Below are 72,089 nucleotides of genomic sequence, written 5' to 3'. Positions count from 1 at the left end.
ACTTGTCAAAACTATTTTCCTAACAATGCTGAACAGAAATGAAACTCTGACTGCCTTTTTTTTATAGTGGTGTGGAAAATAATTGAAAACCAAAAAGTTTATATTACTGTTTTTAAGAACAAGCCTTTAATACAAATAAAAATGTTGAATCTTTCAACCTGTACAAGTATATGACTTTATATTTGTTGTAGTCTATCATTACCTACTATGTTTATATATATATATACACATAAACATTATTTGTTGTTTGTTGTTTCATGGGCCTATATTTTATAAGAAACCATAATGGCATACTCCTGTAATGTTCAACAACTAGGAAAACCATTTCTTTTGTATTCATCAATATCACATAAAAATGATTATACGAGCCGTCCACTTATTTACAGAAGTGTGCCTTGATTCTGATCTTCTATGTAAACTTTTCAATGATGTCGTTGTGGTTTCACTATGATGGTTTACCAAGGACACAACACATCCTGCAATTTTCAGAAATTAATATTCTGAAAAGATTATGTAGACCATAACATAACATGGTCTTACGTGAGAATGTGGACAGGATAACAATGATAAGTTAAAAATATTACAAACATTTATGTGACTTCTTAATGTGTCGGTCTACAACTTGTTTTAAACGTGTTTGTCCAAAATGGATAGGCATTACAATATCAGCATTTGGAAGGAGAACACATTTTTATTCTAAATGCAAAAACACTATGCTTTTGATATTTTCATCAATATTTCACAGTGCTAAAACATTATTTCCGCAAAAAGAAATATATTGATAACTGTACAGTCTGTAAAAAGTAAAAAGTTGGACTGATATTTCAGAATGGTCCAGAAATAGTCAAATAACAAAGACCATAACAATGTGTGCTTAACATTGTCCACTTTATAATAGATACCTGCGTATGTATATGGATATAAACATACACACATTCACACACACACACACATACACACACACACACATATACGGAATCAATTATAGCTTTATATTTTTGAAATCAAAACCTTACACTAAATTTGATATCTCATTACTGCAAAAGTATGGGTACAACACACAGAAGGAATTTTTGAACTTTCAATAACAATGAGAGGACTGAGGACAAGGAAGTTCGTTCAGCCAATCACGACAGGGTAAAATGGGAAAACGGAAGTGGGAATGGGTAAGATTACCGCACAGACAGATCTTGTAACATTACCAAAACGTTACAGCTCGCTAGGAACAGTTTTCAACCGTCCCCTCCCTGGAACGCCTTGGGAACACTTCTTGATGTCTGTGGAACCCGATGGGCACCGGAACTGAAATGTGTGGTAAAGTATGAGGTGTTCCGTTCCCATTCAATTCTTGTTACGTTCTCAGAACGCAATGCAATAAAGTTCTGAGATTTCCTGCATGACAGAATGGGGTTGGACTGGATGGCCCTTGTGGTCTCTTCCACCTCTATGAGTCTATGATTCTAACTGTATGCATGGAGAATCCTAACCATATAAGCAGGAATGCTATTATAATCCTGCTTGTCCTACATACCCATTCATACTTCACAATGGGCTTTTGTTGTGTTTACTACAGTAACCTAGCACAACTGCTTCTGGGTTCTCTCTGGTAGACAAGAATGTGGAAGAAATGTGGATCCCATCTTCAGGGCTCCCTTTAGCAGTTTTCTTATGTCAAGGGAAAAAAAATCAATTCTCTCTGCAAAATAAGATTGGTCATGAAAGCATAGCTACAGGAGGACCAAAATGAGAGCCTTGCTTCCCATGATAAGAATGAGTAAGTGTTCATGTTTCGTTAGTAACTTCACCTGCCATTTTTCTTTGGATGCCTAAAGTGTAGCTCTAAAAGCTCAATGGACGTTTTAAATTATGGCAGTGCTAGAAATTTGGAGACTGAAGGAAAATTTCATGGGGGAGATCAAGATTCTTATTTTGTTGAGGGAAATGTTGATGACTATACAGATATAGATGATGGCTATAGAGAAGAGTTACAGATAATGTAAACAGAGTTTGCTCAAAACATTTTACTGCCTGAATCAAAGGATAAAAAGGCATCCCCTACACCCACCCACATCTATTCCAAATAAGAACCTGATTGCACTGTTCTCTTGAATCTTGGGGCCTGTTCACACGTACAATTATAGCACTATAACACATTTGAACTGCCATGGCAACACCCCAGAGAATCATAGGATTTGCAATGTGTACTTTGCAGCCAGAGAGCTCTAGTGACTTCACAAAGCACAAACCCCAGGATTCCACAGGATGTTGCCATGCCCATTAAAGTGGAATATAGCACTATAATTGTGTAGTGTGAGAGTCCCAAATTTCAAACTGGTGGTAAGACAGCTTTCATTGCACCTGAGGCCAGTTTAGGTGCACTGAGCAGTCTATCTGGAACACACAGCTTGTCACTGGATCTTCTTTCACATTCTAGAAAGTGTCACCTGAGCCAGCTGCATAATGGCAGGGTCAGAGCTAATCCTACACTGTTGATAAAATGATATTGTGGGCAATTTTCTGTGGAAGTATATATAAAACTCTCACTACCACCTAGATTCTCTCCAATACACTTCATGGTATTCTACTTAAAAGTAAATTGACATTCTGAATGCTTATAGTCTTCACTTTGTTCATTCTGTGTGTTTTGATATCCAGCCAGGTAGGCACATTTAGTTTAAACAAGATGAGGTCATAAATTTACCAAGAGAAAGTGGACTGAAGGGTTTTTTAAACATTTATTTCCAACTTCACTCAGTGAACAAAGATTTCATTGTAGAGAAGATCATTGTCATATAATCAGTGAGTCAAAGATTGTATTTATCAGGCCTTATGCCAAAATACCTGGTTAATTATTCTTTTATTTCCCCCTTTGTGATAAGATGTGCCTCTTTCACTATGGCTCTAGTTTCGGTTGCAGCCCATATAAATACTGTATATGGTTATGGGGCAAAACTAGTATACAAAAGAAAAGAATTAGAGTGTCTTTTTTGTGTTAGTACATTTAAAAAAAGGTTAAACTTTACACTAAAGTTTGAACTGGCAGTATTCACACCAGGTCGATTGGCAGAGCCATTGACGGAGTGTGGGACTTTGAGACCCTCCATGATGAGACCAGTATTTTCAAATATAAGCATGGTCCAACAGACCGAGCTGAGGCACATATGTAAGGACAGTACGCCCCCCCATTCTGCCTCTTTTCGACAATGCAGCTTTGTGGTTTGGTTTTCACAGGCTAAGTCCCTTACCTGAGATTACAATTATTGGTTTTATTATATTGTTTTGGGGGTACAGGGTTGTTTATTGGCAGGGAGGCTTTGTTCGGTTACAGCCCTTGCCACTAGCCTTGCTCTTTGGGGGTTGACTTCATTGGCCGTCTCCTCTCCCCCATCCCCTTAATTTGGCTAAACTCCACCTCAGTCCTTGCTTTCTCTGCAGCGTGGGCTGTGGCTGGAGTGGCTTCATTTGGCTTTTTCTTCTTTCTCTTTCTCCTTCGCCCAGCCAGGACCTTTAGTCCCCCTTTTCCCAGCTTTGAGGAGTTCTCCTTCCCTCATCCCAGGCTGGGTTACCACCCCTGGTCTTGTGTCCTCCAATTCCACAGGGTCGTGCTTGGGCTACAGCTCTATCCCGCTCCACCTCTGCCTGCCTAGTAGATGCACATATACACACACATGCACACATTACCCTGGGATATTGTCCTGCTTTAATATAGCGTGCAATAATACACATCACATATTTTACACCTGTGCCTCCGGCCAAGCATAATTGTTTAAAGTGTGTTATTATTTTGTATTAACATAATCCATGACAGAGCTACACTTATAAATTGGTCTATCACAAATCTATCACAAATCATTTATACAATGCCTTCCAAAAAAGGGAGTGGTAAAGCAACAGGAAAGGCACCTGCTAAAAGGGCGGCAGAGGAACATCCAGCTATTATTCATTCTGATGATGAGAGTGAGATGGTTGCTAGGGTGGCTATATTTAGAACACTTTGAAAAGGTTCACACAGATAAATTAAGGTCTAAACCACATGAGGCTAAAAGGATGGCTAGTGCATCATTTAATTCTATTGTTTTATCCCATTTAGAGGTGCTAGACAGAAGGTTTCAGGACCAGAGTTGTGATTTGGCAGTTGAAGAGGTTGTTCCCCAGATAACTACCGCACAGTTTGTTACTGATGCACTGAACATATCACAATCTACAGCAGAGACCGTTCCTTCAGCATCATCTGACCAGACAGTTGCATCCAGCTCAGGTACACCTCTTATCTATCCAGTGCCCCAGAATCATGGTGTGGATTGGTCACAGATGTGGCCTTGGAACATCTGCAAAGAGGGTTCCAACTACCACACAGTCTGTTACTGATGCCCTGAGCTTATCACAATCTACACATTTACAACCTCAAGGATTACTGGTGGGTGGTGTTCCATCTAGAGGAATCCTATCACACGCTGGTGTTAGCGGCTGCTTATGCTAATGTGCCAACTTTGTTCACAACCCAACAAGTTTTGGTGGGCAATCAGGCCATTTTTCAGCCTTAACTTCAGGTTAATTATGCTGCCACACCTGCTGGCGAATTAGATTCAGTGCCAGGGAAACATTTGACACAGGCTACTGTTGACAAGATTCTAAAGGGAGACTTTGTGGATATTTTGTCCCTCCTATACCATGAAGGAGAGAAAAAAGATTGGGAGGGGATGGATGAAAAAAAACACAACAAGGTGTGAAAACGTAACGTTGACAGGAATTGGAGGAACTGGTTATCAGGAATGTTCATATATGTAGGCATTATACTAGATTGCAACCAATGCGGGCTTATCACTGATTAGATACATGGACATAATTAACAGATGTTATGCAGATTTTGCTGGATCTGCATGGCTCCAGTATGATGAAGCCTTTCGGATGAAGGTTGCTAGGACCCCAACACTTAGGTGGGACCAAGTGCATTCATAACTGTGGATGCAGTTGATGCCGTCAGCATGCCCCATGCAAGGGGAACGTGCCCATAGTGGCCACATGGTCCAGAAATCCCAGGAGGTCTCCTCAACTAAAACCCCATCAACCAATAACAAATCCACTAAAATCTGCTGAGATTTTGGAGTACATGGTTCGTGTAATAGACATCAGCATGAGTGCTCTAACTGCAAAGGATCTCATTCCTTTCACAAATGCCCTAAGCTAAATCGGGATCAGGGGCCAGAGACGGTTTGAATAGGAAGGGACAAGGGGGTCCCAACCCACCTGCAAAAGGGGCCCAGCCCTATTAAGGTGCAACATTTGTTTCAGATGCTGTTTGTTTCCCCTAATAGGTTTGCAGCTGTCTACCTAAAATTGGGATTCAGGGGTGGTTTCCGGATCCCCTTTTATGGTCAATGTAGACCCTATTGCTCAAGGAATCTACATTCAGTGTTGGGTTTGGAACATGTTGTTAGAGCTAAGATTCAAAAAGAAGTTGATGAAGGCCAAGTTGTTGGAGCTTTCTCTTCACCTCCGGTTCCTAATCTTAGGGTGTCTCCTTTGGGCATTGTTCCCAAGAAGGCACCAAGTGAATATAGGTTGATCCACCATTTGTCCTTTCCAAAGGATGATTCTGAACTTCTTTCTCCTCACATTCCCACTCGTGCCCTCCGTTCCGGTAGTCAAGGTCTGCTGTCCCAGCCTAGGATCTCCACTGCCCTATCCCTGATTCATCCCTTCTCACTTGCTGTCCCTCACTCCTGGAACCTCCTTCCCCCACAAGCAAGGGTCATCACTTCTTTAAGCAGTTTCAAAACTGAGTTGAAGACTATATTGTTCAGGGAAGCATTCCCAGGCATTGTGTGATTGTTTATTTGATTGTTATCTGATATCTTGTATTTGATATTTGATGTTTTTAAATTTGTTGCCTGATTAATTTATATACTTCTATATTGTATTATTATCAATTGTTTTACATGTATTTTGTAGAATTTACGCCATTGGCAGCTTTCATTTTTATCAATTTTATCATTTGTATATACAGTGCTGTGTAAATCTACAGCGCTATAAAAATAAAGTACAGTGGACCCTCGCCTTACATAGGGGTTCCGTTCCAGACCACCCCCACCCCGTGTAAGGTGAATTCCACCTATGCTTGAGCCCCATTCACTTGAATGGGGCTCGTGCGTGCGGTGATGTGGCGGTACAGGCACCCCCCATTCATCTGAATGGCCATGTCGCCCCTTGTGCCCCACACTCTCCCGTGCAGCTTGAGCACATACACTCAAAGCTGCATATAACGTGGGCGCACTGTATAATAATAAATAATAATAACAATTTTGGGATTCAGGTTTGCTAACTCTTCTATGGAGTTTATCACACGAAGGAGAGCGAGAAATTATCCCACAAATATCCTGAAAAAATTGCGAAGTTACGCAGTACAATTTCAGATGACTTCACATAAAGAGTGGAGTTAAACCAGGCACAGAGTAGGGTTAAACCACAACTTTTTGTCTTCGGAACTTTAGCAAAAATACATTTTCAAATTCGCTACATTTGCAAAGTTACGGTGGCATGATAGCCAAATTCACTTTATCTTCACAATTATTCTCATTTTCCTCATTTTCTGGGTTTTCCTATGATTCTATTAGCTGGATTTGCTTCCGATGGTGCCTTGGTGAAAGATGGAAATAGGATCTGCTGCCTCCCCCACTCCCGGGCCGTGTCCATTTTTGGGTTTATGAGGTTATTTTACATGCTTTGAACCCAAGCTTAAGGTTTGTGGACATGCACAGTACATGCAATTCCCCTTCATTTCTACTATATCTTCGCTGTAACATCGCTGGTTAAGAAATGCAACCTTGGGTTTTCTCCCCATTTTCACGTTTTTTTTTCCATATGGACTGCAAATGTGTGTGATCGTTTTTTGCGAAATTACATGTCATTTCCCCTTTATTTGAGGGATGGTTTAAATTTGCTTTAATGTCACTTTAATACCAAAATTAGCCCCAGTGTGATAAACCCCTATGTTAATTTGAGGAATAAGATTTATAAAAGACTGCCATGGCAAAAGAAAAGGAGAGAAAAACAATGCAGGGATTGAGCCACATCAGTAAAAGAAATAAGAAAAAGTGAAAGTTGAATAGCAGAATAATTTCCAGGTCCCTGATGAGTTTAAAATGATGAATTGATTTCCATGTGTGGCTTAAATATGTGAAAGCAACAGAAACCAGCTATTAAACTGTGGGTGGGGGCAGCATATTTTAAAAATAAGAAACTCAACTGCATTGTGTCATAAAGTGGGAGGAAAGTTTGCGTCCCATAAATTGTTACTGGAAAATGTTGTTCTGACAGGTGGACTTAAAGGCACTGAAATGCATTAAAATATTCAGCATGCTCCATCCACCCACTTCCGATCCGTCCTTCCCACCCCCTCCGCCCAGGAACACGAGCCACTCTCTCACTCACTAGGGTTCCGCCTCAGCATCAAAGATCTAGTCTTGTAACGGATTTAACGGTTTTTTTCACCTAGACTGACTAGTAGCGCATAAGCAGTCTAAGGGGCTAGTTTTGCTGTGAGGCAATTATCTCCAAAGACATGGCTGAGGGAGGAAGAGGTGGACCAAGGAGACGGGGTGAGGCTCCAGCCAGACTTTCATCAGATGGACCCAGACTCAGGCGACCAAGTTCAAGAGCCAAACCCAGTCCAGGTTTTAACGAAGAAGTTCTCTACTGGAGAGAATGCTACTTTCGCCTCCACCATGAGTTTCTGCTTCTCAAAGTAAGCCAGGAACAGTATCTCCAGATGATGCAAGGAGACTGGATAACCTTGCATTTTTACCCGTTCCGCCACCTGAGCCAATAAGCTGGCTTTGTCAAAATTGTGGAATGGACAATCCACCAGAGGCAATCCAACAACAGCATTAATTCTTAATTGATTTCATGAAGATAGAACTATTTTCTTACCTTTACGTTATAAGCAAACTTCTTTTAAGTTATCTAAAAAAAAATAGAAGCCCTGGTGGCGCAGTGGTTAAATGCCTGTACTGCAGCCATTCACTCAAAACCACAAGGTTGCGAGTTCAAGACCAGCAAAAGGGCCCAAACTCGACTCAGGCTTGCATCCTTCCGAGGTCGCTAAAATGAGTACCCAGACTGTTGGGGGCAAATTAGCTTACTTGCTGTTCACTGCTATGATCTTTGGAATAGCGGTATATAAATAAAACAAATTATTATTATTATTATTATTATTATTATTATTATTATTATTATGGCAAAAAGACGATAAGCATGAAATTCAAAAATTTCCCTTTCTCAATGAAATCTCTTATTAAGCTGTAAATTTAAAATTATACATAGATAATGGCTGCATTACAATCCTTCTGTATATGCTTTCCTATGAAGGGAGACACTTTACAGGCACACAGGAATGTTCAATAATCAAATCATCTCTTTAAATCAATAGAAATGCAATTGAGATGGATGGGAGGGGCAGGAGACCTGTGCTTGCCAGGAGAGATCCATGATGTGTTGAGCTATCATCGTCTTGACATGAAGGAGGAGAGGCCATATGAACTCTTCAGTACAGATTGCATTGACAACATATAATTATACAATGCATAAACTAGGGTCAGGAAACATGAGTCCTTCCAAATATTGTTGAGTAGCAATGCCTATTGGCCTGAGTCAGCATAAAGGATAGGTGATGAGAATCAGTTGACTGCCAAAAATCACCACTGTTGCTATTGTTAACTGTCTTCAAGTAAGCCTGAACCCATGATGACCCTATGGATGCAATAGCTCCAAAACCCCTTGTCTTCAACTACTTGGCTTAGTTCCAAATTTAGGCCCATTACCTCCCTGACTGAGTCTATCTATCTGGCATACAGTCTTCTCTTTCTAGCAGGGTCAAAGGTAACAAAATGAACTTCAACAGGGAGAAATGTAAGGTACTACACTTAGGGTGGAGAAATGAAATGCACAGATATACTGTATGATGAGGGACACATGGCTGAACGAGACTATGTGTGAAAGGGATATGGGAGTCCAAGCAGACCACAAGTTGAACATGAGTCAACAGTGTGATGCTGCAGCTAAAAAGGCCAATGCAATTTTAGGATGCATCATTAAAAGTGTAGTGTCTAGATCAAGAGAAGTAATAGTGCCACTCTATTCTGCTTTAATCAGACCCCACCTGGAATACTGTGTCCAGTTCTAGGCACCACAGTTCAAAAAAGGACATTGAGAAACTAGAGCATGTCCAAAGGAGGGCAACTAAAATGGTGAAGGGTCTGGAAACCATACCCTATGAGGAACGACTCAGGGAGCTGGGGATGTTTAGCCTGGAGAAGAGAAAGTTAGGAGGTGATATGATAGCCCTGTTTAAATATATGAAGGAATGTCATATTGAGGAGGGAGCAAGCTTGTTTTCTGCTGCTCCAGAGAACAGGACCCGGAACAATGGACGCAAGCTACAGCAAAAGAGATTCCACCTCAACATTAGGAAGAACTTCCTGACAGTAAGGGCTGTTCGACAGTGGAACACATTTCCTGGGTGTAGTGGAGTCTCCTTGCTTGGAGGTCTTGAGCAGAGGCTGAATGACCATCTGTCAGGGGTGATTTGATGGTGATTTCCTGCATGGCAGGGGGGTTGGACTGGATGGCCCTTGTGGTCTCTTCTAAATCTATGATTCTGCCTTTACTAGCATTATTGTCATTTCTAGTGAGTCACACCTCCTCATGACATGGCCATCATAGGATAGGCTCAGTTTTGTAATCATGGCTTCCAGTGAGATTTCAGGCTTAAACTGTTCAAAGAGCCATTTGTTTGTGTTCTTGTCTGTCAACATTATCTTCATTGGTCTTCTCCAGGACCACATCTCAAATGAATTAATTTTTTGTTGTTGTTGGCTTTCTTAACTGTCCAGTTCTTATCCTTACATAGTGATGGGGTATAGCTTAGGCAATTCTAACTTTACTGCTCAGTTGTGTATCTTTACCTTTACGATGTTGTCTAGCTGTTCATGGGCACCCTTCACATTCTTGGTCTTCTTATTTTTTGACTGTAAGCTCTGTTCTGTTCAATGTTTAATCCAAGGTATGGGAAATCTTTAAATATTTTAATTTATTCGTTATCTAGGTTTAATGTATGTACATCTTCCATGGTCATTATTTCTTTTCTTTTCTTTCAGCAGAATTTTGAGCATGACTTTGCTTGCATGGGAAATTAGTGCAACCATCTTGTAGTTGCTACAATCTTTTTGGTCTTCTTTTTGTGTATAGGAATGTATATCGAGCCTTTCCAATCTGTGGACATGGTGACTGATTTGATATTCTTCCTCAGCTTTACTCTAATCCATGGGTTGTGCTGCCATGTATGCCTGGTCTCATTTTTGTCACAGAAATGGAACTTCTCCATCTTCTGTTCCCTACTGTGTTACCCATTTGTTGTTGTTTTTTTATGTTGACCATTCAGTGATGTCCATGTGGAGAGTCTCCTCTCCGGTTGTATGAAGAAGGTATTTCCTTGGATCCTTCTATCGCCGGAAGGACCGGCTGCTAGGAGACTACAAGACACGGCTGGCTTCCAGTTAGGCTAAGCCGCTGACTGATGTATGTATGGCGTCCAAAAAGAAGCCCCAACTTTTAAAAAGACAGACAGGGAAAAGTGTGCCCCCTAGAGAGAAAACACAAAGGAACGATGGTTCCTGTTTACTGTCTGTCAGTGAACCTCATTCTTCAGCTGTCTACTGGAAGCAACGCATACATCAACTAGAAAATGAACTTCAACTGGAGTGTGACAAGTGCACCTCTTTCCGACTGGAAAGAGATAAGCTTCACATATACTGGGAAAGCTCCAGAAGAGAACTGGATATGACCAAGACACAACTTTCAAAAATGGTTTAAGATTTGGAAACAACCAAACAGAGGCTCAGCAAGGAGATAGCCAGCTATAAAGAGAAAATCGCCATGTTACTATCTCAGCAAGATACCACAGCTCTGGAACTCCAAAGCAAAGAACAGGCACTGAAGGATTTGAACCCCAAAAGAGCCCCAAAAGATTCGAAACGACTCCGTACTGACTTCCAGAGACAAATTTCATTGACTGAACATCACTATAACCAGCGTATGGAAGAACTTTTACTTCGTAAGAACAGGGAAATATCGGAAGTTAAAGAAAAGAAGGAAAACGAGATAAAAAAATTGATAAACGACTACGAAATAGCTTTAAACAATTTGAAGACATGCTACCAGGATCTCAGCGTGGACAACTTAGAATTGATCCAGACCTTGAAGGAAGAACTGCAGGAAATTCGCAAAAGCAGAAGCCTTGAAGAAAAAAAGGTCACAGAACTAACATCAGAAAATAAATCACTGGTAGATGAAGTCATTAGACTCCAAAAGAAAACAGCAAAATATGAGGGGAAAAAAGAATATTCTGGTCACTCTAAAAGCCAAGCTCAGGTTAACTGAGAAGTCTCTAAAAGATGTGCAATTTCAGTATGACCTCCTCCAAAATAAGTTCCAAGAACTTCAAAAGCAAGCAAACAAGCAATACCATACATTCACCAAGGCCATTGATAACATGCAACAGGCAGGGGCCAACAATTTGTTACTGGGAAAAATTCTAAAAGAGCAACAGATGAAATTCAACCTGTTGCCATCTTCCAGTCTGGACTCTAGCCTGGTTCAGCAAACATTTGAATATCCCAGTGAAGTGGAGGTCTCAGATTCTGGCACAGATGCATCACAGATAGACAACGAGCATTTGGAAATTCTGGAGCAAGCCCCCCTTGGACAGGAAACGCCGGCTGCTGAAAACCGGAGTCCCTCCAACAGAGAGGAGAGAGGTCACATTGACCTACAATGAAATTGCCTTTTCCCAGCTTTCACAAGATACACTAAAAGCATGAAGGAAAATGGTTGGAAAACTGCTGCAGTGTCATCCTCAGAGCCATTCCATTCTCCAATGAACTGATGTATCAGTGATTCAGACCTGTTCTTAAAAAAACCCAGAGCCAGGCCTCATCTGGTTGATAAATAACATTTCCATGGACTATCCAGGGAACTCTTAAGAACACCTCTTCATTCAGGACATTTCAAATTGTGCACAGGATTATAAAAATTAAAGCAATAACATCTAAAATATGTGTCTGTTTTTTTAATTTTATATATATATATATATATATATATATATATATATATATATATGGTACTGTATTTTCCAGTGAACTCTGTTGCTCTCCTGCTTCGTTTTTTGAACCAAGCTCAAATCTCCCTACTGTCTTTGATTCTGCTCTGCTTCCTACTTTAGCATTACAGTTGCCTATGCAGTCCTGTTTTGGTGTGCTGTCAATTTCTTCTTGAACTCTGTCATATAAATTCTCAGTTCTTCTTCCTCTGCCTTGGTGATTGGTGCGTATACTTGGTTTACAGTAAAGTTTATTGGCTTTCCCTGAAGCCTTATTGACATGATTCAGTCGGATTTTACACTATATCCTTTGACTGATTTTGCTATATCTTTCGTTACTATTAATGCTATTCCATTCTTTCTCTTTTTATCATTTGCTGAGTAGAACACTGTGTGGATATCTGACACAAAATGCCCCCATTCCTGTCCATTTTAGCTCACTCACTGTTAGTACTGCTATGTTTATACATCCCGTTTCCTTTTTTCCTATATCTAGTTTCCCTTAACTCATGCTTCTCACACTTCATGTAATTATAACATGTGCAGCATAGCTTCAGACCTTCTTTTCATTTGTAAATGTATGTGCAGCTTGGATTCTCATTTTGTTTACTTCTGTTGTGCCTCTGTCCACATCTCTATTTGTTTTTGGCCTATGTTCTGCCCTTTTAGTTCTCTGCCTGTGTCCTGTCCCTGTATCTAGTTTCGTTTTGGACTGTCTCATCCTGGTTTTGTTGTTGTTGTTTTGGTGAAAGGTTATTATAAGATTCACCTTTGCTTCCCGCCATGCAGTACCAACATCTGTTAGCTATGGAGTTGCTACTATAGTGTTGGATAGATCCTCCACCAGCGTCACCAACCAATGCTGCTGCTTCTGCCCAGTAGCTGTTTTCCACCTGCACTCCACACACTCCTCTTTCTTTCCCTTCTAATATCTTCCTATCAATATGACCCTCCCTCGAGTTTTCTAATTTCTCTTCCTGCTCTCCTCACTTCCTGGCCTCCCATCTCCTTCCTCTCAGGTCCTTCTCCGTTTTTGCCCACTTCCCTCAAATTAAGGAGTGGGCCTGAGAGCCTTGAAAGATGAGGGCAGTGAATAGTAAATATAAAACAAATGGGGACAAGAACCCCATTACAAAATGTACACATACAAAAAAAGGTGTTATATAAATAATTACTTCATTTCTCTTATTCTTTTTCATTCATTCAACAGCAACAAATCCCCCCCCCTCAGAAATTGCTTTATAGTGCAACCCTATACGGGACTACTTGGAAATAAAGACCCATTGAGTTCAATGGTATATATTCCCTGACAAGTGTGTTTAGGAATTACAGCAGGAATAGATTTTTGGCATTCTTTGCAGACTCTATTGAGATGAATAGAGTAGCTTTAAAGGAAAACTTGACTGTATCCTCTTAAGCATTTTTTCAAAATAAAATCTAGTTATGATTGACTCTCACACTCTCTCTCACACACAAACATATTACATAACTTCAAAATGAAAACATTAGAAACTTAATATTCTCAGTGATAACAGAATGCAACTTTCATTGCTTCCACCTTGTCTTATATAATTCTGAAGTAATGTATGGCCAAAAATCACATATTTTCCATGTGCTCCAATAGATCATGACAAGGCAACAGAGAATGAAAACAATCTGTATGTCACCTGTAGCACACAGTATATTTACCATATGTTGGGATTTCAGCCTTCAGGTTGGCTTCATGTCATATTTTACCACCATAAAATTATACGGGACAGATTCCAAGTAGACTTCAAGCCTAGTGATGTTTGGCACAGCAAGTAGGAAAATAGTAGCTAAACAAATGACTAGAGGATTTATGACATGATAAAAAAAGGTATAAAGCCAAAGCATTGACTTGTGTATAAAAAGTTTTCCCCGTGATCCAATATCAAGGCAGACATACTCGGGTATAAGATAAGATCAAATATAGCTTTTGATTGGAAGGGAGAAATTTGTGGTAGTATTTTGTCTAATAAGATTCCTTTCTTCCCAGGTAGTGAGTTGGACCTCTGACCAGACAGATGGGTTTTGGAGTCCTTGCGGTTATTCAGACGTTTTTTATAGCATGATTATCCAAATAATCTCACTCATGCATTCCAGTTTTGTTGTTCACACTATTTTATCAGAATTGCATCTGTGTACATCTATGCAAGTTCTGTTGCTCACATGTGTCAGCACTGCAAATAAGGATGGAGTTCATGATGTGGATATATTCGAAACACATTTTTAATTCATCAGTGACCGTTACCAATTCATGAATCCTCAGGCTTCCTTTATAAACCAATAGCAGTTATGTGTTTCTTATCCTTAAATATACTCTCAATATTTACTCTATTTACTACATCCTCTTACCATATTCATATCATATATTTAGCATATTATTTACATTACAGGCACAGAATATATCACTTGTTTGTTCTCAACACTTTAAATATTGTACAACTTAAATTCAATGTATTTATAAGCTCCTCTCAAATTCAATACTGAAAACATTCTGCCTGGACATCCGGTGGCATGGCAGCGCGAGAATCATCCTGGTAGATCAGCTTCCAGGGGGAGGTTTGCGAGTCCCAAGGACAAGATCCAGAGGCGTGAGCGCCAAATTATACAGTGTGTGTTCCCAGGAAGGGAAGAAGCAAAGGGGTTCGTCAATGACTCGAATTGTTCTGGGGCGTCCAGGATGAGGCTGAGAAGATCTGAAGCAGGTAAGAGGGAGAAGGTCACTGGACAAACATGGGGGTTTGAGCTGGCCATGTCCAGAATCGGGCAGTCGCTTCTGCGCATAAGCACTGCCACTGCTGTTTTAAAAACATCTGAGCCAACAACAGTCTTGATGATTCTGCCCTTTTCTGGAGGTTAACCTCCTTTTCTAAATTCATTTGTGCCAACTCGGATTCTAAAGCCATCGCTGCTATTATTGTTATTTTTAATTCGGAAGGAGGAGGTTACTAAATCAAGGAGGAGGAGAGAAGACCCAAAACTCCCTGAGGAACAGAGACTGGCTTTTCTTTCTTTTTTGAGGCCTTGCTTATAAGTCTCACTCTAACAATTTCTAACCAATTTTGAAATTAAACATGATCACTTTATTTAGCAGGGATTTGGCCTTTAGGATCTTATTTTTCCTGATTTGAGGCTAGCTGATCAACCACCCTGCATTGAGGAGATTGCCATACCAAATCACATTGTAGATTACAAACTTTATCTGGGTTGGAGGATAATCCAGAGGGAGACAGAAAGAAAATAAAGACAAAAGTAACTAACATAAATTGATATTGGTATAGATATAAAAATCTGAACTGCTACCATATATACTTTTTAGCGGATTACTCTGGATTATTCTGGATGTTTGGACGCTCTGCTGTTGTTGCCTCCCCACGTTGTATGCACAAAATGATTCTAGATGTATTTGATCAGCAGAGAAGGAGTGTATTATAAATAAAGGAGAAAGCGTCTACTCCTGAGACTTCTCTCTTTTTCTGGAAATCTATCCATTTTTGGAACTGTAAGTACACTGATCAAACATATACATTCTAAGAAAAGGATTTGTTACTATATTCATCTCATGTAATGCACTTGTGATAAGAAAAGAAAGATAATATATCATACCTAGGAAAAGAAGAGCATTTGGTGGTTACTCTGATTTGCTGGTAAAACAAAGCGAAAATTAGGATTTAAAAATACATTAACTGGGCTGATTGTTATAGATTGTTAGTGAAAACTATATCTACACACACACATACACACACATATATAGACACACCCATTTTTATGTCATTTCATATGCATTGCATACTGTTATACTGATCGAATTCATATTTTTGGTGCATTGGAGTAATCCATATACTTAGACATTTTAAAATTATATTGTTATTATTGCTTTAATATAGATCATGATTTAGCTATATCTGATTGATCTATGCAAAGGTAGAATTTGACTGCAACTGTATTAATTTATTATTCAACTCTAATTGAATCTAATACTATTCAATTTACCTTCTTTTTCCCTCCTCCCTTTTAACTTTTTCACTTCTCTAACATAGATTGAATTTTATTAAGTTCAACATAAAGATTACTATTATATAACTATTGTAAAGACTTTGATTAAATGACTAAACCGTTTGAGTTAAACAAATTGGAATATCTACCATCCAAATCATTGTTAAATTACATATTCTAAGTTTTGAAGTCCCAGAATACGGAACTTAGAATTATTAAGGTCCCTATTTAATAGTAGATGCAATTAATACACAAATCAAATTAAATTCATTTAGGTACAATTGACTCTCTTATTGCTTTCGTATTACTTTCTCCTTTCTTTAATGTAGCAGATAACAAAATTTGAGAACTAACAACTATCTTGATATACAAGGAAATCTGATTGGATAAGAACAAAGACAGAATTTATTCAAATAACTCTTGAATAATTTGAAATATATTGAAAAATGTAAGCTTGAAAAAGTGGAGTAATTTGATACCATAGACCATGGTATCCTTCTGGAACGCCTGAGGGAGTTAGGTATCAGGGGCACTGTGCTCCAGTGGTTCCGGTCCAACCTCTCGGGTAGATTCCAGATGGTGAGGTTGGGGGATAATTGCTCCTCTAAGAGAGAGAGCAGACAACTGGCGTCCCTCAGGGCGCCATCCTGTCCCCCATGCTATTTAACATTTACATGAAGCCGCTGGGAGAGATCATCCGGAGACATGGGGAGCAGTGTTATCAGTACGCTGATGACACCCAAATCTATTTCTCTATGTCTCCGATTCTTGCAGTGACCAAGGATGGCATCTCTCCTCTAAATGCCTGCCTTGAGTTGGTAATGGGATGGATGAGGGAAAACAAACTCAAGTTGAATCCAGAGAAAACAGAGGTACTAGCGATAGGATCCCCGGGCCCAGACAGGGAACTTTGTCAACCTGTTCTGGACGGGGTCACATTTCCCCTAAAGGACGAAGTGCGTAGTTTGGGAGTACTCCTAGATCTGTCTCTGCAGTTGTCATCTCAAGTAGATGCGACAGCTAGGAGTGCTTGGTATCAATTTTGGTTGATACGCAACTGTACCCTTACCTGGACCAAAGGGACCTTGAAGCAGTGGTACCTGCACTGGTAATCTCTCGTTTAGATTTCTGTAATGAGCTCTACATGGGGCTTCCCGTGCCCTCGAAGAACGAGGGTTTAGAAGAAAGATGCATCAATGCAGAGTAAAGTTTAAAACTCTGAAGGCATCTTTCTTCGAAACCCTTGAAGACTTCGGGGAGCACCCCCCCCCCCGGTTGACACGTGGCCACCATTCTTTGAGCGGCTGAAGGACCTCTGGATCAGGGGTGATCGGCCGAGAGTGGAAGATCGCCATCCTCCAGGTAAGTCAGAGCTCTTGCCATGCCCTGTCCTACCCTCCTTGATCCTTCCCTTGCCCTCCCCTCCTTCCTGCATGGTGCCAATGCCATCCCTCCTCTTCCCTTCTGCAGGCGTGTGGCCGAGGCGGAGGGAGGGAGGACATTGTGCCAGGTCTCCCTCTCCACCATCCTTGGAGGATGAGGATGTCCCCGAGGGTGGGCCACAGCCAGGACCAGCTGCTGTGGCCCCTCCGCAGCCAGAGCAGGCTCCTCTGGTGGCAGGTAGGCCCCCAGGGTGAGGGGTGGGGGTTGCCTGACTGCAGCCCCCACGACACTTGTGCCCTCCTCTGCCATGCCAGAATGGTAACTTGGGCCTTTTCTTCCCCTTTAGCAGGGCTTCATGTCCTTGCTGCTGCTGCCGCCGCGGAGGAAAAGGAGCCTGGCCCGAGCCGCCACCTGCCTGGGGAGCCAGGGGACTTGGCCCTGGATGCCAGGGCCATGGATTGCCTCCTCCAAGCCCGGCAGCAAGGTAAGAGTGGGGGTGAAACCAGGGGAGGGAGTGTGGGCACCCAGAAACCCTGCCTGTGGGATTGGGTGATGGGGTCCACAGGCTGCTTCTAACCATCCTCTTTCTTTTTCCCCCGCAGAGCACCGGACGGAGTGGAGATTGTCTGCCATGGAGGAGGCGATGCTGAAGATGGGGGAGAGAGTGGAGGCCATCGAGCAGACCCTCCAAGAGATCCTCCGCCGGCTGCCCGCCCCAGCCCCTTCCCCCTCCCTGAAGCAGCTTCCCTTCCCTGCCCCCCTGCCATCCCCCTTCACCACCCCTTCCCTGATTTGTAAATATTGTAAATAGTTAAAGTTTTTATTGTTGTTAATAAACAAGTTTATTTTTTTAAAAAAAAATGTGTCTTTCATTGTGCGCAAGTGCAGCAGTGTGGATGTGTGTGTGAACACATACCCTGGAAGGCAAAATGATGCCTTTATGGGACATCATGGGACCTAGTGCTTTGTCAGTGCTCCCTGCTCCTTGATCCCAGGCCCCCTCTAGTTGCCCTTTGCCTTTGGGGGCGAGTAGTGGGCAGTGGGACTGCCACTCCGTCACTGAAGAGGCTGGAGGATGGCCCAGCAAGAGGCTGCTGAGACAGCTCCACCTCCATTGCAACTCCCTGCTCCTCAGCTGGAAGTATTGCGCTTGCTGGGGGCTCCTGCTGCCCAGCCCCTTTCTCCACGACCCTGAGGACAGCCCTGCCTCTTCCACTCTGCTCCCTACATATCCTTCTGCGCCTCGTGCCACCCTGCCCTCCCCTCAGGATCTCCACCATCTGCCCCATCAGAGCAGTCTGCGCTTCCAAGGTGGTGTTGCGTCTGACCTGTCCATTGATCTCTCCTGGTCCTGAATGGCCCTCTGCTGCAATTCCAGTGCCCTTTCCATGATCTCCCTGCGGGACTGTCTGCCCTTCTCCCTTTCCTCAGAGGCTCGCTGCCCCTGCTCCACCAGTGCTGTCATGTGCTCTGCTGAGCAAGCCTTGAGCTGATCCACAGCCGCCACAGTTCTAGTAGCTGCTGACGGACGCACCCTTTTCTTCTTTGTCGCAAGCCGTTCCTCTGGTGTCATGATAGCTATGGGATTAGTTGGAGCTGCTTCTTCTTCTTCTGTTTGTCCTCCTACTATTGGACATACAACAAGAGGGTCATAGAAGCCTAGTTAGCAGAGACCCTGAGGGCCATCTAGTCCAACCCCATTCTGCCAAGCAGGAACTCTCATTCAAAGCTTCCCCAATGTGGCAAAGGGTAGAGTTTCAAACTAAGGGCGTGGGAAAATGAGAGAGTTACGGGCAAGGGAGGGGTGCCTTAGGAAAGTGGGACACATGTAGCACATGACCATGCCAGGGACACTCACAATCCTACTTCCACATGATCCCTGGCCCAGCAACCTTGCAAACATACCAGCATAGTAAGCAGTGAAAGAAACAATTTCACAATTGTGCAATTGAGCCATGCAGTTTGCCCTATTGAGCCGCACTTGCGCCACTATACATTTCTTGTCAACATATAGGGTTTACCTTGCATAGTCTCTTCGGACTCACTGCCATCGCTGGCGGGTGCACTGGCCCGGGAGACAGGTGAGCGGTCACGGTAGCTGCTGGTCGTGGAAGAGGATCCAGCACGAGATGGTGGTCTGCTTGTGGAGCTCCCGGCCCCAGCAGACATTCGTCTGAGCAGGGCGCGGGGGTCCAGAGGTTGCTGGCTGCTGGAGGAATTGCCTGAGTCGGGGTGTTCCTCCTGCTGTTCATCTGTATGACAAGGGACAAGGGTAGTTCATGGTGGCATTCAGGTAAGGGCCATCTAAAGGCTATACCTTCATGACATCATGAGCATACCCCTTTTTGTGCGTCTGTAACCTGCCATAGATATTTACACTTTCTGAAGTTTATTCTTACAACCTTTGGTCTGTAAAAATTCGATGTTAATAATTTGGTGTCTATATGGTCGCATGTTGTATCGCATTAATGCTTGAGATGCATTCTCGTCTAAAAATCATTAGTTATTTTTGTTATCACATAGCAACAAGATAATTTCTTTAGGACTTATATTCTCTGTATTATTTGACCAATTTTTGGATGTTTGCAGTGTGAGTGTAACAGCACTGGTCTCCTGTCTCATACCTGAAAGGTGCTGTCTTGACTGTTGAAGTATGTTGAAATACTGCTGTTGCATATTTTTCAAATATGACAAGATTGGTAAAACATGCATGTTTATGGTTGGTCCGAGTGGGCTATATTTTTTTATATTAATAGTTTGTAAGATGAAATGCTTTATTAATCAAATTTCAAAGCCAAATATGAAATATAGTACTTCCTAAAATATTTTTGGTTAAGTAATGAAATTGTTTATTTATCGTTTTATAATGGCGTAATAGAACAGCCAGATGAAGGCATATTGATTAAAAGGTAAAACACAGGGGTAATTAGTCAACAGTCGAGACAGATGGTAGAACTTGAACAATTGGAGGCTGACAAAATCAATTTGTTCCCCACTGTAACTATCCAACCACAGCTTCATAAGGTGAGCTGTCAAGACTGTTTTTCAACCAATGCGTTTGTCTCATCAAGATTGTGTAATGATACACAACGCATTAGTAAGTTTACAAGACAGTTTTGTATTGTAATGTTAAATGGTCTGATTTTAAATATTATAGTACTACCTTGGGATTTGTTTTCCCAGCTGTTGATTACATGTGGGATCATTTTTCCTTTCCTGCATTGTGTTTGAACTTTTATAAGATTTTAAAAAAAGAGCAAGACATTTATGTAATTGCATCAATCAAAGACTTATGCATGTTCCATGTTATATATTGATACAGATATTCAAATAATAATTCCACTGATAACACATCCTAAGAGGTAATGAGGTATAATAACACATTCAAAAATTATTTAGTTGGAATAATATGAATGTACAGATATAATAAATGTTGAGAAACATATACGAAGCCAGTCCACCTTTACATATATAATTTCTAGAACCTGTTAGAATATATCTTCTCCAGGCCATATTTTAGGGGAGAATATTAAACATCTTTTAGAAAAAAAGCCTTAATCAACATCTGTTTTGAAAGGGTTTAAGAAATGTATGTTTTCCTCAGTCTGGTTTGTTTTGTATATCTGTTAAAACGTAAACCCACAAATGATCAGCAATAACTTTTTCAACAAGTGCGCAATTAAATAACGATTATAATAGATCGATAAAGATGCAACCTAACCGCTTGTTAGGTACTTTTGATATAAAAAAAGTAAAAGTGGAATGTATGCCTTTCTTGGTATTGTTCTGTTTTTTTTTTTTTGTCTTTTGATAGATGAAGCGAGTACTTTCTTCCTCAATAAAATTTGGTAAAAACCAAAATGTTCTGCAAACCTGATAATGGTGTGGCTCCTTTTTTTTTTTGTGGTAATGGATAGATATAAGATTGAAAAAAACATAGATAGATAATTAGATAGATAAATTTAGAAGTGTAACATGTTGAAGTGGATGATAGGTTGCTTAATCCGTAGAAGGATCAAAACAAGAGATAAATTGTGAAATCTATTCAAGGATTGAAAATGAAGATTGATTTCAGATCGAGAGGGCCCAGCTGACTAGTGATTTCACAAACAGAAGTAAAGATAACTGATGCAAGGAAAAGGTAAAATAAAACTGTCAATATTAATAGATAGATGCACATAATAATACAAATATATTTGTAAGAGATACAGCACAAAATACATGGATCGGCAGATAAATAAATAAATACATGGAAAAAATAATAATGTAGAATACAGATCGATGACAAAGCTGGAAAAGTACACGTTTGAAAATATTACTTTCCTTTGTAAAATATATAAATACATATTGCATTGATTGCATCACTGTTAAAAATAAGCATGGCAATTCGCATTCCCCTTTAAGCGAACATGCTTGTTAAAGAATATAGTCTTATACACGGCCATATATGGTGTTTTGAAAGATATTATAATTTTCCTGTAGCGTAGTAATCTGTATACAGTAGTTGAATAATTCAACTAATAGATTGCAGACATGTGGTATTTTCTCCTCGTAGAAAAGAACACATCCACAGGTCAAAACTGTAATCTGTGCAAGGCAATTATCAACCCACCACTGCATGGCTGTATTAATGTGCGTGTACATGTTTGTGTTCGTGCGGCAGCATGTGAGAAAATCTTCATTGGGCTTTAGGACACACTGCATGTGTTTTTCTATTTTTTGGTATTTTGCAATTGTGTGTGTGATTTTTTCCTTCTTCCCCTGGAAAGTTCAATGGATAGAGGGATAAAGTATGCATTTCTTTTCCTGATCAACTTATCCGGAGTGAAAGACAATCCAAATTTCAAGGAAAACTTATTTATTGCAGCATAATTTCAAGTACTGCATACTTTCATTTTTCATTGCCAAAACCAGATGAGTATAGTGTCAGGCAGTAGACTTTTGGCCACAATACAAAGAAGTTTTTTAACCAAAAAAAAAATAATAATCGTTATTTGATTTTTATTGCAGTTGAAACTTTGATGTTTCCAAGTAATATTTGTTATTTTCAATTGATGTGTAAACTGGCTTTGATATATGACAACCTTATGAATATGAGGCCTCCGAGATCCCCGATCATCCAATAATTTCACAATGTCTTGTAAACCCAGGACAAAGATTTAATAGTTATAACAGTTACATAGGCCCAGAACACTGAAGAAACGATATGGTTTGAGACCGCTTTAACTGTCCCATCTTATTACAAGGGAATCTTGCGAACCTTAGTTTATTGTGATATGGTAGCACATTGAAATAAAGAGGTTCAATCTCGCAAATAACTACTGTTCCCAGAATTCCATAGCATGGAGCCAGGCAATTAAAGCGTTCTCAAACTGTATTATTTCAACAGTGTGTTTTAGACCTTAGTTTTTCTCAATAGTAATGCAAGCTATATAACCATGACCTTGGAATGAGGGACACCTTTTTACCTATGGGCAACAAAATGTCATGGACCATTACTATCTGCCTCCAAGAATGTAATCATTTCAAATCATCCCCCTATTGCTTGCTCTGAAGAAAACCATAGTGCATTAAATCACTGGTATATTTATGAATTATGCACCGTGGAAAAAATTTGGATAGATACCACTTCAAGAGCCATGTTTAAGTGGTTTAAAAGTGCCTTTGAATTCTACAATTGGCAATTTTGTGACAATATAGATATGTTGCCTTCTTTATCAGAGAGTACCAGTGTTCCAACGAACTACAAATCCCAGAATTCAACGGCACATAGCCAATGCTCAAAAAATCATTGTAAAATAGGATAATTTATAAAATGCTGACTAGACCACTGTCATATGAGATCTTTGGAATGTTACGTTGTTGGTCTATAAACGCCATAATCCCTCGGCCAGCATGGCTATCGTGCTTCTAGTAGCTGTAGTCCAAAAAGTTGTGTATAGATTTAGAATTGCAGTGCCCATAGCTTAGGACATCTGAAACTATATATGACCAAAGATACAACCAAACTTTTGATGAGAAATACAAATAAGTTGCACATTATCTCACAAAAATGTATAAAAGCTTATCACAGTGATACCATGCCCTTCTTCTTTTCCAATTATGTTCTCAATAAACATTTCTCAGAAGCCCAAAAAGAACCTGGCCAGCATTGCAATGTGGCTTATGTTTTCCAAGGAAATCAGTAAGATAAGACTTCTAGAACATATTTCATGCAGTATAAAACCAAAATACTAATTAGGACTTCTGGATTGGGAGGCGCCGAAAGAGGAAGCAGGTTCGTTTGCTCCGTAACCTGGTCTCTTACAATGATGGTTCTAGGAGGAACGGGACCAACTGCAGCGGTTCGTCGGGGGTCCCTTGGAGAAAGACGCTTTTTCCAGGGGCTTCTACCATGGCGGTTTAAGCCCCGAGGCAGCGCTCCTAAGAGACCGCAGGACCGAAGCCCCCCATCGTTGTTGCTCGGGCATGCCAGAGACTTGCAACGCCCCCACTTATTTTAAAGCCTTCTATTAAAATTTCCGCAAACAGACGGGAGAGATAAGGCTCCTACCTTCATAAAAGAGATTCCCCCATGCTTACTGCCAGAGACAGCCTCCAGAGAGCGGAGAGCAGCGAAGTACAGAGGCGGTAACAAAGGAAGGGAGTAAAGCACGGAAACTATAGTAAAAGTGGTGTAGTAAAGCATAAGAAAGGTCGCAAAAGAATGCAGAAGCTATAGAACTTAACAAGCGACAAATGGATACTTAAAAATACAAATATAAAGAGACTCTTGGAAGGGAAATAGGAAAGTGACGTGAAGAAGGAAGAAGAAGGTGATTTCAACTAAGGAGGGAGAAGAGGAGAGGGAGAAGGAGAAGGAGAGGGAGGAGACGGACTAGAGGCAAGAGATGACAATGGACACATGGACTGAGGGAAGAGCATAACAACAGCAATAATAATAACAAACATAGATACAGCCCCCTTCACTCCCTTGAACAAACTGTGGGAGTAAAAGGACATTTACAACAACAACGCCAGATAACTACAGACAATCACAGACAACGCCCTCCGGACTAACTTATTGGAGAGATACAGCACTGGGATAGACGAGAGACAAGCTGAATAGCAAGAACTCTAAGCTTCCATCTGTTGTGTTTAATTTGAAAGGAAACCTGCTACTCTTGAATGGAAACTAGAAGCTCCAAACAAAGAAAAGAGAAAGTAAGGAGAAAACTACACATACGTTGTGATAATATCGCTATTTTCTTACTTATTGCAATGGTGACTGTTATTGAATTGTAATGTGCATATATATATCTGATAATCTGGCATATAGAGTAGCAAGTGAAAATACTGGTTTTTCTTCTAGATAATAGAAGGAAAGGACTATTAGTGCAACCAAGTGATGATGGAAAATAATCCAGCATATAAAATTGTTTAGTAAGGTATAATAAAACATATAATCTTTAATATCTTTTTTCAGGGCTAGTATCTATTGGATTGTATCAGTTTGGAAGAAAATACCAATTTAGACCTACTTGCTTCACAATAAGCTATAAAGAATTTTGGGAAATACTGATGTTTAGATACTCTCTAATAGCCTTAAATCTCTAATTGGAAGATCTAAAGGGCAGATTTACTTCAAATTCTACTCATTGTGACTACATAACAATGACCACAGTATTAAAAAATTTATTACTAGGATAGATGTGATTTATGGTTGAACTATTAGAATACAAGCAGAACATGTCGAGATAGAGAAATTTAATTAATAAGATCGATTATAGAGGATATAAATAGAGGATATAAGTTTGTAATAACTGATTGCTTTTCTTTTATGAACATCTGATACATTATTGTATTTCTTGGGAACGGTGAACCTACAACACATTAGTTGGAAAATCGAGAGAAAATGGCGACCAACAAAAAGACTTTAATACAAACGCAGATACAGGCCCCAAGAAGAGGATCCTCCGAGGGCACAATAAAGATAACAGACGCAATAATGCACTTGATAGAGGAAGTGGGAAAAATCAGACAGGAAATGAGAGAGTTACGACAGGAAATGAAAGAGGACATGAGAGGATCTAATCAGGGGATCAGAGGAGAAATTAAGGAGATGAGGGAGGAAATCAGAAAAGATTTTTTAAAAAGAGCTAGATAGCCTTGGAAAGAAAATGGAAAAGATGACGACAGACATAAAAAGTACCCAAAAAGAGGTGGAAAAAATAAGAGAAAGAACAGGGGAATTAGAAAACACTTCGAAAGAGATTTCAAGGAAACAGGAGCAGCAACAAACTAAAGAATGGAACAACGAACTTCATTATAGAGACAGATGCATTAAAATTAGAGGACTACCCGAAAGAAATAATGAAGACCTCATGGAAAGATTAATACCAGACTTAGCCAAGTACATAGGGATATCTGAAGAGTCTATGGATCGGGAAATTGACAAATTATTCCACGTGAACTCGGCCCAAGCTCGAGAGAAAAAAATCCCACGCGACATTGTGATCTGTCTAGTTAGAACAAAAATGAGAGACCTGATAATACAGAAAAATTATGAAACGAAGCTTATTATAGAAGACCAAGAAATTAAAATTTTTAAAGATCTCCCTCCTCAAATCCTGAACGCAAGAATCAAATATAAACCTCTAACCCAACTTCTTAATCATCTTAATATTAACTACAGATGGGAGCGAATAGAAGGATTATCATTTTACCACAACCAAAAAAGGTACAAAATAGATAATGAAGAGAAAGCTCGAGATATGGAAAAAAAATTGAGAATTTAAAGAAAAAGATGAAAGAAAAGAAAAATCAACACAACCAAGAGAATGGAGACCAAGATATAACAAAGAGAAAAAGACTGACGAGAATGATAGGAACTTGGACAACTTGGATGAAGGAGAAATACTAGATAGATCAATTCCCCAGGAACAAGTCAGAAGAGAGCTTAACCAAGTTTTTGAAGAACGTAGTCCTTTTTTTGATCTAGAGACTTGACACTTCTTCTCTTATATTTTAATTGCTTAAGAAGCAAGCAAATAAATTAAACAAAGGAAAATTTTGACATAAAGATTATTCATATACATTTCTTTTTAAAAAATTCTTTAAGACAAAATAAAGCTATAAAAAACAGATCTTTTATTTTATATACAAGGAAATAAAGTAAACAAACTAAGGGGAGGAAGGGGTGGAAAATAATAATAATAATAAAAACAAAGAAAAAGAAGGAGAAGAAAACCTTTAATTCTTATAAAAACTCATTTACACAAGTAAAGTGCCTGTACAAATAACCTCGTGGAACGTGAAAGGAATCAATTCGAAATACAAGAGAAGTATTATATTCCATTATTTAGAAAAACTTAGAAGCGATATTATATGTATTCAGGAAACAAAGATTAAGAAAGAGGATGAGAAATACATAAGAAATCCCAAACTGGGATCTTGTTTCTCCTCATTATCGGAAAAAAGAAAGAAAGGAGTTTCAATCTTCGTCAACAGAAAATATCAGACTAAGGAGATTTTTAAAGATAACGAAGGCTCTTATATTGCAGTGGAAATCAAATTTAAAAATATGATTATGTTAATGATAGGAATTTATGCTCCCTCAGAAAATCAAGAAAAATACTTCTCGGAAATTAAAGAACATATAAAAAATTTCAATTATACTAATATCCTTCTACTTGGTGATTTCAACGCGGTTCCTGACCCTAACGTGGACAGAAAATCAAATGTGGGAAAGAAGAGAAGGTTAAACCAAGGAAAATTACCACCTTCCTTTTTTGAATTAAAACAAGACAACGACCTGGAAGATGTTTGGAGATTAAAAAATGGAAAAGACAATGGCTTTACTTTCTTCTCAGAAAGTCATAACTCCTTCTCACATATAGATCTGTGCTTTGTAACAAAAAAAATCTAATACCCCAAATTGAGAAGATAGACATCCTTCCAAAAAGGACATCAGACCATAATCCCATAATTTTGGATTTAAAAGAGAAGAAAACAGAGTACAATTTGAGATTACAAAATAATCTGCTTAGGAATGAGAAAATCAAAAATAAAATTAAGGAAGCTCTAAAATTATATTTCAAGGAAAATAAAACAGAAGGAATGGCAAGCAAAACCATCTGGGATGCAGGGAAAGCTGTAATTAGAGGTGTAATTATAAAGATTCAATCAAAACTCAAAAAGAGTGAAAAAAGAGAAGAAAAACTATTGATGGAAGAATTGAAAGTTAAAGAAGGCGAGTGGAAGAAGACAGGGGATATAACACTTAAACATCAGGTGGAAAAACTGCAACACCAATTAAAGGTAAATGCTTTGAAAGAAATAGAAAAGAAGTTAAAGAAAGCTAGACAAAAACACTTTGAATCTGGCAATAAAACTGGAAAACTGTTGGCAAATAAACTAAAAGAGTATAAGGGGAAAAAGATTATTACAGAATTAATATATGGAGGGGAAAAAATGACAGATCAAGAAAATATCTTGAATATATTTAGAGAATTTTATGGAGACCTATATAGAAAAGAGTCTAACAGTGAATCAAACAAGAACGAAATCTGTAGTTATTTGGATGAACAAACTATCCCCAAACTAAATGAGGAAGAGAAGTTAAAATTGAATCAGCCATTTACTACTGGAGAGATTTCGGCAGCCATACAAAGATCGAAACCCAATAAAACACCTGGGCCAGACGGTTTCCCCGCGACTTATTACAAACAGATGGAAGAGGTTCTTATAGAACCTTTTAAAGAGACTCTAAATGAGATTCCAACCCAAGGGATTCCTGAATCTTGGAAATCTGTTTATATTTCCCTGATCCTGAAAGAAGACAAAGATAAAAAAGATGTCAAAAATTACAGGCTGATCTCTCTGCTCAATGTAGATTATAAGATCTTTTCTTCTATTATAGCAGAAAGGTTGAAGGGAATTTTGTCTAGAATAATACATGAAGATCAAAGTGGCTTTCTGCCAAAAAGATTCCTGAAAGATAACATCAGAACAACAATTGACATCATTGAATATTTCGAACATCACAATGAAAAAAAAATAGGTATGGTACTATTAGACGCAGAGAAGGCGTTTGATCGGGTAAATTGGAATTTCTTGCTGGAAACCGTCAGAAGAATGAATATGGGTGAAAATTTTTTAAATTGGATTAAGAACATCTATAAAGAACAAAAAGCCCAGGTAATCATCAACGAAGAAAGAACCTCTAATATTAATATCGAAAGAGGAACAAGGCAGGGGTGTCTTCTCTCACCCCTACTATTTATAATGGTGCTAGAAATTTTAAACATCAAAATAAGAAATGACCCAAAAATAAAGGGAGTGCAAATTAAAGAGTGCTGTTTTAAACCAAGAGCCTTCGCGGACGATATAATACTCTATTTAGAAAACCCAGAGACATCTATAAAACGTGTAAATGAGATTTTGGCGGAATATGGAAGAGTTTCAGGTTTCAAAGTAAACCAGGATAAGACGGCAATGTTGACTAAGAACTTATCACAAAAAGAAGAGGAAGAGCTTACAAAGTTATCAGGCTACAAAGTGGAAAGGAAGTAAAATACCTGGGCCTATACTTAACAAAGAGAAACATAGATCTCTTTCATAACAACTACCTAAGGACCTGGAAAGAAATAAAAACTGATCTTGGGAAATGGGCCAAACTACACCTCTCCTTTCTTGGTAAAGTAGCCGTCATAAAAATGAACGTCTTACCGAGGTTTATCTTTCTCTTCCAAAACATTCCAATTATCTCACACTTACGATATCTCGAAGAATGGCAAAAAGAACTCTCCAAATTTTTATGGGCTGGAAAAAAAGCAAGAATCAGCTGGAGAATCCTATCCGATGAACCGATAAGAGGAGGATGCACCTTACCAAATCTAAGATCATATTATTATGCAGCCTGCCTATTATGGTTAGAAGATTGGATCAAGCTGGAGAACAGAAGAGTACTATGTCTGGAAAGTGTGAAATTAAGATTTGGATTCCACGCCTTTCTTTGGTATGGAAAGCTTAAAGAGAATACTGACTTCTCTCATCATTTTGTGAGAAATTCACTCTTAATTTCTTGGCTGAAAATTAAAGACCTTTTCTATAATAAGTTGCCACTATGGGTTTCCCCTCAGGAAGCTTTTTGGCAAAGAACCAAAGTAACCCAGGAAAGCAATTATACAACTTATAAATTATTACTAGAACGAGGAGAAGGTATTAAATTAAAATCATTTGAACAAATGAAAATAGAAAAAGTAACCAATGACTGGTTTACATATAGACAATTTTTAGAATGATTCAACATGGATAACAGGATTATTGGAATAAATGTGAACCCAAATGAAATAGATGAAATTATCTTTGACAAAAATCAAAACATATATCTAAATTTTACAAAATTTTACAAAGGAGAGATCTTGAAAATGAAACGGTCAAACACACAATGATAAAGCAGTCACAAGATGTAGGAAAGATTATAGAGGTGGAAAAATGGGAAAAAACTTGCCGGGAATCAAACAAGTTTACACTGTCAGAAATACAGAGAAAATTTCTTAAAAATGCTGCATCGTTGGCACATATCGCCACATAAAATTAATTTGATATATAAAAAACATGATGCGGCATGTTGGAAATGTAAAAAAATAGATGCAAATTTCTTCCATCTATGGTGGACATGTAGAGAATCAGAAAAGTATTGGGAAAAAATCCACGGGACAATGTGTGAGATTTTGGGCTATAACATCCCCTTTGATTCACTTCTGTTCTTATTAAACATGACCTCAGACCTGAAAAAAGAAAAAGAGAGAAAATCTAAACGTATTATCTTATATATGGTCACAACAGCAAGGATCATTTTTGCTAGGGCATGGAAGAGCCCAGTGATACCGAATCTAGAAGACTGGCTTTCAAATTTATACGAAGCCATGGAGATGGATATACTGACGGCTCTGATGAAAGGGAAAACTAAAGAAGAAATCGAAGAAGACTGGACGTGTGTGATAAGATACCGGGAAAACAAGAAAACACAATAAAAAGGGGAAAAAAGGGAGGGGAATGTATATAAAGAGTATATTTTACCTATCTTCTTCTCTATCCTCTCTGTTTACCTCACCTAATACCTCGTCTCTATGTTTAATGTATGTTAATTTAGTAAAGCTGAGAATTAGAACTGAAAGATCAATTTTATACTAACAGCCCACTTTTACCACTTCAGGGAATATAACTATGCAAACATGTTTCCATGGTCTCTGTGCTAATGTTTAATTTAATTCAGAGATGTTTTAAACAATGAAAATTTTTCTAGGCCAACAGGAAGTATATTCAAACTAAAAATGCAAAATTATACGGGAAATTATTTATAGCAGCATTATAGGGTTAGGAATCTTACCTCGGAAGAAGAAAAATATTTCAGTAAAAACAGTACAAAAGGCAGTATATGTTATACTACCCGTAACGGTAGTAATATTTGTATGTATGTGTATATGTTTGTATGGATCGTCATTGTAAATATGTTTTTGTATGTTTAATTAAAAAAAACCAAAATACTAATTATTAGTAATTTCATTTCTATGACTTTATTAAGTGCCTCCTAAAAACACTCAGCTTTCAAGACTGTACAAGTTGTAAAGCTTCTGACTGCAATGGTGAAGTATGAAGAGATGTTACATTTGCTTGCCGCATATCTGTGGTGGTAATGGGTAAGAATTAAGAGTCAGGTGAACACCTATGGCACGCAATTGGGGTGAAGGTTAGGCCTCTTAGACTTTCTTCTTAGGCCTTGCGAGTAAGGCGAGAGGAAAGGAGACCTTCCTTGGGGCTGATTTGGGATTTAATCCTTAATCAAGTCTGGAGAGTTGGCTGTGGAGATCTCAGGTTGGTTTTCCAGATGCGAGTGGGCTGGGGAGGAACCCAGTAACGTGTTATCCTCAGAGCTCAGGTGTTTTGCCAGGGGAAGCTGAGGAGGTGGTCTGAGAAATAGACCACCTGCCACAGCTGCTCCCACATCAAGTTGCTCCCTTCAAGTTTGCAAGTTTTCAAGAAACAGTTAAATAGTTAATTCTTTAAATAAAGTGACCCCTTTTCAACCCACATCTTTTTCTGGTCTCGTCATTTCAAGTTAGTCAGTAAATTTTGGATACCCCATAGAGTTGGAACAGTGGGAATCTGTATGGAGAAAAAGATTAAAATATTTGGCGTCCCAAAACCTTAAGAGAAAACTTTTACAAGACGTACTTTCCTTGGTACTTATCACCTGACCGGATATCTAAAATATATAAAACAAAAAATAATTTCTGTTGAAAATGCAACAATGAACCGAGTACACTTTTTCATTGCCTGTGGACATGTGAATTTGTTAAAACTTATTGGGTGAAAATAAGCGAAATTATAAATTCTATTCTTCTGAAAAAGCTACAATTCCATCCGGAAACATTCTTATTGAATATGTGGGAATATGATCTAGTCAAAAAAATTGGGAAAATTGCACAAATGGTTTGTGCAATGGGATAGAGAAATTAGCAAATTTATTTGGGACGGGAAAAAACCTCGGGTGAGATACAAGACTATGCAGGATGACTGGAAAAGAGGTGGATTAGGTCTCCCAAGCCTAAAAAAATTACTTTTATGCTTGCTGCTTTGAGTGGTTAACCGAATGGTTTAAACTTGAAAATATGGAAATGTTGAATTTAGAGTTGTCTGATTTAATTTATGGAATACATGCGTACCTCTTTTATGATAAGATCAAAGTAAATAAGGTGTTCCTTAACCATTGTATTGGGAAACCTCTAATCAAAGCTTGGTTTAAATTTAAACCTTTAATTTATAAAAAATTACCTTTCTGGACATCAATTAATGAAGCTTTTCATAGAAAAGATATCATTTCCCCCACAAGATGGATAAATTATAAGGATTTGACGAAATTTGATATTAACACCAATGCCCCAAAATTGAAATCACATGAAGAATTATGTGCAGAAGAGGGCTTTTCGATAAATTGGTTTTTGTATAGGCAAATCAATGAAAGATTTGTACAGGATAGCAGATCAACAGGAATAGAGTTGTCAGTGCAGGATATGGATAGAATTGTCTTTGATAAAAATTCCAAAAAAGTGTCGTTACTTTATAATTTTTTTAAAAAATTAGAAATGTATGAAGAAACAGTGAAACCCACAATGATTATGTGGGCCCAGGATTTGAATGAATCAATTCCCCTGGAACAATGGGAAAAAACCTGGAAAAATAGACTGAGACATACGGTCTGTGTAGAAATTAGAGAAAATTATTTCAAAATGCAAAACCGCTGGTATCTTACACTGACCAAAACTACAAAAATTTATAAATATAGTAATCCAGCGTGTTGGAAGTGTGAAAAAGCTCCAGGTTCTTTTATACATATGTGGTGGAGTTGTGAAACCGCAAGGAAATATTGGACTCAGATCCATGGGAAAATTCAAACGATATTAGGAGTTCAGTTTAAATTAGACCCAAAATGTTATCTGTTAAATATGATTATGGACTCAAAATTAGAAAATAATCATGGTATACTTTTGTTTTACATGATCTCGGCGGCACGTGTAGTATATGCTGCGCATTGGAAAAAGAATGATTGGTTTACGAAACTGATGACTTATTTTGAAATGGACAAGCTCACTTGTTTAATAAGAGAAAAAGATTGGAATAATCATAAAAAAACCTGGATGCCATTAATAAAATTTGTTGAGAAGGAAAGGAAAATAGATAAGTTTCTTCTTCATGGTCTCTGCGAATCATACAAATGGGTTTTACAGCGCCTGCGCAGTGCTGCTCGGAACCTACTGGAATCACTGGGCAAAGTTAACTTTGCAACATTTAGAAACTTTTTGGCGGTAACTCCGCCCACCCGTTATAAGGCCCCTGCCTTCCTGCTCTTTTCCCCAGTTCCTTTTTTCCACCGCGCTAGCTGCTTCAGGGAACTTCGCTCGCTCTTTGGCTTGTTTGGAATCACATTCGCTTTTGACCTCGGACCATCTCTTGACCATTCTTTGTCTCCCGCCCCTGGTAACTTCCAATTTCGGACTGTTGACCTCGTTTTTGGACTTCCCTCTGGCTTTGATGACTTCGGAAATCATGCCTGCACCGTTCAAGAAGCGCGATGTTTGCGGAGGCAAGGTGCTCGTCCAAGATCCGCACTCCTCCTGCCTCCTGTGCTTGGGCAACGACCATGATGCCAAGGCTTGCCTGCTCTGCAATTCCCTCTCATCTCAAGCCCGGAAAAACCATGAGTTGACTTCAGCGATTGCCCTGGGCAAGGTACAGGAGGGAGGCTCCCGCCCGGCAACATTCCCATTGGCCGCTCCGCCTGCTTCGTCGTCCCGGGCCAGCGTGTCCAGTGTGGTGTCTGTCCCGGCTGGGACAGAGGATCCCACCACCTCCGATATGGCCCGTGGCTCGAAACCGCCCAGCGCCACCGACGAACCCTCCAAGCGCCCCCAGAGAACCTCGGGGACTGAGGGTTCCGAGCCCAAGGCGAAATCCGGGAGGAAACCGCCCCCGGAGGGCTCGCACGCGAGGGAATGGATGGAGGCGGAGGTCCGGCTCGCTTCACCTTCATCTTCCAAGGCATCCCGACATGCCTCCAAGCCAAGGGAGCCGTCTTCACCTTCGGGAGCGACCCCAAGGGCCCAGCCCCTTGAGAATGCTAAGTCTCCAAGGCCTTCCTCATCGGGAGCCGCCATCCTGCTGGACCTCCCGGAGAATCCCTTCTTCCCTCCCGAGGATCCAGCCGAGACCCCGAGATCGGGAAAGAAGCGGCACCGGAAGGAGGCCGAGGGGGACCCAGCGCCTAAGAAGCCCAAGCGGCCAAAAGATCATGCTGGGACTGACTTGCCTCCCAAGGCAAAGGACAAGAAGCGCTCCCCTTCCAAGAAGGCCCGCACTCCTGCAGCTCCCTCCATCCCGGAACCCACTCCTGAGGCACAGCCGGTCCCGGCTCTGGACACTCCGATGCAGCCCACCGTGGACTTCATCCACGACGCGGAGGACACCGCGACCGGTTTCCCACGCGTGGAGTAGCCTCTGCCCTTCCTCCACTCCGACGCTGAGGACGATGGCGATGATGGCCATGGAGAACGGGCCCCAGACTTGTTTTTCGACTCGGAGTCGGGTCGATATTTCATGTCCGTTCCAAGAAATGTGGCCGTCAGAGAGTTCACCAGGCTCAATCCTCGCCCTACGGACTCTCAGGAAGGCAGACCTGCCCGGTCGCTTCCGAGTGCCTCCATCTTGGACAGACCCCCTTCTTCGCCTGCGACGGCTTCTCCAGCAGCACCCTGTCGTCGGCCGGAGGCCTCGACAACCTGCATTCCGGTTCATCCGAAGTCCCAGGTCAGAGTCCCAGACATACCACTCACCTCGGACACGGACTCCGAAGATGAGCCCCTGCCTCCATCAGACGTCCCCTCCAAGGACGACGATCTTTTGGCACCAGCTTCCCCTCAGAGGATGCATCACCCTGAGCCATCGTCTCCATCGGACGACGTGCGCACCTTCAGCGAGCACGTCGTAAAGATGGCCAGGGCCCTGGACATCGAGCTCTCCTTCCCCGAGGAGGAGGCCCGTGACCCAGTGGAGCGTCGGGTACACGGATGTGTACCCACACCGCCTTCCATCCCTCTGCTGCCGTCCCTGGAAACCATAGTCCAGAGGTCCTGGGGCGCCCCGGCCTCCCTGACCGGCTCGTCCCGCAAGATCGAGTCGCTCTACAGGGTCGCTCCGGCAAGCTGCGCTTGGTTGGCCGACCACCCCAAGCCGAACTTGGCCATTGTGGAAGGGGCCCAGCACAGTTTTGTCCCGAAGCAGGTGACCGCCCCCATCAACTAGGAGGCGAGGAAAATTGATGGCCTGGCCAAGAAGGCCTATTCGGCAGCATCCCTCGCGGTGAAGGCCATCAATTACAACACCTGTATGGGGGCTTACATTCAGATCTTAATGGAGCGGATCTCCCCCCTCGTCCCGGATGTCCCAGACGAGATCCAGAGGCATCTGGTAGAAATCTGAGATGAAGCGCATTCCATCGGGAGTTGGCTCATCACCGCCTCCAGGAATGTGGCAGACTGTGCGGGAAGGGCTATGTCGGCATCGATGGCACTTCGACGACACGCCTGGTTGAGGGGGTCGGACCTCAACCCTAGCGTCAAGGCGGCCATCGAAGACATGCCGCTCAATGGGACCGGGCTTTTCCATGCCGAAACCGACGACCGCCTGAACAGGAAGTTCAGGATGAAGGCGGCGGCGAAGAAGCATGGGATGTCCTCCGCATCCATCTCGCCCTTCCGAAAGCGACAGCGCCCGTGGCAGCCACAAGGTCAGTCGCAGGGGACCTTCTCCCAGGATCGGCAGTCTCAGCAGCAGGGCTCCCAGAGACGCCGCTACCCCTCGCAGTCTTCCTCCTCCTCTGGCCGTCGTAACTTCCCGCCTCAGTACCGCAAGTCCCGTCGGCAGGACACCGACCAGGGGAAGAAGAGAGCCTGAAGGGACGCAGCGCGCTTCGTCTCCCCTTCCCCCCTCTTCTTTTGGGACATTTTAAGGCCCTTTGTTAACACCTGGGCCTCAATAACATCGGACTTGTGGGTTCTCAACATCGTCCGTAGGGGATATGCCCTCGAGTTCCAAGAGCTCCCTCCAACCGGAGCCTTCATGTCCACTCTCCCCTCGGACACCCTTCTCGACAAAGTGCGCACCTTGCTTGAAAAGGGGTCAATTTCCCCTTTGCCGCCCGACCAATGCCCTAGGGCCTTTTTCTCCAGGTGCTTCACGGTACCAAAGGTGGATGGGGGCATCAGACCCATCCTGGACTTGAGACAATTGAACTTGTTCCTTGAATACCGTCGCTTTCGAATGGTAACCTTGGCTTCCATTCTACCTCTGCTCCACCAGGGCCTGTGGTTCGCAACCGTCAACTTGAAGGATGCCTACTTCCACATCGGAATTCGGGAGTCCCACCAGAGATTCCTCGCCTTCACCGTCGGCTCCAACTCCTACCACTACAACGTGCTTCCCTTCGGCCTCGCCACGGCACCGAGAGTCTTCACGAAGTGCATGGCACCGGTGGTGGCATACCTCCATCAGAAAGGATTCATAGTCTTTCCATACCTGGACGACTGGTTGTTCGCCGCCGATTCCCAGCAAGAGCTGCAGGAGGCAGTCTCATTCGCCTTGCACCTCTTGGACTCCCTCGGACTGGTCATCAACCGGGAAAAGTCCCACTTCACACCGACCAGGCAGGTCAAGTTCATCGGGGCCATCCTCGACTCCGAAAGATGCTCCGCCTTCCTTCCTGCAGACCGTTTCCAGGCGCTGACGACATCGCTCAGGCCTTGCATCTCTCACAGAAGGGTGAGGGCCAGAGACGTCCAAGTCGCCCTGGGCCACATGGCATCGACAACGTTTGTCACTCCTTGGTCAAGACTTCGCCTTCGACCTCCGCAGTCCTGGTTCCTCTCGGTCTTCTCCCCGATGGAGGACCCCCCATCCAAGTGGCTCACGGTACCAAGACCGGTAGCTGCTTCCCTGAGATGGTGGCTGGACTGTCACAACGCCTGCACCGGGATGCCCTTCCATCAGCCTCAGCCCCAACTGACTCTGACAACCGATGCTTCCCTGGAGGGATGGGGCGCCCACCTGCTCGACCTGGTCGTCAAGGACAAGTGGTCTGCCCAGAACAAGCTTCTCCACATCAACGCTCTGGAGATGCTGGCAGTCGAGAAGGCACTGAGGGCATTCGAATCCGCTGTCGCAGGCAAGGTGGTCCTCCTGAGGACGGACAACACCACCGTGATGTATTACATCAACAAACAGGGAGGCACCAGATCCAAGACTCTGCTCGACCTCACTCTCCGCATCTGGGTCTGGTGCATCCAGAGACAGGTGCTCCTCCAGGCGATTCATCTTCCCAGAGAGCACAATGAGTTGGCAGATCGTCTCAGCAGATCTCCGTCGGTGTGCCACGAATGGAGGCTCCATCCCGAGACAGTCAGCGACCTCTTCGATCGGTGGGGAACTCCCCGGTTCGATTTCTTCGCGACCAGATGGAACAGCCACTGTCCCCAGTTCTGCTCCAGGAAGCGAATGGACGGATCCCTCGGAGACGCGTTCGCCTTCCTTTGGACGGGAGAGCTCCTCTACGCCTTTCCTCCTTTCCCTCTCATCATCAGGGTGGTGTCCAAGATGACAACAGACCGATCGCATGTGATCCTGATCACCCCGTGGTGGCCGAGACAGTCTTGGTTCGCATCCCTTCTCCACCTCTCCAGGAGATGCTTCCTGCGCCTCGACCCCCGCCTGGACCTGTTATCGATCCAGGACGGACGGATTATCCATCCGGACATCGAGAGCCTACCGCTGGTGGCCTGGAGGATACAGCCCTAGCCGCCCTGCTGGATGCGGTGAGGACGGTGATCCTGGCTGCAAGGAAACCTTCCACCCAGCGGTCCTATGCCCTGAAATGGAGGAGGTTTAGCCTCTTTCTTGACCAGAAGGGCCTGTCTCCTGCTCAGGTGTCCACTCCAGTGGTGCTGGAGTTTTTGATGGTGCTTTTGGATGAGGGGTTGTGCCTCGCATCCATCAAGTGCTATTTGTCTGCCATTTGTGCCAAGTACCAATTCGGGGGGAGGGCTTCCTTTTTCAGGGATCCCTTGGTGAAGGGGTTCCTTAAGGGATGTGCCAACTTGCATCCTCCTGTGTCGGTACCAGCGCCGGCTTGGAGCTTGGAGGCGGCACTGTCCGCACTCCAATCCAAGCCCTTTGAACCGATGGCCACAGCGGACTTGAGACTATTGACTTGGAAAACCACTTTTCTTGTGGCCATCACCTCTGCCCGCCGTGCGGGCGAACTCTGTGCGTTACGAAGGGACCAGCCATTCCTGAGGTTCCACAAGGACAAGGTGGTCCTCCGTACGGACATTACCTTCCTGCCTAAGGTAGTGTCTGCTTTCCACATGTGCCAGGACATTGTGTTGCCCACTCTCGCATCCAATCCTACGTCGGATGAGGAGCGGCGCCTGCACTCTCTTGATGTCAGGAGGGCACTAGCCTTTTACCTGGACAGAACTGCTGCCTTCAGTCGATCCGAGAGACTCTTCCAGTGCTACTCGGTACCGAAGAGGGGGTTGCCTGTGTCTGCGCAGAGGTTGTCCAAATGGGTGGCTGGTACCATCCACCTCTGCTATGAACTGATAGGCAAGCCTCTCCCTGGCAGGGTTCGGTCTCACTCCACAAGGGCAATGTCAGCGTCCTCCGCATTCCTCTCGGGGATTCCTTTGGAGGATGTCTGTAAGGCTGCTGTCTGGTCCCAACCACTGACTTTTATTAAGCACTATAGGTTGGACACCAGAGCCATCCGAGACGCAGCTTTCGGGAGGGCTGTGTTGGTCTCAGGGTTGCATTGATTGCACTGCTGATGGTTGTGTGCCGGCATTCATGTGTATAATGCCTTTGATTTGCATTCTGTTCAATGTTGATTTGCACAGGTTCAATGGGATGGTCTTGCACGACCTTATCTCCCGTTCTCAGGTTTAGCAATGTTGTTGCTATGTTTTGTTTGTGCAAGAACAAAAAGACTGACTCAATTTATGGTTCAAGGTGTTTATTGTTGTAATAAATGTACCTTTGGTTTACCATAGCTTTGGTCTCAGGACACTCCCTCCGCCTCATACCTTAGCTTGTCAGTCTAAACCCATTTGTATGATTCGCTTAGACCACGAAGAAGAAGGACAGGTTGCTCACCTGTAACAGTATTTCTTCGAGTGGTCATCTGCGAATACATACAAATCCCACCCGTCCATCCCCTCAGTGTCCTGCTCTTATTGGCTCTTCCATCTCCTGCTTGGCGGAAAAGTTGCGGAACTGGGGAAAGAGCGGGAAGGTAGGGGCCTTATAACGGGTGGGCGGAGTTACCGCCAAAAAGTTTCTATATGTTGCAAAGTTAACTTTGCCTAGTGATTCCAGTAGGTTCCGAGCAGCACTGCGCAGGCGCAGTAAAACCCATTTGTATGTATTCGCAGATGACCACTCAAAGAAATACTGTTACAGGTAAGCAACCTGTCCTTATATGCTGAGTAAACCTTTGGGGAAAAAGAAGAAGAAGAAAGATGAACAAGGAATACCTTTTTAATATATTTGGCAGAGTAAATTTTTGTTGTTGTTGACAAGAGCATGATAGACTGTTAGTATACAAGAAGTAAACGGCATATAGAAAACGATACTATTACACAAATGTATTAAGGATTAAGTTTACTCAATTTATCACAGACTAGTGAACCTTACCATCAGGAGGTTAATATATGTGAGATTTTTGTATAGTTGGTGTATGTAAGTGTGTCAACTGTTAATGTAATGTATGTCAATATTGTGATATTTGTATGAAAATAAAATATAAATTAAAAAAAATGGGAAAATTCTTCTCAATTACATCTGTGAGAATATCATTGTTTCAAAAATGGAAAGCAACCCCCCCCCCGAGTATAAAAGATTGGCTAATTAAAATTTATGATATAATTGAAATGGCTGAACTAACAAAATTCCTTAGGTCTAAAGCAATAGACTATGGGGGAAAGGAGCAGGCTAAGACCCTAGAATGTTTGAATAAAGAAAAATAGCCACGTTCACCTTCTAAAATGCATAAAGGTGAAAGATATGTAGACTTGAAATCATAAGGCGCAAGAAATAAAGGAGAAAGTAAGAAAACAATAAGGATAACAGCTTAAATGATGTATATTATTCAAAATCAGGTGAAATGGAAGTTTTATCTAAACAACACTACGTAAGAGAGATAAAGGTTTTATCATCGATATGAAATTGTTGTATTAAAGAATATGGCTTAAAGCCGATGAAATGCCTCTTCTCTATTTTTATTACATACAACAGAATAAGTCGTATTTACAGGATTAACAATAAATTGAGATAGACGTTATAATGTTATTTAAAATAGGCTTTTGGGATAACACATTAATTAGAATGTAGATACCTTTCTAAAATAAACAGACTAACAGAGACATACACAAATTATGAATCAAAAATCGTAAGCAACATTTTATCTTTATTTCTTTTGTTTCCTTTTATTTTACTCTTCTTACATCTTTTTAAAACAATGATATGTGTGGGAAATAGGTACAAGAAAGTCAAGAGTAATATAGAATCCAGACAAGGCGGGAGATAAGTCAAGGATGAATGGTATGAATGAAGATGAAAATGAAAGGAAGGAAAAATATTTAGTAGTTATAGAGAGGTAAGTACGTAGAGGAGGGTATGAGACTATTGTATAGGGAAGAAAGACTTTAAAGGATAAGGATGGAAAAGAAGGGAAATGAAATGAGGCAGGGAAGAAGAGAGATGGATGAATGGTTGAGTATGTGACTTTATTTTTTTTATATATATTTATTGCTTTTCAACACATACCATTTACAAATAAACTATACACTTACAAATACAACACAAGACATAGTGACAAATTTTCTAAAATTATACATATAACATAACAAACACAACTTCCTACAACTTGGAAATCTCTTTATATATGCTGTAACTAAGTATTCAATGTCTCATCTTCTTATCTTTATTACTGCATACTTTACATTACTATAGTTTAGCTAACGGCGTAACTAAACACTATTACTTTATCATACTTTGACTAACGCCATAAATAAGCTTATGCTGCTTTTTTCCCTGAACCTTCTTTACTCTTTTTTTTTTAATATTATTGTCAACTTAATAAATATAACATTTTAAAACTTTTTTCCTTCTACACATATCTTACCCATTTTTCATATTTCCTAATACATTATATGTCTCCATTTTACACATCCTATATTTTTTCTAACATATATCTCTTTACCTCATTTTTATAGCATCTTTCCAGTGCTTTTTTAAGTAATCATAGGCGTGTGACAGATGGTCAGGGGAAGACGTCTTGAAGTTATCTTTCCCTGAATATGGAGCCTCCAAACCGCCAGTCCCGGGGGCGTGGCAAAGGTGGATGGGGCATCTATACTGGGGGGAATGAAAACGTCTTATCAGGGGCCGTTTCTTACCCCCAGCTTCGATACTGCCACCTTGCAGGACGCACTAAAGAGAGAGGGAGCTGCTGCACGGGCGGCCGCAAACGCGGGTTTTTTCCCCTTTTGCCAGCTGCTGACTGCACAACTGCGCGGTTAAAGGGCCGCTGTAAATTTTTCTTTTGCCAGCTGCAGACGGCGCATCTGCACAAGAACAAAGGAGGACTCCTGCCAAGTGATCAGCTGATGTTGGCATCCTTGTCTGCTTGCGCAGTGCAAGTGCCACCGACATCATGGATGCCTCCTCTCCTTTGTTGCCTGCGCTCCTACTGAACCTGCAATGCACAGCCACAGCTGTCACCACTTCCACCGCCACCCCCTCCGCCACCACTACTGCTGCTTTAATGGAGGTCCCATCAACCACTTCAACAACAGCCGCAGACCTGGATGACAGTAGTGATGACACAAGAGAGCCAAGGGCTGTAGTGGGTGCCACAGTGGTCCAGCAGGGTTCTGCTGGTGGTGCCATGGCCATGGCCCAAATGGGGCAGATTCGCTGTCTCTGGAAGCACCCTAGATTGGAAGACTGATGGGACAACTTTGTCACACGCATTTGGTCTGACAAGGAATGGAGGTATTACTTCCGAATGCCCCGTGACATCTACAACAGGCTAGTGGGCATCCTGCATCCAGAACTAAAGAAGTCAGACACAGTGATGAGGAGAGCCATCCTGGTGGAGAAGAGTGATCATGGCCATCTGGACACTGGCACACAAATCCAGCTACGATGTGACCTCACAGCTGTTTGGGGCTGGCATTGCCACTGTGGGGGAAATCGTGGTGGAGTTTGCCCTGGCCATGGAGAAGCTCCTGCTGTCCCAGACCATTTACCTGGGGAACGCACATCAGGTAAGGACAACCACACCACCTTCTCTTTAATTTGAGGCAGCCCTGTGCTATTCTGTGTAAAATGTCATCCCTCACTGTACATTTTCTGTTTTTACCATGGGAAATGAATTGTCTATGGTACAGTTGTGCAATTGCAAAATAGTTGTCATATTAATTTCTCTGCTTCTCCCCCTTTTTCTCCCTCACAGATTATGGATGCCTTCGGTCAGCGCGGCTTCCCACAAGTGGTTGGAATCATGGACAGGTGCCACTGCATGATCATACCACCATTGGGACAGAGGAGTGCGTTTGTGAACAGAAAGGATTCCTAGTCTGTCATCCTGCAAGGGACATGCGACCACACAGAACGCTTCATGGACGTGGAGCTCAGATGGCCAGGGTCCACTCATGATGCCAGGGATGGCAAGGAATTCTGTCATCTTCTTTTTTTTTTTTTTTTGAATTTTATTTGTAATTATATACACATGTACACATATAAACATATATACATATATGTATATGTATATATAAAACATATAAATGGTTATGCTTGATGTAACCCTACCTTTCCTTATTCTTTATATTTACTAGCTCTCCATTCTCTTGCTTGACTTCTTTCATCTCTTAAATCTTTAGACTCGCTCCTGAGTTTCATTTCCATTTCCTTTGCCTTATTAAGGTTATCTATTTTAATTCTCTTTTGTCTATAAAAGAATGATAATCCTTCTAACCTTTCCCATCTAAAATTTATATTCATTTTATTTAATGGTTGAGTTAATGTCCTGTATTTCTGTCTTTCCATCATTATTTGGGGGTGTATATCATTGAAAATGTTTAGCTCTGTATCTTCTATAATCAATGTCTTTTCATAGTTTCTTTGAATTATCAAATCTTTAAATCTCGTTCTCACAAAACAAACTACTATGTCCCTTGGCAACAATCTATCTTGTGTCCGTTGTGAACTTACCCGAAAGATTTTATCTATCTCTAATTCCATTAATTCTGTTTCGATTTCCAAAAAAGTTGCTAATGAGGGAATTACTCTTTTACTAAAGTCTTCATTCATCATTTCCTTAAGATCTCTTATTTTAATACATCTTTCTGAATTCTGTCATCTTCGAGGCCATGAAGGCTGGCATCTTTGTGGAAGGGAACTCCAGTATCAACATCAGAGGCAAGCAGATTGGGCCCCTCGTGCTCGCTGACAATGCCTACCCCATTCGGATGTGGCTCATGAAGCCCTACAAGACACCCACCACTCACAAACAGAGGCTGTTCAACAAGAAGCTGAATCACGTGAGGGGGGCCATGGAGAGGTCATTCGGCAGAATGAAAGCCCGATGGCACTGTCTCACTGGCCCACTCCTTGTGGCAGATGAGAACGTGGTGCCCATCCTCGCATCATGCGCCATTCTGCACAACATCTGTGAGAGCAAAGGCAGGGTCCTGGATGAGGGGCTGCGGTACAGGCGCTGTTTTGTGCTGCCCACCCTGGGAGCAATCACTGCGGATGAAGAGACTGCCAAGCAGAAAGAAGGGGAGGCTGTGAGGAGTGCCCTGGCAGATTTCTTTTTGACAGGGAGAATCTGAAGCATGGCTCCTGCTCCATCTGTGATGCCAGAGTACATTGTAGTGTAATAGCAGAAGCGCCTGAATAAATGTATCCCATTATCCACAGTCTGTGTCTGCCTATCATTCATGCTCTGTTCTGTGGGCATTTTTAGCAATGTGCCCGGAGAAGACACATTGAGGGGGTCACCTGGCGCCAGTTTTCCTGGTACAGAAAAATACATCAGCTCCAACTGCCAACTGCCTCTCTGACAATGTATCAATTCCCCTCAAATTCTAGCTTCCCAAATGGCCCATTTGATTGTAACAATTGGAAACCCAGAGGGCATCTACTGGGGGAGAAATTCAAACTGCTCCTCTGAAAGTTTCGATTGGCTTGGAACCACCTTAGCCCAATGGCCCTCAGCCGCAGGTGCCCATATATGCCCCTGAGAAACTGTGCAAGACCCCAGGATGGCGATTAGGATGGCAGCACCATGCAGGAGAGTCCCGGTCCGCATTGCATACTGGACCGATGAAGAGGTTGAGATCTTCCTGGATTCCCTGATGCCAGAGGCGGCCGCTCAGAGAGTGATGGCCAGCACGAACAAACCTAACTGGGGCTTTTTCATCCAGTCTTTCCATGCCCTCCGAGAGAGAGGGTTTCAAAAAACGATGCATCAGTGCTGGGTCAAGTTCAAGGGCCTGAAGGTATCGTTCTTTGAAACCCTTGAGGATTTCGGAGAGCACCCCCCGGTTAGGAAGTGGCCACCATTCTTCGAGTGGCTGAGAGAGCTCTGGATCAGGGGGGACAAGCCAAGGTGGCAGGATCGCCATCCTCCAGGTAAGTCAGAGCTCTTGCCATGCTTTCCAATGCCATTTCCTACCCTCCCTCACCCTTCCCTAGACCTCCCCTCCTTCCTGCATGGTCCCAATGGCATCCCTCCTCTTCCCATCTGCAGGCGCGCGGCCGAGACGGAGGCAGGGCACCGTGCCAAATCACCCTCTCCAGCATTCTCGGGGGGCGACAATGTCCCCGAGGGTGTGCCACAGCCGGGACCAGCTGCTGTGGCCCCTCTGCAGCCAGAGCAGGCTCCTCTGGAAGCAGGTAGGTCCCCAAGGTGAGAGGTGGAGGTTGCATGACTGCAGCCCCCATGACACTTGTGCCTTCCTCCGCCATGCCAGCTTGGTAACTTGGGTCTTTTCTTCCCCTTTTGCAGGACCTGCTGCTGCTGCCACGGAAGAAGAGGAGCCTGGCCCCAGCCTCCGCCTGCCTCGGGAGAGAGACACCAACTGCTGCAAGCGCAGCAGCAAGGTAAGAGTGGCGGGGAAACAAGGGGAGGGAGTGGGGGCACCCAGAAATCCTGCCTGTGGGAGTGGGTGATGGGGTCCACAGCCTGCTCCTAACCATCCTCTTTGTTTTTCCCCCACAGAGCGCTGGCTGGAGCAGAGGGTGTCGAGATGGCTGTGACCATGGAGGCCATCCAGCAGAACCAGCAGACCATCCTCCGGTGACTGCCCGACCACCCCCTTTTCCCCTTCCTGAAGCAGCTTCCCTTCCCTGCCCCCCTTTCCCTCCCCCATCACCTCCCCTTCCCTGTTTTGCACAGGATCAGTTTTTGTGAACTCCAATTTATTTATTTTCCACTGGTCAAAGAATTAACACTTCCCTGGTACAAAGTCTCTAGTTCTTGCTGTCTTGTCATACCAGGTCCTTTTGTTTGCAACCTTTAAGTTATCACCAGCACACTGCAAAGCGTCTTTTAGAGATGTCATCAAGTTTTCCACTACACTCTCTGGTTTATCCTTCTCTAGGGTTTCCCACTCATTCTGAAGGATGTTCAATTTAATGTACAGTTCCCAAGTAGGTGCTGTTATAGATAACACTCAATTTGATAATAAAACCACGGGAACCTAGGCACCTGGGGCCTTCTCTCACAAAGCCTCAGGTCCGTGACAAAACCAGGAATTGGCGAAGGACCCAGAAAGTTGAAAATTTCAAAGTTTTATTCTTTAAAACCGGCAGAGAATAATGCTCTCAGTGGATTTCAAGATTCCAAAACTGAGAGACCCAGAACAAGACAAAATGGCCTAATCTTATAGTCAATTACACAAAGAAAGGTTTTCATCACTTCTCATTGGCCAATTACAATTTAAACACACAGAATTCTTACAATCAGGATAGAGATAAATGCATATATAAAAACTGCATTTCTTACTCTTTACTCCTCCCGTAGGAATCCAGTAGCCTTCAACAGTCTCCCTTTGAACATCAACAATGTCTCCTTATCTTAAATTGTGTATATTATGTCTATTTTGCTGGTGCAAACTTCCTTGCAGGTCAAGATGCCCTCCCCATTCTTCTCTGTTCCAGTTTTCTAGTTTCCAAGCCTCATTTTAAAAATTAAATTTCTCTTAACCCAAGTGATTCCATCTTTCTATAGCTTTCTATTATAACAGGAAAATTCCACCACTACAGTGTCAGATCTGAAAGTATGGAAACTTTATCCTGCTGGGATTTGTGAAGTTCCTCCTCCATTTTCATAAGATATTTGTCTAAAGTACAAATCTGGAATTTGTAGGTTTCTTCTAATGCTCAGTCTCTGCTTCAAGAGACTCTGAGGATTTTCACATGAGGCTGTTTAGTGTTCTTAAAAGGTTGATATATCAGAATTCAGCAATAAATGATTACAAAAACAATTTCAAAACAGTTACATTCACACACTGGACACAGTAATGATTCAGCAACGATTTAGGAACGTTAAATAGACTATTAATTTTCACATGTAGCCATTCCTTAGCGTTTGTTAATCATGCTGGTGAAATCCCTCATCTGGCCAGAGGGAGCGAGACTGACCTCCTGAAACATCGCGATAATAGCAAGCACCTCAGCATTTCCTGGTTAGCATTATTTTGTGGGCTTTATTGGTTATCTGGGGGAAGGATGGTGACTATTGAGACCTTGTTGAGCGTTATTTACCTCTTGGTCCATATTTACTGCAGATGGACTGCAATGGAGAATAAACGTCTGAGAAGGCAGTTGAAGCATTTAAGGCTGCTTAAACTGCAAGTTCGCAAGATGCAGACCAATTTATACGATTTTATGAACAGTGTCCAATCTCTGCAGCTGTGTGAAGAAAGTGGCACTCTGGCCTATCTTGCTAATATACCTGAACTTCGATGATGGTGGGTGCGTCCGTGCAAAGGGACAAACTGGTGGACCAATGAAGTCCTGGGGATGTGGGATGAGAAAATGTGGACCAGTAACTTCAGAATGAGCAAAGAAACTGTATTTGAAATAGCAGATATACTCAGACCACATCTCCAAGCAAAGGACACCATAACGCATAGAGCCATCCCTGTAGAGAAAAGGCTGGCGATAACCCTGTGGTGGCTAGCAAGTTCTCTTTTGTACAGAACAGTTGCCTCTCATTTTGGAATTGGAGTATCCACTGCTAGTAGAATATGCATAGAAGTATGTCTAGCAATTGAGGAAGTACTTCTAAGTAAAACAGTAAAGCTTGGAAACCATCTACAGGTAGATACTCAATTTTCCATTAAAATTCTAGTTTGAACTAGCACTACATACATATATAGTAAAATTCATCCTGAACACTAGCAGCCTCATGTGAAAATCCTCAAAATTGTTTATTTCAATCAGAACAGGTTGCCTTGAGTATTTACAAGAACAGGCTCAGTGATGGCCGCTGGATTTCTAAGAAAGCAATCAGAATCTCCTTGGGAAAGCTTCTTCATTGTCATCAAAGGCAGATAGATATAGAATCTGTGGACTGGCTCCCTGGGGACCCAAACCAAATGCAGATCCTGTTGTCCTTCAAACACTCTACTATTCCACTGATGCCATTTAGGATGCAGGAATATTTAGCCCAATATCAAATTTATACCAACAGTTTTTCAGGAAGTAAGAATCAACCCTCTATTTGCCGATTCAAGAGTTTCTAAAGTTGTAACCCCTCCAGCTTTGATTCAGTTGAAACCTGAGCATGAGAGTCAAAGTGGCAGATTTAGATGGGCTAAAGTTGATATTACGGCAATATCAGTCAGTCTCAAACTTGAGAACGTGGAAAACTGTGCCGATACAATCTGGTCACCTTTGGCTGAGTGGGTAGCAGTCACAAATTCATTTACAAACTTATGCCAAATGTTGAAGAACTATTTGACATCTAAGTCCATAGGGGAAAACCATAAGAAAAGTAATTCAACCTGGTTTGACACAGAATGTAGGATAATGAAAAAGAATCTAAGGTTGGCACTGAGATTGGCACAGAGATCTTCCTCTATTCATGTACAAGTGAAGATGTTATCCCTTAGAAAGGAATACAAAAAACATATAAAACTTAAGAAACAAAATTATGGCGCGTTACAGACGGTCAGTGGAAGATGTCTTGAAGGTGTCTTCACCTGAATACAGAGCCTCCAGACCGCCCGCCCTGGGGGTGTGGCTAAGGTGGATGGGGCTTCTATACTGGAGGCAGTGAAGACGCTTCACCTGGGGCTGTTTCTTACCCGCAGCTTCCATACCACAGCCTCACAGGACGCCCTAAAGAGAGAGGGAGCCGCCACACAGGCGGCTGCGAACGCGGCTTTTTTCTTTTGCCGGCTGCTGACTGCGCAGCTGCGCCGGTTTAGCACTGGCTGTCAATTTCTCTTTTGCCAGCTGCAGATTGCGCATGTGCACAGTTAAAGGGCCCAGGCCCCTTTAAACTTTTTTTCCCGCCCTACCCAAGAACAAAGGTGGACTCCTGCCAAGTGATCAGCTGGTGTTGGCATCCTTGCCCGTTTGCGTATTGCGAGTGCCACCAGCATCATGGATGCCTCCTCTTCTTTGTTCCCTGCGGTCTTACTGAAGCTGCAATCCACAGCCACAGCTGTCGCCGCTGCTACCACCCCCCCTCCGCCCCCCACTGCCGCTGTAATGGAGGTCCCATCACCCACCTCAACAACAGCTGCAGACTTGGATGACAGCAGCAGTGATGATGATGACGTAGAAGAGCCAAGGGCTGCAGTGGCTGCCATAGCAGTTCAGCAGAGTGCTGCTGGTGGTGCCATGGCCATGGTCCGAGTGGGGCGGATTCGCTGCTGGTGGAAGGTCCCTAGATCGCAACAGTTGTGGAATGAGTTTCGTCTGACGAGCAATGGAGGTATTACTTCCGAATGCCCCGTGCCCTCTTCCACAGACTAGTGGGCATCCTGCGCCCAGAACTGGAGAAGTCAGACACAGTGATGAGGAGAGCCATCCCGGTGGAGAAGAGAGTGGCCATTGGTATCTTTACACTGGCACACAAATCCAGCTATGCTGTGACCTCAATGCTGTTTGGGGCTGGCATTGCCACCGTGGGGGAAATCGTGGTGGAGTTTGCACTGGCCATGGAAAAGCTGCTGCTGTCACGGACTGTGTACCTGGGGAACGCATGTCAGGTAGGGACAGCCAGACCACCTTCTCTTTAATCTCTGGCAGCCCTGTGCTACTGTGTGTAAAATGTCATCCCTCACTATACATTTGCTGTGTTTACTATGGTGCAGTTGCGCAAGTATAAAATAATTATCATGTTAATTCTTCTGTTTCTCCTCATTCCTCTCCCCCACAGATTATGGATGCCTTTGGTCAGTGCGGCTTCCCGCAAGCGTTTGGCCTCATGGACGGGTGCCACTGCCTCATCATACCACCCTTGGGGCAGAGAAGCGCAAATGTGAACAGAAAGGGCTCCTATTCTGTCATCCTGCAAGGGACTTGCGACCACACAGGGAGGTTCATGGACGTGGAGCTCGGATGGCCAGGGTCAGCCCACGATGCCAGGGTAGCCAGGAATTCTCTCATCTTCAAGGCCATGGAAGATGGCATCTATGTGGAAGGGAACCCAAGCATCAACATCAGAGGCCAGCAGATTGGGCCCCTCATATTGGCTGACACTGCCTACCCCATTCGGAAGTGGCTCATGACGCCGTTCAAGGTCCCCCGCACTCCCAAACAGAAGCTGTTCAACAAGAAGTTGAATCACATGAGGGGGGCCGTGGAGAGGTCATTTGGCAGATTGAAGGCCAGATGGCGCTGTCTCACTGCCCCACTCTTGGTGGCAGATGAGAACGTGGTGCCCATCCTCGCATCATGCGCCATTCTGCACAACATCTGTGAGACCAAGGACAGGGTCCTGGATGAGGGGCTGCGATATAGGTGCCGTTTTGTGCTGCCTACCCTGGGAGCAATCACGGCGGCTGAAGAGACTAACAAGCAGAAAGAAGGGGTGGCTGTCAGGAATGCCCTGGCAGATTTTTTTCTGACAGGAAGAATCTGAAGCATGGCTCCTGTGCCATTTGTGTTGCCAGAGTACATTGTTATCTAATAGCATAAGCACCTGAATAAATGTATACCATTATCCACAGTCTGTGACTACTTATGTTATTCTTGCTCTGTGCCTTGGGCATTCTTACCAATGTGCAAGAGGGACACACACACACTCACAAAAGGTCTCCTGGCGCCTGTTTTCCTGGTTCAGAAAGATACATCAGCTCCAACTGCCAATTGCCTCTCTGACAATGTATCAATTCCCCTCAAATTTAAGCTTTCCTAATGGCCCATTTGACTGTAACAATTCGACACCCGGAGGGCATCTATTGGGGGAGAGATTCAAACTGCTCCTCTGAAAGTTTTGATTGGCTTGGAGCCACCTTAGCCTAACGACCCTCAGGCACAGGTGCCCATATATGCCCCTGCGAAACTGTGCCAGACCCCAGGGCGGCGATCACGATGGCAGAGGCACGCAGGAGGGTCCCGGTCCGCATTGCCTATTGGACGGACGAGGAAGTCGGGAAACTCCTGGACTCCCTGATGCCAGAGGCAGCCGCTCGAAGAGTGATGGCCAGCACCAACAAACCCAACCGGGGGTATTTCATCCAAGCTGATTTAGAGAGAGCCTACTGGAGTTTGGGGACACAAGGAAACAGCACAAGGAAGGGCATAATTATTGTATTTGGAAGAGAAAATATGAAGGACATGGTTTTTAAAAAATTGAGATCTATACAGAATTTGGAATATGGTGGACAAAAAATTCAGATTTATCAAGACCTGGCATTGGAGACTATTAAACAAAGAAACTTGCTCTGAGATATAACACGATGTCTCAGAGAAGCAAAAATTAAGTACACCTGGGGTTTCCCTACAGCTCTCTTGGTTTTTCAAGGATGGGACATTGCTGAAAGCCTCTAACGTGGAGGAGGGTCAGCGACTGCTGCAACAACTGGGACTTGGAGGAGAAAGTCAAGGAGGAACTGACAGTGGCGATGAGGAGGAAGAACAAGATAGAATTAAATTGGCAAAGCAGGTGAAAGATATCAGAAGGAAAGATGCGATAGACAGCTGAGAAGCAGGAAAGAAAGAGGAAGCACAATGTGATGTACTTTGGGAAAGTTGCAAGGACTATATACTGTAGTAGATGTAATAATGGAATAGGATAGTTATAATAGACTTGAATAACATTCAACATGCAGTAATAAAGGCTATAATAATAAGGAGGGAGGGGGATAAGTGAAGAACGCATCTCCAAAGGGAAGGGATCTGACATGGGTAATGAGCCGGGAATAGCAAGTGCCCCTTCCAATGGAGGGGAGAACCTGAGTTCAGAAGAGGGAGGGAAAGGGCAAGAGGGGAGGGGAGGGGAAGAAATAGCAGATCAGAGAGCAAGAAAAGGAGAGTGGAACAACAATGAGGGAAAAGGGAATAGATTGAATGGTTGATATGAATATTATGTCATTAAATGTTAATGGATTGCATACTCCAGTGAAAAGACATTGGTTGAATAAGATGCTTAAAGAAAAACAAATTCAGATAGCCATGCTTCAGGAAACACATATTTCAAGAAGAAACCGAGTAAAACTCTTTAACTATGGTGGATGGGATTTGCTGTTTGAGTCAAGGGGAACAAACAAAGCAAGAGGAGTGGCAATATTAATGAAAGACGGAATAAATTTTCAAGTAGATAAGATTAAAAAAGACAATGAGGGGAGATATATTTTTGTTAAAGGAAATATAAAGAAGATAAAAGTTACATTTGCTTGTATTTATGCCGCAAATGAAAAACAAGTTGAATTTATAAATAAAGTTTTAACTCTACTGGAGGACTTTTATGAAGGGGATCTATTTCTGGGAGGGGATTTCAACCTTGATATATTAAGATGTAATAAAAAGGGCAATATAAGGGGAAGAACAAGAAAGAATAGATTCCCAGGACCTGATGACAATGGACCTATGGAGTCTTGGCAAAGAGAAGTAGTCCAGGCTTTGGGATTATCATTGGCGCCTTCAACTAAAAGAAGCTACGCCTGGGCAGTCAATGAATTTGTAAATTTCCAGCATTGTTCTGGATTGGCTGATTTGTTATCCTGTGCCTGTGGCACATTTCCTCCAATTTTGCATGTCCTTACATAACAAAGGCTTCAAAGTTTAATCTATTTGAGGTATGCTTTCTGCTATAGCCTTCTGGCTAAAAGCGCAGGGCATACAGGATACTTCCAGGGATTTTAGAATACAAATGATCCTGGAAGGGTGGCCTTGAGAGGGCATTAGAACTAGAGACCCACGTAAGCTCCTATCACTATTTATTTGAAGGGGGCTTAGTTCAATTTGGCCTTCACTATGTAATTCTTCATATGAGGCTATGCTCTTCCATGCTGCTGCCTTAACTGCCTTCTTTGGAGCTTTGAGAATAAGTGAACTTGTTCTGGCTTCAAAATATGATCATACCAATAAGAACATATTATATCAAGACGTTACTTTACGTGATAGCTCTTGTCCTTCTTTTTATACAATCCTCCCAATCTGACCAGTTGGGCAAAAGCAGGGAGATTAGATTACTAACATGCACTGATAAATTACTTTGCCCTGTTAGTGCATTACAGACATTTCTAAATATTAGAGGTTCTTCACCTGGCCCTTTATTCTGCCATTTAAATGTGTCCCCTCTCACTACATTTCAAGTTTGGTCTGTCACATCCAGAGCTTTAGATGGTTTGGGCCTGTAATGGAGGGCAAGCCCAGCTGACCAATCAGAAGGCAGCTGAGGGCCAGCCAATAGCCTGTGGGCTGGAACTTTTGAAGATGCCGAACTGACAGTTGGGGAGTCAGTTGGAACGGAGGCAGTGGAGAGTTCAGTTGGGGGTTAGAATGTCAGAGAGTTAGGGCTTGGAATCCTGAGAGGGAGGGTTTCAGAGCTATAGAAGTACGGTTAGGGGTAGAGTCTGAGTAGAAAAGGGCTCCCTACCGGGGCACTTCCAGACCTCTAGGAGAGGAAGGGGCTGGAGTGTAATATCCTGTGGTGGCTGAGTTAAGGGAACGAACTGCCTAAAGAGAGGCAGGAAAGTCTCTAGGTGATAGAGAGATATTTGGGGAAAAGTGAAGTGACAGTAGCCGAGTCAATTAATACAGATGTAACTAAGTAACCTGTGCCTGAACTAGCCGGTATATGATATCATTCAGTTCAAGAAAGAGATGTTCAACCATTTTGTTTAATAAAGTTCTTGTTTTGGTTTACATAAAAGTTTGTCAGTCATACATCTCAGCTCCATGCTACTATATAAGGAAAAGACCCTACCGCCAGCCATAAAAAAGAGGGTAACCGTTACATAATAGGTGGCAGCGGTGGGATAAGTAAAGCCCAAGCGCCTGCCATCTTTAAGAGGGGGTTCATTACAGGGCCATCATGGAGTGAAATTCATCATCCACTCTTTCCGCATAGGGCTGCGTCCACGGCGGCTACATTAGGCATGTCTTCCAGTGACATCCAGAGGATTGGTCAATGGAAATCAAAATCCTATCAATCATATGTGTGACCTCTGTCTCATTAAAGTTGTTTTGTTGCTCTGTTTCAGATGCAGTTTGCCCCATGATGAGACACCATGTGTGGATCTGCAAACACAGCATGGTGTTCTGGGTGGCCTGCCAAGCCAGGAGGTGGCATTCTGGAAGCCAGCTGGGGCTGTCAGACAAGGCCATCCTTGAATGGAAAGGAAAACGTGGCCTGCCGTGGCATGGGCTCCTGCCTCTGTTATTTGGCAAAGGCCAGTTTCTGCCCCCTCATGTTCTGGTTATACATTTGGGTGGCAATGATTTGGGTTTGTTAAAGGGCAAAGCCCTTGTTTGTCAGGCCATACACAACATATGTTACATTCATGAGAGATGGCCTTTTGTTAGCCTGTTAAGGTTGGCGATGTTGCCACGCTGAGTTTGAAGCTGTGGTAGTGATCCACGCCTCCTGAATAGGGCCCACAGACGGATCAATGATGAGATCCACAAAGCAATGAATGGAGGACTTGGTTTCTACTTAGCACATGATGATATCGTGTTGCTTAGGCCTGAGCTCTACCGAGCGGATGAGATCCACCTCTCAGAAGTGGGAAACCAGATATTTCTTCAAGACATGCAAGCTGGGTTGTGGCCTGTTTGACAAGCCTTGTGGGAAATAGGGGATAAGTTATACTTGCCCCTTATCTGTGGCATAGGCGGAGGGGAGATAGAGGTTTCAGTGAACACCTCAGCGCCCTCCTAAAGGGTGAACATGGGTCTCTGGAACTGAGGTTTACGTCTGGCGACTAAACATAAAGAAACAGATAAAACACACTATAAAATTCTATAGAGGTTCTATAGAAATTAAGAAAAGCTATATAAAATCTATATAAAAGATTCAAAATAGAAAAATGGGTAAAATAGAGAGGGGGGAAATACAGCTTTAAAACGATAGAACATAAAACAAAAGATTGAACATCAGTTACACATCAAAATTCCTCATCGCCTCTACAGTTGGCCCAAATTGTCCCCACATATCTAGCTCTCAACTATATTGCTTTATATAGAAACCAAGCTGTGTTGATAGATATTTTTGAACCATGACCACTCATGAAATACAAAGTTCTAACATGGGTATCCCAGAACATTGATCGTTTGATATAGGGACCAAGAGACTGGTCTCTTTCCTGTTGGTACAAATCTTCAGTCTCTCGGTCTCCACAAGTCCACTCATCGAAGGAATACCATTAAAATATAAGATATCAAGATATATCTAGACCAATTATATCTTGATAATTCAGTACAAGTAATGGTAAATGATGGGATAACAAGCGAAATAAGAGTGACAAGAGGTATAAGACAAGGGTGTCCACTATCACCAATATTATTTGCAATGGTTATAGAGTTGTTAGCGAATGTTATAAGGAATGATAAGAGTTTAGAAGGAATAGGACTTTAAAAAAACATTAAATTAGTTTATTTGCCGACAATACACTATTAACTATTAAAAATTTATTGAATAGATTGGGAAAAATAAAAGAACATTTAAAGATATTTAGAGAAATGACAGAGTTATTGATTAATTGGAATAAATCAGAAATGATATTTAATTATACAAAAAAAGAGGAATCTGAGTTTATAAAACAAAAAATTTAGAGATAAGGTTAAGAAGTAATATAAAATACTTGGGAATAAATATAACGAAAGATTTAAAGGAAATGGAAGATAAGAATTTGATAGTGCTAAGGAAAGAAGTGGAGAAAAAATTGGCAGAATATATATAAAAAAAACCAATTGTCCTGGTTTGGAAGAATAGTAGGGTTGCCATTTCCCGCTTTTGGGTGGGACTGTCCCAGTTTTTTGCCAGTTGGGAAGTTCCTGTCCCGGTTTTTGTATTTTCCCAGGTTTGGCGCGGCCTGGGTTAGACCTCTGCCATGGCTGCTGCTGCGGCCACCGCTGTCGCCGCCACTGCCACTGTCACGACGCCCAAGTCCAATCGACCCACTCTCTCTCTAGGCTTAAACTTTGCCCTACATTTGTCCTACTTTTTTTTACATTTGTCCTGGTTTGGAGGTAGGCAGTTATGGCAACCCTAATTATGGCGGTAAAACCAAGTTGGGAGGAGCGTCACCCAAACAGTAAATATGTTTTGAATTTTCCCCCACAATGATTTATTTATTAATAAATAAACACTTATTATTCATATAGAACACCAACATCAACTAATCAATATTAGTTATTCCAGCGGCATGTAATAATATCAAAACAGAGTAATTTTGATATTTTTTTAATTTATATTTTTATTAGGTACATCATACAAACAAACATCAAAGCCACAGAAGAAAAACACAAAGAAAAAAGGAAAAACATAATAATGACAATAACAAATTACCAAATTCCCATACCTTGCAACAACTTTTCTATCCTAAAACACATGTAACATATAACGAGCCTTCCTATTACCTGAATTCTTCTTATTCCAGATTATAAATGTTCCATCTATTATCCAATCTACGTGTTAACTTTACACTAGAATACAATGTCTAGTATCTTGAATTACGTTTACTTTAAGACTATAAATTATCTAATTATTGTTTATTTCAACATTGGGATGGGGGTGTGAAGGAATTAATTTGCATTTTAATTGATTTATTATGTAACCTGCTATGTATTTTGTATTGTATTTGATATACATTTGTATTGCTATTTTTTACTGAAACTGTTATTTGTTATGCATTTGTGTTATCGTTTAATTAAAATGTTATTAATACATTCTAAAACAAAACATGACAACAAACAATACACCAAATCAGCAATAAATACATGTGGAGAATGACTTTTCCTGTGTCGCACAAACAGCATGCAAGCAAGCCAGCAGGGTTTTGTACATGCACAACCCCCCTAGAGCGCCATCTGCTGGCCAGCAAAAAGTTTTAGTGGCAAGGCCCAAACTCATCACCTAAGTTTTGGTGGCCTTGGGCTGTGTGTGGTTTGGTGCCTCCCTGCCACAGACTCCTCTCTGCTGTCTTGCCTCTGCTGCCCACCATGCCCACAGGGTTGAATCTCCTGACAGATGAGGAGGACCAGTATCTCTTCCACTGTCTGGAGCAGAATGTGGGCCTGGACATTTATAAAGGGTTCCACATCCCACCCAAACAAGGTAATTTACTCAAAGATTGCCAGGAGGCTGAGGAGGCAGGGCTTTGAGAGGTCACAAAAGCAGGTGGCCTCCAAGGTCAAAGTAATGAGGACAGCCATTCATCATGCCATGCACGAACATGGCAACACCCCAGCACCACGGCACAAATCTCAATATTTCGACGAGATGTGGCATCTCTGGATGCTTGCTGGCGGTCTGGCACTGGATCACAATTCTGTTGCGGGTAAGTGTTGCTTGTTCACATTATCTGAACTGGAGTGCTATGCGTGGTTGTGTTCAGGCACAGTCGCTCATTTCTGCACTTGTGTCTCCTCTTCCTTTCCTCTTTCCTCCACACAGCACGCTGGAGGAGACATCCCAGGGCGCCCAGGCCGAGTCCACCACCCCAGCCGGACAAGGAACACAATGCCAGTCCACCTCATCATCCTCAAGGTTGATGGGTGGATGGGAGCAAGAAACAAGCAAATTCTAAACACGTCCTTTTACCATTCCGGCTCTAAAGCGTATAGATTCGCTGGAGGAGGCACTCGCTCAAGTCCAGCAGCACCTGGACAACCAGAGCATATGGATCAACCACTTCTGTGTGCGGCGCTCCCCCCCACACTGATGTGGTGTGAGTGCTGTGAAGTAACAGCCAGCGAGTATTTTAATTTTAGTTTTATGTGTATTGCTGTGCATGTGTGTGCGTCTCCGTGTGCATGTGTGTCTGTGACACCCCCCTGAAAGCTGTGAAGGAACAGCCTGAAGATATTTTTATTTTATGTGTATTGCAGTGTATGTGTTTCTGTGCTTTTCCAACACACACACACACACCCCTCGCAGGGGGGTGCAGGAAAAGTCAGTGGGTTTGATTTATTTGGCATTTTTTTTTTTGCTCTCCCCTTTTTTATTGCTGTGTGTGTATGTGTCTGTATCTGTGCGTGTGTGTACATGAGAGTGTGTCTCCCCTCTGGCAGCTGCGATGTAACAGGTGCAGGATGTAATTTATTTTATCCTTATCTTTTATACCTTCTGATTTGTAAATAAAAATATAAATAATCTATTTATTCATCATAGCTTGTGTCCTGGATTTTTGAAGAATTGGGTACAGGGATGGGAGAAGGGAGGAAGTGGTGGCGGGCCTGTTTGGATGTATGCGCCCAGCTTTCAAACCAGGATAGCAAGGCGAAGAATTCCGCGAAGCAAGTCCTGCAAAGAGCTGGAGTCTCAACGTCAGATGCTGCAGTGTCGCAAAAGTCGGCCCCACCAACATAGTGTCATGGCGTGCTGCAGTGAAATGAAATGCAGACAAAGAAATAGCAACGAAAATTGTAACGTCCTTGTAGAGTTTGGAGCATGTTCATATATCCGTACATGAGGAGTGTTGACAACCATACATTCTCCCTCTGCCTCTCACTTCCCTGCTTTGTCCTTGGCGGCTTACTTCAATTGCTGCAAGCTGAATTCAAATTATTAAAGTAGTCTGCACTCCATTAACTCAGCTGGGCAGGAAGAGAGGATGGTAAAATCATGCCCTTCCCAGTAGGCTAAGGCAAAAGCAAACTGCTGTGTTATTGTTGTAACCCACCTAGATTATATGTGATTGGGCAGGCTATAAATAAATCCTTATTATTATTATTATCCTTATTATTAATAAATATTAAACTATTTTTATTGCTACAAAAAATAAGAAATCAAATTCATCGAACAGAAATGTGTGGCTTATTAGGATCTTTGATCCTCCAGTTGCTATTTCAAATGGAACTTCCTTAATTGACTTCTGCAAATTTTCCCAGATGGTTGGCAACAGTATTGTTCGCGGAATACTATGTTTAGATTGTTCCTTGTTTATTTATTTTCTACCTACCCCTCCGATTCAACTTTAAATCATTTTGCAGATCACTTGGAGTTGTGATTCTATCATAACCACATCGTATATTTTTTTCTATGAGTGATGTGACTTTAAAACAGTTTAACAGTTTTTATGTTGAGTGTTGAAGATGGATTGCATTTGTGATCAGGAAGAAAATAAATTCCGACAGCAAACTCAAAGAGGTAAGCACATGAAATTTATCACCACTTCATTATAGGAAAAGCGGTGAAAGTTATCAAACTGGTGTATAGAAACAAAATCATTTGTAGTAGGAGAATAATATTTTATTGTTTTGAAGCCTTTCATTACTGTACTCACAATTACAAGAAATTGTAAATCTATCATGTAATAAAATATACTGGTTTGTCAACTGTTCAATGAGTGGCTAAACTAGCTTTACCTTTTGATACGTAATAATAACTCTGACATAAGCATTACATTGTTTCTGGGTACCATCAATTTAAAATAAAGGATTGCATCTGTAAGGTTAAATTTATGAAATAAAAACCTGTGTATAAAAACCTCAACCCCTTTTACTTTTTCAAGAAACAAGTTCAAATTTTAATTCAATTTCTATAAAAAAAAAACCCAAAAACTTTTGCTTAAATTATTTGTGCAGGTGTTTTGCTGTTATTAAGGCACTCTAAGCAATTGTTATTTAAAGCGCTTTAAGTTGTTTAAACACACATACACTCATTAACTTGTTCATTAAACTATACTTCTGCTGTAGAATTATTTAACCTTTTTTATTGTAAACGTAGTATAAATTTGCCGCCAATCTCAAAATGTAAAGGTAAAACGAAGAACCATGTTTCAGTTACATGTTTGTATTGTGACGTGTGGCAGGGATACACCAGGGCCATAAATACATGCAATTAGTTTTGCTTTAGGACAATATAATGGTCCAAAATATAACAGGATTGTTTTATTGCAGGGGAATGAAGACAATCTGAAAGCTGACATAGGCATTTTTCAATCAACCATAGCCTTGAGGCCAGGAGACAAAGAAAAACATAACATTCTACATCAATGCCTTTGTACTGGATTCATCTTTCAAATTTCCAATAACCAAATTTGGGAGGGGAAAAAAATTAAGATTTCAACACAGCTGGCTGCAAAAGTAGGAATGGTTAGCCTATTCAAAATTAAAAGATGGGGCTTATTGTAAATATTGTATTTTATTTTCTTCAGAATGTTTAGGAAAAGCAGATTTGTCTGTTAAAAATGCTCCCTTGGTTGGAAAACGGTTCAAAAAGTGGAAAGATGCACTCGAGAAGTTCAAAGATCACTCTGACAGATCCTACCATAAATCTTCCATAATTCTGGCAGAAAGCTTTATGAAAGTGAGGGCAGGAGAAACATGTTGATGTTGCAGCCATAATAGACAACAAAAGAAAAAGAGAGAAAGAAGTAAACAGGGCTGTACTACTCCCGATAATTCATACAGTGATTTTCTGTGGGGAAAATGAATTACCTCTCTGAGGATATATTGACAGTGGTCCTTTAAGTTTGGAAAAATACATTAAAGAAAGATGGAAAATGCCAGGCGTTATTAAGGTACAGGGCAGGTCATGATGTTAACTTATTTAATCAAGACCAATTCCCCACCCAGCTTCCAAAAAGGGCGAAAACACCTGAGCCCCAAGGGCAATCCATAATTTGGGTTGCCACTGGCTGGTCCTCATCTGGTAGGTCAACCCAAGACTTCCCCACTTAACTCTCAAAACTTAAGTGAGGGTTTGAATCTCAAGCCAACCCCAAGGCAAGTCTCTTTCTCTTTGTGTTTAGCCTCAAGACATAAACCTCCGTTCCAGAGACCCACCTTCACCCTTTAGGAGGGTGCCAAGGTGCTTACCGAACCGACTATCTCCCCCCACCTATACATGAGGCCTATTTATGGCCACACCCCAAGCCAATCGTCCAATTCCCCATCCAGCAGTGTAGGATAGGCAAAAAACCCTTGGGAAATCAAGGGCAAAAATTCCTACCTGGCTCCGAAGCAACCAGAATGAATCTTACATAGCAGACAAAATTTTGAAAATTTGTAACGACTTGGGCATAGATTTAGAAAATATAGGTAAAGGCTATGATGGAGCATATATCAGTAGTGGAATACATAAAGGCGTCCAAGCGAGAATTCAAGAAAAATCTCCAAAAGCAATGTATGCACACTGCTTAAGCCACTGTCTAAATTTGGTACTTTCTGACACTCTGAGTGTGCCCATTATTCAGTGATTCAGTTTTTCAGGCATAACGCCCAAGCAGGAAATCTCCTGAATGAAAATGTTAAACAATTTTGTCCTGAGTCAAAAAAGTCAAGGCTTCTAAAACTGTGTGAAACGAGGTTTATTGAACAGCAAGATTCAATAAACTCCTTTGTTGAGCTGATCCCAGCAATACTCCCAACATTAAGTGAGCTTGCAGAATCAAACAAATCTTTTTCTACAACAGTGTCACTTCCGGTGGTATGGCGGCACTTTGATCACCTCTTCAGGACGTCTCCGCTGGGGTGATCGCTGCTTGGCGGCGTCAGGAGCGGCGGGGTTAGGTACTGCTGACTCAGAAGTACCCTCTAGATATAGGAGGGGGCAGAGGGGCTCACCTGAAGGTCCGGCGCCCATTTTATACAAAGAGAGCTGCAATTAAGAAAAAGAACGATCTGTAGGGCTGCACAGACTGGGAGCAACCACGGCCGCAAAGAGCAGACACGAGCCTTGGCTCAGTGCCAATCGCTCCGCCACCGCTTTTTAAAGAGTGTTTTTCTTTTGGGTGCACTATTTTTCTAATTCTGCCAGGATAAAGCTTCTGCATAATTGGACCACTTATTGGTAATTGCTGTTTTTTTGAGTTGACGCGAGGTGAAAGGACAGAGCCGAAGGCTGAGAGAGTCGCCTGGTTGGAAGGCAGAGGGAGGCGCGGGGGGTAAACTGACTTCCCTGGTGTAGAGGTCTGGAATTTCTACAGTTGGAGAGTTGTTGATACCTGATACCCTTAATTGCTTTGCCTTTCGGACTAATTTGGGGCATGACGGAGAGAGAGAACGAAGAGTGTGGAGAGAGGGAGCGCCAGCTCGGGAATCAGGAGAGAGATGGGGGGGGGGGAGAAGTGTGGATGAGCGGTTATAGCGCAGAGGAGGACGAAGGAGAACGAAAGGAATTGGAGGACTGAAGGAGAGGAGAAAGGACCATCTTATTTCCCAGTTGGATCTCTATTTGATTCTCCTTTATTTGTGCATTTGTTGGGACTCCTTTGAGGTAACTGTGGACTTTACTCTGTAAGAGAAGACTTGCCTGCCAGTGTCCTTGGATTTAGCCTTGAATAGTTAAGACGGACTTTTTGAATTCTCCCCCTAGGTCAGCTTTACAGCTATGCACATTTCATCGTTGATTAAGTGTGGGGGAAAACAAGACAGGTGGGGTCAATAACTTAATAAGACAAATGTGTATATCTAGTTAGTAGAGAGAGAAAAAACTAAGTCCTTTCCCTGTAGAACTGCTTTTCTATCCCTCCTCTCTTTACTTCCACCCCCTCAATATCCGAGACGTGCTCCTTTAGAGGTAAGAGGGTTATTTTATGCTCTTAATATCAGTTTGAGAAGTCGCTAATTACCCCATCTTTAAGTATTAAATTTCCTTCTGTGTGGGGTGGGGTGGAAAGCTAGAAAGAAAAAGATATATCATTTCTACTGCTGCTGGGGAAAGCATATGGTTCATCTTGTACTTTGTATTATCTGTTACAGTGGATCCTTGTTATACGCTGGGGTTTGGTTCCAAGATCCCCCGTGTATAACAAAATCCGTGTATGCTCAAGTCTCATTAAGTATAATGACATAGCAAAATGGTGTCCCTAATAAAAAATGGAACATCAAGGTAAATTTATACTTTTTTGGAACATTTTCAAACCGTGTATGCTTAAATCCGTGTATAAAAAATCCGTGTATAAGAAGGGCCGACTGTACTATCTGCTACTATTTGTTACTGAATGTAGTCCTATTCAGATATTCTTAATTCAAGAGTGCTCTACTGACAGATACAGTAAGATCATACTAAAATACATCTATAACTTGGTTGAAGTTTATTGCTATATTCTTTTTTCTGAGGAAATTTCTGAAGTTTTCCATATTGTTGACCCTAGTCTAGTATCCTTTAACTGTACTCTATCGCTTTGGGTATATGGTTTACTTAGATTCTAATTTCTCGCTCAGAGGCAGTAGAGGACTAGGGGAAAAGAACTTACAGTAGTATATTGGGTTTAGTCTTCGCAGAGCTATTCAAACCTTCTCCCATTGATTTATTTCCCTGTGATATTCTAGCACAGCTAAAGCCACTGAGAAGCCCTCTACCTGATTTAGCCTGGTGAAACCCCACAGATCTTGAACTTCAGTTTTAATCTGTTGGTGAGTCGTAGTATCTTGGTGTTGATCTGAGTCGGAAATCCCCCCTCCCCCCTTTTTTCTCTCTCTTACTTTTTCTTTTTTCTTACCACCCTTTTTCCCCTCTACCTCTTACTCTAGATACCGACTGGGAACATTAATGGGGTTATATGGGCTTTCGATACCATAGACCATGGTATCCTTCTGGAGCGCCTGGCAGAGGTGGGAATCGGGGGCACTGCACTCCAGTGGTTCCGGTCCTACCTCTCTGGGAGGTTCCAGATGGTGCAGCTGGGAGACGTGTGCTCCGATAAGAGGGCCCTCACAACTGGGGTCCCTCAAGGAGCCATTCTGTCTCCCATGCTATTTAACATTTACATGAAACCGCTGGAATCCAACATTTTTCTGCCCAAATCCAGTCTAAACGACTTGCAAAACGCAGGTGGCAGGGTCAGGGCCAGGGCCAGGGGTCAGGGGTCAGGGTCAGGGTCAGGTGCCAAGGGTCAAGGGTCAAGGTCAGGGGTCAAAGGTCAGGATCAGGGGTCAAAGGTCAAAGGTCAGGGTCAGGGGTCAAAGGTCAAAGGTTGGGGTCAAAGGTCAAAGGTCAGAGGTCAGGGTCAAGGGCCAACGGTCAGGGGTCAAAGGTCAAAGGTTGGGGTCAAAGGTCAGGGCCAGGGGTCAAAGGTCACAGGTCAGGGTCAGGGGGTCAAAGGTCAAAGGTAAAAGGTCAGGGGTCAAGGGTCAAAGGTCAGGGTCAGGGGTCAAAGGTCAGGGTCAGGGGTCAAAGATCAAGGGTCAGGGTCAAAGGTCAAGGGTCAGGGTCAGGATCGGGGTCAGGGGTCAGGGGTCAGGGCCATGGGTCAAGGGTCAGGGGTCAGGGTCAGGGGATCGGGGTCTGGGGTCAAGAGCTAAGGGCCAAGGGCCAAGAGTCAAGGGTTAGGGTTAGGATTAGGGTTAGGGTTAGGCTTAGGGTTAGGGTTAGATTGATCTACTTGCAGGATCCCGTTCGTGTCCTTAATGCTCCCCGTCCCTTGGAAGAATTCTCGCAACAAAGCTAAGGATGCTGTCATTTTCCTCCCAGGCACCGCACTCGTCTGAGTACCTACCACCAGTTTCGATATGACCTTTACCAGTCTATTATTCAGGACTTTGGCCAAAATCCTGTAGTCCACATTAGTGAGGGTGATGGGACACCAGTTTTCTGGAAGCGTGGCATCTCCCGCCTTGGGCAGGAAAATAAGGAGACCAGTATAAAAACCGTCTCCCAAGTTCTCTGTCTGCAGAGCGGTGTTAAAAACTCCTGCCAAAATGGTACTCATGGTCTCTTTAAACCTTTTGTAGAAGCTATAATTGAGACCGTCGGGGCCAGGGGCCGACTTGACCCTCCCTTCCGTAATCACTCTCTTGACCTCCTCCGGTGTGATGGGTCTACAAAACTCTTCCTTCTCCTCTTCCGTCAAGAGGCCCTGATGGCTATCCCTGTTCACCCTTTTCAAGAAGTTATCTATCGTCTCAGCCTCAATGTTTTGTCCCTCGTACAATTCTCCATACAGCTGTCCCATCAGCGAAAGCATCTCCCTAGTATTGCTTACGGTCTGACCGTCTTTCTTATTCTGGAGGCTAGTCATTTCCTCACTTCTAATCTTTCCTATCCTGTCTTTTTCCCATTCTCCTTTCTCCAAAACCGGTCCTTTTGTCCTATTCCTCTGCCTTTCTACCCTGATCTTCCTCTGTTGTTTGTGATAGTCTCTAATCTTCATCTTGGCTTGATCCAGCTTTTGCTGATCATAAGGAAACCCCTTACTAATCCTATAATGGATCTTCAAAAAGAGATAAAGTGCTTCTTGGTAATCTTTTAGCTCTTGTTTATAATAGCCCTTCAGTAACTGCACACACCGTTCTTTCATGGCTCTCTTGAGCTCTTCCCACCACGAAACTGGGACAAAGTCTCCTTTTCCTTTTAACAATTGCAGAAGAGCGATTTTCTTTTCCAGCTCTAGGACACATCTTTCTCGTCCTCCATCATTCGGGGTGAGATCCTCCAAAGAGGCCTCCCCTTCTCTACTTTGGTTCCCATCCGGAATCCTATCCTAAGCATCCCATGATCAGACCATGGAGTCAGAATTACTTTGGTACTTTCCGGAATCCAACATTTTTCTGCCCAAATCCGGTCTAAACGACTTGCAAAACGCAGGTGGCAGGGTCAGGGCCAGGGCCAGGGCCAGGGGTCAGGGGTCAAGGGTCAGGGTCAGGGTCAGGTGCCAAGGGTCAAGGGTCAAGGTCAGGGGTCAAAGGTCAAGGGTCAAAGGTCAAAGGTCAGGATCAGGGGTCAAAGGTCAAGGTCAGGGGTCAACGGTCAAAGGTTGAGGTCAAAGGTCAAGGTCAGGGGTCAAAGGTCAGGGTCAGGGGCCAAAGGTCAAAGGTCAAAGGTTGGGGTCAAAGGTCAAAGACCAGGGTCAGGGGTCAAAGGTCAAAGGTCAAAGGTCAGGGTCAGGGGTCAAAGGTCAAAGGTCAAGGTCAGGGGGTCAAAGGTCAGGGTCAAAGGTCAAAGGTCAGGGTCAGGGGTCAAAGGTCAGGGTCAGGGGTCAAAGGTCAAGGGTCAGGGGTCAAAGGTCAAGGGTCAGGGTCAAAGGTCAAGGGTCAGGGTCAGGATCGGGGTCAGGGGTCAGGGCCATGGGTCAAGGGTCAGGGGTCAGGGTCAGGGGATCGGGGTCTGGGGTCAAGAGCCAAGGGCCAAGGGCGAAGAGTCAAGGGTTAGGGTTAGGATTAGGGTTAGGCTTAGGGTTAGGGTTAGATTGATCTACTTGCAGGATCCCGTTCGTGTCCTTAATGCTCCCCGTCCCTTGGAAGAATTCTCGCAACAAAGCTAAGGATGCTGTCATTTTCCTCCCAGGCACCGCACTCGTCTGAGTACCTACCACCAGTTTCGATATGACCTTTACCAGTCTATTATTCAGGACTTTGGCCAAAATCCTGTAGTCCACATTAGTGAGGGTGATGGGACGCCAGTTTTCTGGAAGCGTGGCATCTCCCGCCTTGGGCAGGAAAATAAGGAGACCAGTATAAAAACCGTCTCCCAAGTTCTCTGTCTGCAGAGCGGTGTTAAAAACTCCTGCCAAAATGGTACTCATGGTCTCTTTAAACCTTTTGTAAAAGCTATAATTGAGACCGTCGGGGCCAGGAGCCGACTTGACCCTCCCTTCCGTAATCACTCTCTTGATCTCCTCCGGTGTGATGGGTCTACAAAACTCTTCCTTCTCCTCTTCCGTCAAGAGGCCCTGATGGCTATCCCTGTTCACCCTTTTCAAGAAGTTATCTATCGTCTCAGCCTCAATGTTTTGTCCCTCGTACAATTCTCCATACAGCTGTCCCATCAGCAAAAGCATCTCCCTAGTATTGCTTACGGTCTGACCGTCTTTCTTATTCTGGAGGCTAGTCATTTCCTCACTTCTAATCTTTCCTATCCTGTCTTTTTCCCATTCTCCTTTCTCCAAAACCGGTCCTTTTGTCCTATTCCTCTGCCTTTCTACCCTGATCTTCCTCTGTTGTTTGTGATAGTCTCTAATCTTCATCTTGGCTTGATCCAGCTTTTGCTGATCATAAGGAAACCCCTTACTAATCCTATAATGGATCTTCAAAAAGAGATAAAGTGCTTCTTGGTAATCTTTTAGCTCTTGTTTATAATAGCCCTTCAGTAACTGCACACACCGTTCTTTCATGGCTCTCTTGAGCTCTTCCCACCACGAAACTGGGACAAAGTCTCCTTTTCCTTTTAACAATTGCAGAAGAGCGATTTTCTTTTCCAGCTCTAGGACACATCTTTCGTCCTCCATCATTCGGGGTGAGATCCTCCAAAGAGGCCTCCCCTTCTCTACTTTGGTTCCCATCCGGAATCCTATCCTAAGCATCCCATGATCAGACCATGGAGTCAGAATTACTTTGGTACTTTCCGGAATCCAACATTTTTCTGCCCAAATCCGGTCTAAACGACTTACAAAACGCAGGTGGCAGGGTCAGGGCCAGGGCCAGGGGTCAGGGGTCAGGGGTCAAGGGTCAGGGTCAGGATCAGGTGCCAAGGGTCAAGGGTCAAGGTCAGGGGTCAAAGGTCAAGGTCAAGGGTCAAAGGTCAGGGTCAGTGGTCAAAGGTCAAAGGTCAGGGTCAGGGGGGTCAAAGGTCAGGGTCAGGGGGTCAAAGGTCAAGGGTCAGGGTCAAAGGTCAAGGGTCAGGGTCAGGATCGGGGTCAGGGGTCAGGGGTCAGGGCCATGGGTCAGGGGTCAGGGTCAGGGGATTGGGGTCTGGGGTCAAGAGCCAAGGGCCAAGGGCCAAGAGTCAAGGGTTAGGGTTAGGATTAGGGTTAGGGTTAGGGTTAGGGTTAGATTGATCTACTTGCAGGATCCCGTTCGTGTCCTTAATGCTCCCCGTCCCTTGGAAGAATTCTCGCAACAAAGCTAAGGATGCTGTCATTTTCCTCCCAGGCACCGCACTCGTCTGAGTACCTACCACCAGTTTCGATATGACCTTTACCAGTCTATTATTCAGGACTTTGGCCAAAATCCTGTAGTCCACATTAGTGAGGGTGATGGGACGCCAGTTTTCTGGAAGGGTGGCATCTCCCGCCTTGGGCAGGAAAATAAGGAGACCAGTATAAAAACCGTCTCCCAAGTTCTCTGTCTCCAGAGCGGTGTTAAAAACTCCTGCCAAAATGGTACTCATGGTCTCTTTAAACCTTTTGTAGAAGCTATAATTGAGACCGTCGGGGCCAGGGGCCGACTTGACCCTCCCTTCCGTAATCACTCTCTTGACCTCCTCCGGTGTGATGGGTCTACAAAACTCTTCCTTCTCCTCTTCCGTCAAGAGGCCCTGATGGCTATCCCTGTTCACCCTTTTCAAGAAGTTATCTATCGTCTCAGCCTCAATGTTTTGTCCCTCGTACAATTCTCCATACAGCTGTCCCATCAGCGAAAGCATCTCCCTAGTATTGCTTACGGTCTGACCGTCTTTCTTATTCTGGAGGCTAGTCATTTCCTCACTTCTAATCTTTCCTATCCTGTCTTTTTCCCATTCTCCTTTCTCCAAAACCGGTCCTTTTGTCCTATTCCTCTGCCTTTCTACCCTGATCTTCCTCTGTTGTTTGTGATAGTCTCTAATCTTCATCTTGGCTTGATCCAGCTTTTGCTGATCATAAGGAAACCCCTTACTAATCCTATAATGGATCTTCAAAAAGAGATAAAGTGCTTCTTGGTAATCTTTTAGCTCTTGTTTATAATAGCCCTTCAGTAACTGCACACACCGTTCTTTCATGGCTCTCTTGAGCTCTTGCCACCACGAAACTGGGACAAAGTCTCCTTTTCCTTTTAACAATTGCAGAAGAGCGATTTTCTTTTCCAGCTCTAGGACACATCTTTCATCCTCCATCATTCGGGGTGAGATCCTCCAAAGAGGCCTATCCTTCTCTACTTTGGTTCCCATCCGGAATCCTATCCAAAACATCCCATGATCAGACCATGGAGTCAGAATTACTTTGGTACTTTCCGGAATCCAACATTTTTCTGCCCAAATCCGGTCTAAACGACATACAAAACGCAGGTGGCAGGGTCAGGGCCAGGTCCAGGTCCAGGTCCAGGGCCAGGGGTCAAGGGTCAGGGTCAGGATCAGGTGCCAAGGGTCAAGGGTCAAGGTCAGGGGTCAAAGGTCAAGGTCAAGGGTCAAAGGTCAGGGTCAGGGGTCAAAGGTCAAAGATCAAAGTCAGGGGTCAAAGGTCAAAGGTTGGGGGGCAAAGGTCAGGGTCAGGGGTCAAAGGTCAAAGGTCGGGGGTCAAAGGTCAAAGGTCGGGGTCAAAGGTCAGGGTCAGGGGTCAAAGGTCAGGGTCAGGGGTCAAAGGTCAAAGGTCAGGGTCAGGGGTCAAAGATCAAAGGTCAGGGTCAAAGGCCAAAGGTCAGGGTCAGAGGTCAAAGGTCAAAGGTCAGGGTCAAAGGTCAGGGTCAGGGGTCAAAGGTCAAGGTCAGGGGGTCAAAGGTCAAAGGTCAGGGTCAGGGGTCAAAGGTCAAGGTCAGGGGGTCAAAGGTCAAAGGTCGGGGTCAAAGGTCAAAGGTCAAAGGTCAGGGTCAGGGTTCAAAGGTCAGGGTCAGGGGTCAAAGGTCAAGGGTCAGGGTCAGGATCGGGGTCAGGGGTCAGGGGTCAGGGCCATGGGTCAAGGGTCAGGGGTCAGGGTCAGGGGATCGGGGTCTGGGGTCAAGAGCTAAGGGCCAAGGGCCAAGAGTCAAGGGTTAGGGTTAGGATTAGGGTTAGGGTTAGGCTTAGGGTTAGGGTTAGATTGATCTACTTGCAGGATCCCGTTCGTGTCCTTAATGCTCCCCGTCCCTTGGAAGAATTCTCGCAACAAAGCTAAGGATGCTGTCATTTTCCTCCCAGGCACCGCACTCGTCTGAGTACCTACCACCAGTTTCGATATGACCTTTACCAGTCTATTATTCAGGACTTTGGCCAAAATCCTGTAGTCCACATTAGTGAGGGTGATGGGACGCCAGTTTTCTGGAAGCGTGGCATCTCCCGCCTTGGGCAGGAAAATAAGGAGACCAGTATAAAAACCGTCTCCCAAGTTCTCTGTCTCCAGAGCGGTGTTAAAAACTCCTGCCAAAATGGTACTCATGGTCTCTTTAAACCTTTTGTAGAAGCTATAATTGAGACCGTCGGGGCCAGGGGCCGACTTGACCCTCCCTTCCGTAATCACTCTCTTGACCTCCTCCGGTGTGATGGGTCTACAAAACTCTTCCTTCTCCTCTTCCGTCAAGAGGCCCTGATGGCTATCCCTGTTCACCCTTTTCAAGAAGTTATCTATCGTCTCAGCCTCAATGTTTTGTCCCTCGTACAATTCTCCATACAGCTGTCCCATCAGCGAAAGCATCTCCCTAGTATTGCTTACGGTCTGACCGTCTTTCTTATTCTGGAGGCTAGTCATTTCCTCACTTCTAATCTTTCCTATCCTGTCTTTTTCCCATTCTCCTTCCTCCAAAACCGGTCCTTTTGTCCTATTCCTCTGCCTTTCTACCCTGATCTTCCTCTGTTGTTTGTGATAGTCTCTAATCTTCATCTTGGCTTGATCCAGCTTTTGCTGATCATAAGGAAACCCCTTACTAATCCTATAATGGATCTTCAAAAAGAGAGATAAAGTGCTTCTTGGTAATCTTTTAGCTCTTGTTTATAATAGCCCTTCAGTAACTGCACACACCGTTCTTTCATGGCTCTCTTGAGCTCTTCCCACCACGAAACTGGGACAGTCTCCTTTTCCTTTTAACAATTGCAGAAGAGCGATTTTCTTTTCCAGCTCTAGGACACATCTTTCATCCTCCATCATTCGGGGTGAGATCCTCCAAAGAGGCCTCCCCTTCTCTACTTTGGTTCCCATCCGGAATCCTATCCTAAGCATCCCATGATCAGACCATGGAGTCAGAATTACTTTGGTACTTTCCGGAATCCAACATTTTTCTGCCCAAATCCGGTCTAAACGACATACAAAACGCAGGTGGCAGGGTCAGGGCCAGGGCCAGGGCCAGGGCCAGGGCCAGGGGTCAAGGGTCAGGGTCAGGATCAGGTGCCAAGGGTCAAGGGTCAAGGTCAGGGGTCAAAGGTCAAGGTCAAGGGTCAAAGGTCAGGGTCAGGGGTCAAAGGTCAAAGGTCAGGGTCAGGGGTCAAAGGTCAAAGGTTGGGGGTCAAAGGTCAGGGTCAGGGGTCAAAGGTCAGGATCAGGGGTCAAAGGTCAAAGGTCAAAGGTCAGGGTCAAAGGCCAAAGGTCAGGGTCAGAGGTCAAAGGTCAAAGGTCAGGGTCAAAGGTCAAAAGTCAGGGTCAGGGGTCAAAGGTCAAGGTCAGGGGGGTCAAAGGTCAAAGGTCAGGGTCAGGGGTCAAAGGTCAATGTCAGGGGGTCAAAGGTCAAAGGTCGGGGTCAAAGGTCAAAGGTCAAAGGTCAGGGTCAGGGGTCAAAGGTCAAGGGTCAGGGTCAGGATCGGGGTCAGGGGTCAGGGGTCAGGGCCATGGGTCAAGGGTCAGGGGTCAGGGTCAGGGGATCGGGGTCTGGGGTCAAGAGCTAAGGGCCAAGGGCCAAGAGTCAAGGGTTAGGGTTAGGATTAGGGTTAGGGTTAGGCTTAGGGTTAGGGTTAGATTGATCTACTTGCAGGATCCCGTTCGTGTCCTTAATGCTCCCCGTCCCTTGGAAGAATTCTCGCAACAAAGCTAAGGATGCTGTCATTTTCCTCCCAGGCACCGCACTCGTCTGAGTACCTACCACCAGTTTCGATATGACCTTTACCAGTCTATTATTCAGGACTTTGGCCAAAATCCTGTAGTCCACATTAGTGAGGGTGATGGGACACCAGTTTTCTGGAAGCGTGGCATCTCCCGCCTTGGGCAGGAAAATAAGGAGACCAGTATAAAAACCGTCTCCCAAGTTCTCTGTCTGCAGAGCGGTGTTAAAAACTCCTGCCAAAATGGTACTCATGGTCTCTTTAAACCTTTTGTAGAAGCTATAATTGAGACCGTCGGGGCCAGGGGCCGACTTGACCCTCCCTTCCGTAATCACTCTCTTGACCTCCTCCGGTGTGATGGGTCTACAAAACTCTTCCTTCTCCTCTTCCGTCAAGAGGCCCTGATGGCTATCCCTGTTCACCCTTTTCAAGAAGTTATCTATCGTCTCAGCCTCAATGTTTTGTCCCTCGTACAATTCTCCATACAGCTGTCCCATCAGCGAAAGCATCTCCCTAGTATTGCTTACGGTCTGACCGTCTTTCTTATTCTGGAGGCTAGTCATTTCCTCACTTCTAATCTTTCCTATCCTGTCTTTTTCCCATTCTCCTTTCTCCAAAACCGGTCCTTTTGTCCTATTCCTCTGCCTTTCTACCCTGATCTTC

At 43.2% G+C, this 72,089-nt stretch overlaps 1 long non-coding RNA gene across 1 annotated transcript; it reads right to left on the bottom strand.

The window, feature by feature from the left end:
• Positions 1 to 14,790: 14,790 nt before the first annotated feature.
• On the bottom strand, positions 14,791 to 52,973 carry LOC149323590 (uncharacterized). The gene is made up of 3 exons (XR_016280179.1): positions 52,949 to 52,973; positions 15,785 to 15,822; positions 14,791 to 14,874 (listed from the first exon to the last, which is right to left on the bottom strand). It is a non-coding gene; the product is annotated as an uncharacterized LOC149323590 (long non-coding RNA).
• Between the last annotated feature and the right edge of the window lie 19,116 nt (positions 52,974 to 72,089).

Source organism: Sceloporus occidentalis, unplaced genomic scaffold, assembly GCF_023333645.1.
Source record: "Sceloporus occidentalis isolate IW3139 unplaced genomic scaffold, rSceOcc1.0.p SCAF_1, whole genome shotgun sequence".
Taxonomy (NCBI): domain Eukaryota; kingdom Metazoa; phylum Chordata; class Lepidosauria; order Squamata; family Phrynosomatidae; genus Sceloporus; species Sceloporus occidentalis.
This window is presented reverse-complemented; position numbering and strand designations above follow the sequence as displayed.